This window comes from Haemaphysalis longicornis, unplaced genomic scaffold (assembly GCF_048455015.1).
Source record: "Haemaphysalis longicornis isolate Haplotype H1 unplaced genomic scaffold, Haemaphysalis longicornis Haplotype H1 scaffold_4, whole genome shotgun sequence".
Classification (NCBI taxonomy): domain Eukaryota; kingdom Metazoa; phylum Arthropoda; class Arachnida; order Ixodida; family Ixodidae; genus Haemaphysalis; species Haemaphysalis longicornis.
In genome coordinates, this window is record NW_027526361.1 from 100,637,887 (window position 1) to 100,709,975 (window position 72,089).

General features: G+C 47.6%; 1 protein-coding gene across 1 annotated transcript; it reads left to right on the top strand.

Moving 5' to 3' along the window:
• Positions 1 to 16,319: 16,319 nt before the first annotated feature.
• Positions 16,320 to 46,778, top strand: LOC144179877 (high-affinity choline transporter 1-like). Its single transcript, XM_077708302.1, has 6 exons — positions 16,320 to 16,452; positions 23,537 to 23,692; positions 30,982 to 31,130; positions 34,140 to 34,269; positions 37,600 to 37,817; positions 46,752 to 46,778. The coding sequence occupies exons 1-6, from the start codon at positions 16,320 to 16,322 to the stop codon at positions 46,776 to 46,778; spliced, it is 813 nt and encodes a 270-aa protein (XP_077564428.1).
• Positions 46,779 to 72,089: the final 25,311 nt, after the last annotated feature.

Genomic DNA, 72,089 nt, shown 5'->3' on the forward strand with positions numbered 1-72,089 from the left:
GTGGTGTAGTGGCGCCCTCTAGTGGAGCGCCCGCTCACTGTGGGCGCTTGGTTGTGTTAATTGTAACTAGATGTCGTTGCTGTGGTCGCACGTGACGGGTCACGTGCGTATGCGTCTAGGTGTCGTCCTGTCGAACAATAAACGTTCTCTTTGGGCTCTGGTCTTGGTGCGAGCAGGCCGCACTCTTTCTTCTTGGGCTTGTGGGTGGGCCCGGCGGCCGGCCTTCGCTCCCGTCGCTGCCGAGGCCGCTCGCCGTCGCCCACGACACAACAGTTTTAAACCGTAGTTGTACAGGGAAAGACAGCAGACTCTCATTAGAAAAGACTTGTGTTAAGGTATTAGATTAGCCTATGGATAGGTTACTCGGATTTCTACAAATTCAACAGATCTCTGGACAAGTTGTCTCTCTATTCAGCTGGCCGGCAACAGGTGAAGTTTTGAGCGAGTACTTTTGGAATCAAAACATTTTCAGTTTTAATAGTTTACAAAGACGCGCCATATTTGTCATCATTTTGAAAAAAAAAGATAATACTAGGCGTATTTAAGAAAAACACCAATACAAAAATCATGTTTTTACTGTTGTTTGAAATAAAAAAAGGTGTGTTCCTAATTAAAATAAAAACTCGTTGAAAAGGTGAACAGATGACCGGAATTTTTTTGTGTGTGCGTGGAGCCGCCCCCACCATGATAGGCTGTCCACAGAGCACAGTAGCCTTCCGCATTCTCCTCTGTAGCACTGGCTTCGTCTGCGAGCCGTTCTGTTTAACCAGCCGGAAATCGCGCATGTCAGTAGAACGCGAACACCGAAAAAATGGGTGGATGGTGCGCAATCTCCGGGAAGTCGGGAGTACCAATGTAGCGACATTGACGCTCTGTACATTCCCCGACGTGGGGCGTGACCAGAAATGCCGTAACTTTCGCCAAACTTTCAGCAATGCATTGGGGATCATGGGGGCATCTTGTGAGTATCTATTCCTCCATGGCTAATATCGCCACTCTGCTCTTGCCCGGAACTAACCGATATCCGAGTCCAACAGAAGACTTCGCGATTCTGACGCTACAAGGCCGCCCTGACCTTGGCACCTCGGAGGGTGACTAGCACCTGGTCCGACACCTCTGAGCACCGCAATGCCTGCACCCAGGCCTGGGATATGGGGAGGGCCGGCGAAGAAACCTTGGGGCGCTGGCAAAGGAAACAAAAGTGTATGTCGAGTGCCCTGCAGTGGGGGCAGTGGGTTGAGCTATACAGGTTGAGGCGGAAACGTTGTAAGATTGTTGAGTGGCAAAAGGACTGCGCTACAACGAATGCATCTACCGAAAGAACCAAGTTGAAGACAGACTACTCAAGATGTATGCCTTCGTCAAGGTGGCAGACCTCGTGGGAAGGACCTAAAAGTGAAAATGTAGATCATCTTCCCCTTCTTTCACCACCATTTCGCCCTTTCGTCATATCGCCTGATGAATTCAATTTATTTATTTATTTATTTTTATTTTCAATATTGCCAGTCTCGGGCGAGACCATGGCAGGTGGGCATTCATACAATTTCAGTAGGACAAACAGCGATGAGCCTAACATTGGCCAACAAGCAAAAACAACAATAAACTGTACAATAAAAAGGTACCACACACTTTCACTTCACGTACAGAACCGTTGAATTGTTCAGCATCGTCATCGTTGAGGTATCCCTCAGGGAGCCCTTGCGGGGTGTTACATACGGGGAAGGTCAAAACAACGGCATAGACACAATAATGGTATAGACACAAGAATACAGACAACAATACAGACGTACAGACATGTAAACAATGTAAAGACAGAGACATACAAAGTCTGTGCGTAGTGTAGACCACCGCAGTTTAGTTTCGGAAAAGCGTGAAATTCCCTCCACCCCGACATCCAGTTCACGCTTCAAAGCGTACGCGACGGCTCCCTTTCCCCCCTCCCTTCCTTCTTCTTTAATGTCCAAGTGACGAGTAGAAGCAGGAGCTCTCCGCTCACCGCTCACAATTTATAAATTAATTAATTTATTCCCTCACAGCGTCCGCCCTTAAACATCGCAGTTTCTTCCGCTGTCACCAAGGCGGTGGTAAGATAAAAGAGGCATGTAACCATCAGAGCCTGCAAAAGGGTCTCGCCCAAATAGTTGGTTGGTTGGTTGGAGCCATAACAAAAATGCCACGTACCCATTCTGGGGGATTGGCCAAGCAAGGGTGAATATGGTTTCGTTGTTGAAGAGCTTATGAATTAGTTTTAAAAAAGAATAGAAGTGGACTAATACGGAGGGGTACAGTGATACTAACGATTTGAGAACAACAAAAAATTCAATATTGCTGTAACAACAGGAATTTTATTAAACGATTAAAAAATTGGTTGATGTGGTTGATTAACAAGGCAAGCGACCGGATTTGGCAATAAAAGAGGGAAAAGCGCGACAAACATCCCCGTTGCACCAAGCAAGTCCGACTGCCCCAAATGACAATAAATTAGACACCGACAAGGCGAGACCCATGCGCCGGAGGTCAACCTCCAGGTAACGATTTCGGAGGGAGGGGAACCGCCGACAAGAGAACCTAAAATGCTCAATTGTTTCCTCCTCTTGACAGAAGCCGCACATGGCCGATTGCGCTATGCGTGCGCGGTGTCAAGAGTACCGTCCAAGAGTACTGGAGATGCTCAGTGTCAGGGCAGCCAGCGATACTGTCTGGTGGGAAGCTGTCCAGCGAACTGTATCTTCGAAACCTAGTTGCAGCAACGTACGCTATCGGGGTCACAGTATCAACCAGAGAGGACCATTCAGTGCTACTCCTGCCAGGTAATCAGCTGTTGTGAATATGTAGAAGCACACGCCGATCGCTCGCGCCTCTTTCATCGACAGCACCATCATCAGCAAATGTTAAAACAACCAGGAATGCGTACGATTTGCAGCTGCGTGAAGTTTTCAGTTTTGTTTATGCTCTCCCAACTTTTCTTTTTCAACCCGTCTATATTCGATGCATTGTATAAAACAGTTTTTTTTAAACCAAGAGACCAGTTTCTCTTCTTCAGCGCCCCTTCCCTGACCAATCCGTTCGAGTGGGTATGAATTATTTTTCTGACACCGCGTTAATCCTACTGCTTCTTAAAAGCATTCATCGTCACCCCGAACTGAATTAGAGCCATCAGTTGTCGTTCGAGAGGGAGATAGAAAGGGAGAAAATCAAAACCCTTTCTTAAGATAAATACGTTTAAAAACAGAACTTTTTCTCCCATGCAACCTGAGTCGAAGTGAAAGTGCAACTTGAATCTAAACTGCTTCGGCTGTGGAGGAATGCGCAGTCGGGTAGACGTCGGCTCCATAACGCAAGGAACCCAGATTAGAATCTGACCACTGTAAACGCTTTTACCCTAAGTCGCTTGATGTGTCATCACTTATCATCATGAACATTTTGTGAAACCGATTGTGAGAAGTTTGCTTTTCTGCAGTGCATTTTGGCGTGACATGGAATGCTTTCAGGGAGGTATAGAAAGCTTCGCTTTAAGAAACTTACATGGAAACCGAGTAACGGCTTCGCAGAGGCGTTTTCTTTGCTGCGTGTTTTGAGCTCGTACCGCGTCGACAGCACTTCCGATCAACCGCGGCTGATCTTCGAAGCTGGAGGTGGCTGAGGTTCTCCCAGAGCCGCAAAGAAAGCTAAAAATCGGGGAGGGTGGGCAGGTCTAGCTTATATTTGTCACAGTCTCTTTGAGGGTACCAGGTTCTCGCCTGTACTGGGAAAGCGGAGAAAATGGTGTGGGATCAAAGGGGTCCTATTCGTAGTATGAGAGAAGGCCTAGGCGGTGAGGGCACTTACTTGGCGCGGATAATTCTTTTCTTGTATCCGGGTACCGATTTTTGTGGGGAGGGATATGTGCTACGAAACGGCATGCAAGCTCTACGTCATTTCTCGGTAAGTTATTAGAGCATGTACGCACTCGGGCTTGACTTCATCAGCGCTGGCACGGGCCGTCCAATGTCGAGCCTCGCAGATGACGAACTTGTGGGCGGGGTGAGGGGTGGGGGGGGGGGGGGGCACTGTGAGCTGATGCCGACACAATCCTCAGTAATCTCTTCAGTGGGCTCTGATTGATTACTCAAATCGGTAAGACATGCATTCTGCTCTTTTCAAAGTTGCAGCACGTCCGCTGAGGGTTTGTGAAGGTAGCTTGGGCGTTTCTTTAAATGAGCACAAATTTAATCGCCGCTTCTTCGGCTTGTAGGGAGCTGTGTTGAGGGGCTCAGGTGAGCTTCCTGCCGTACTCGATAGTATCCCCAATGCACATCCTTTTTTTTTCCTGAAACCAATACACCAGATACAAGATTCAGCAGTTATCGCTACTCACCCTCATCTTTTCCGGGCAGACATAGGTGACCACACTTCGCCGAATCCAGACCAAGTCCTACACCGCCCCCCCCCCCTTTATCTGTTCTGTCCCCACCAACTCCTACCCCCAGAATATCTGCCCCATACATTACTATAGCAACTCCAACTTCTTCCTCCAGCCCGGTACCCTGTAGCTACTGCTATGGGCATGCCAGTAATCCCCATCTCCCACACCCAAACGCATGAAGTCGGAACTTTCGACATAGCCGATGAAGATAGACAGGACCCGAGCGGCCAGCAAGAACTCGGGGGCGGCCCCCACAGGGCCGGTGCCTGAACCATCATGTACCTATGAAATCGCGAATAAAGATGTTCTTCCTGTCTTGCTCTTTCTCGTCATTTACAATGACACTGGCTGTCATGGCGGTTATTCTGAGCTAAAACACCCCATTTTTGTAATGCGTAGAAGGTTTTTCTTAGCACATTATAAGTATTCTGCACGATATTCGTGATACACTGGGTGCATATGCCGACTTAACACCGGCGCACTTGAATTTCTGTGATTCGAGTGTGGTACGGTTCCTGTGAAGAGGCGCTGGTGGCTAAACAGGGCCCTCAGTGCCAGGCGCGAGAAAAGCGAAGAAGTAGCGGAACCAGCGAGCTGCACCATGTCCCTCGCTCTCCGCGGCGCGTTATCAGTCATCGGGTATTTCACCGTCAACATCGGCGTGGGTTTATGGGCAGCAGGCCGCCGAATCCAGCCCCGGTAAGTGCTGCCGTATTCGCGCTCCACATACGCTGAGCAATACCTGTAGTCGAGTTTCTTTGGGGTTGGAATGAAAAAAATTAGGGCAGTTAGCACGGGTGCCGCGAAGCCTGGCAAACTGCAAAGCACTCTTTTCCACCTAACTTATTCTTGGTTCGGCTTAGTTTATGCGCGGATATGCTTCGTTACTCGGCGAAGATTTTTGCGTTATTATGCTGCGAGACTTGGTCATGGTTTCGGCATCGCGTCCTAGTTAGCACCAAGTATGAGCAGTAAGCACCCAGTCCTTATAGTATACACAATGTGTGTGTACTCCAGGCTTTGCAGTGAAGCTCCACGAGTGGCGGAAAGCGCAGTTGCACGAGCGTTTGTTCAAAATGTTTCAACTCGTTTGTTGGCCACCGCTCGGCTCGTGTGGTTTTACGTGTGCGACACCAATAGGGAAGTTGATTAACATTATTTCTTCTCGGCCTTTTCGCTTGTTTTATTTTGGCATTAGTTTTCAGTTCGCACCGTCAACGCTGCACCACTCGTCCCAAGAGATAGAGCGAGCCACCCCAGACGCGTTTACGAAGCCGTGCTTGTACCAGCTATACCTTACCTCTTGCAGGTGGTGGAATCAGCTTCACCCGAGCGCGCCCAGGCAAAGCTGTGGTACAGCTCGGGTGCCGGCACGCGGGGTGATGTTATCACTCAGCGAGGGTTTTCCGCACACGTTCGCCGTCCGAAAATATCGTTGAAACAGCATCGCTGTTAGAACATGCCGAGGCGTGGCGCCTTTTTGGAATGCCGGTTTTGTGAAAACGAAAGTTGTTTAAACAAGATCGTCGTCACTTATTTGTGCTAGAGTCAGAACCGGCGTTTAGCGTTTTCTGTAAATACAAAAAATGTACCAATCGGTACCCGGCAACTAAGTTTAAAATAAAAGGTGTTCACTGACAGGATAAGTAAGGCATACCACGAATGCAGGTCTCAAACAAACACCAAGAACGTTGCGCGGACGCGAACAGAAAATGCTGAATGGCGTACGGGCAGTACGTGAACAAATACTCGGAGAGTGTTCGTGCTGTGTTCTCTTGAGCCCATGTACACTTTTCCCACTAGTACAAAGAAGCGTTTGGGGGGTACCAATTCGGGAGTTCCCGTACTGATGATAAATAATTCTCTTGTTTAGTCGGCAGGCAGTGTGTGTATTTTTTGGCTTGATTATGAACATTTCTTACTCTCGGAATCAACGCGAGGGTGCACTGCTGTCGAGTTGGCACCGGCGGAAGCACTGTACCAGCAGCGTCACAATATATTGATTGATTGATTGATTGTGGGGTTTAACGCGCCGACGCAACGCAGGCGATGAGGCGCGCCGTAGTGGAGGGCTCCGGATTAATTTTGACCACCTGGGGATCTTTATCGTGCACCGAAATCTCGTACACACGGGCGTTTTTGCTTTTCGCCTCCATCAGAAAAGCGGCCGCCGCGGCCGGGAATCGAACCCGCGACCTCGTGCTCAGCAGCGCAACGCCTTAGCCACTGAGCCACCGCGGCGGGTAGCGTCACAATATATCAGGGCATTTTCCGTGGAGGGCGTATCATCTCTTCGGAACATGGGCTTAGTGCTTAAACATGTGAAAAGTATTGGGAGTCGTGCAAGGTTATCTTTTAATGGTTTATACTAGACCGGACGCCTTCCTTTTTGTTGAGTACTTTGCCAAGAAGTCGCTCCGGATGCCAGATAAATTGAAGCCATGCACGGGAAGGTTCAAAATTCGCAGATGATTCTGGAATTTTTTTCGTTTCAGCCAACAGTGGCTGTAAATGCTCGTTGCATGCAAGATGGTGCCTGATTAAAACTTATGTGCTAGTTTTCGAGAGGGGTATTTTTTGATGAAAAAATCTGACTACTCTTCACTTCTGCAGCGGTAGGCAACAGGTTGTGGCAGCAACAACTATGCTATCCATGTCTTTCTACTGTCCGAGAAGGGGTATTTTTACAGAAGACCAATGGAAAGACAAATTGTTGCTGTATACGACAAAATCACCTTTACGACGCTAGCAAAAGGCGTGTTTCCGTTTCTTTTTTTCTTCCTTTACTATGCAGGACCCCCCTTGTCGAGGAACACGTCCCAGATTACCTGTTACGCCTCTTGCTCGCCAACCGAGCCCTGCCGCTATCTCTGGGATTCATCTCCATGACTGGTACGCCACATCGTCTGAGTTCCCAGTGCTGCTCTTCAGGGATTTGTGGTTACGTTTACCTGTTGCGCTAAGGGCGTTTCTAAGCTAGGAAATGACCTGATCTAATTCCATTCCTTGTACCATGTCTTGTAACTATTTAAAAGCATTACGACGTATATTGTTAGAGAATCAGAGCAAGTGTAAGAGCTTGAGCAGTATCACTTTTAAATGTACTTCAATAAACACTTCGTGCATAACGTGTTTACGCACACCTCAGAAATGCTTAAAATCCGGCTCGTTGGTACTTAACTGCGGAAGAAGTTCACAGGGCGGAAAGAGGGGCGTATTGAGGACGAGAGGAACAGGGGCGTTTAATGGCAACCAAACGATTTTATTGGGTCGGGGCCACCATTATGCAGGCGTGTTGAACCCGACGAAACAAAAAACTGTCACGGTGGCTCAGTGGGTAAAGCGTTGTCGTGCTTAGCTGTAGAACGCGGGTCGATCCTCTCCGCGGTGGCCGCTTTTGAGATAGAGGCGAAAAGCGAAAATTTCCCGCAGCTTGCCATAGTTGTGCGAGGCTGGAGAAATACCAGAGCTGCCACCCCTCTCCCTTCATCGGGGACCTGGCTGTTGCATCAGTATCAGCAGCAACGGGCAACTAGGTTCACTGCAGAACGAAGGCCTCTGCCATCGACCTCCAACCGCCCCTGTGTCGCGCCCGTTGCGGCAATTCATTACCTCCCGATTTCGTAATTTCGTCGCTATGTCGAGTAACTTGCCTTCCTCTTCTTCTACACCCGTCTCTGGATGTCGCTAGTACCAGCTGCAAGTGGCAGCGCAAACTCGGCGCCGGTTCACTTCTTTTTAAGTCGCTTCTTTTTTCCAGCAATACACTGCTCGCGGAATCTGCTGGAACCGTTTATTACTCCTGAACTGGGAACTCTTCCATAAGATCCAGGCTCCCGCAAGCATTGTTCGCATATTTCAGTCAAAATAGTACTTTCGACAATATATTTGACTTTCTACAGCAAATATCAAGCACAAGTTCATGTTCCATTAGAAGGACAGTTCGAGTACCGGTGTGCTGTGATTTCTTGCCTCAAACAAGCCCGATGTTTTCTTTTTGCTCAAGAGGGTTGACAGGTAAGAAGTATGTTAAGTGTGGTTCCGAAAGGTTTTGGCTGTAAATACCACTCGTCCGAAAATTCATCCAGCTTTCTATTTATTTATTTATTTATTTATGTATTTATTTATTTATTTATTTATTTATTTATTTATTTATTTATTTATTTATTTATTTATTTATTTATTTATTTATTTATTTATTTATTTATTTATTTATTTGGTTAGGTAGCTGTTTTCCTCGAATATTCCTAAAGGAAAGTACATCACTTTGAGGAATGGGTGTACAAAAGGTCGGCAATAGCAAGATAGGATGCGAAAATAATAAAACATTAAAGTTGTAGGGTATGGCTGAAGCGGACTAAACAAAAAGGGAGTGAGGGTGAAGAGGTACGGTTGTTTATAATGGGAGAATACATTTTCCGGTTGCAAAGGATATACTTTTGAAGTACAAACCATTGCCAACTAGAAATAACTGGAAATATACACGCAATAAGATGAAGATAGCCCTATAGGAATCATTAAACAAAAAATAGTACGGTCTGTCACAAGAAAAAAAGAGTAAGTGCTCCCAAAAGCTTTCCTGCAATTTGTTCAAATTTAATGACAGTTGTCTGTGATTTTTTGAGGGTTTCTGCATCGTAAATGCTAACACTGGTATCTTTTAGGGCGTTCCATTCCTTAGTTCTCTGAATAAGAACGATTCTGCAAAGTTCGTAGTTTTGGGGCCAAGGGGTTGTACCTTCAAGCTGTTGCAACAAAGGTCAGATAACTTGTGGCGTGGGGTGACGTAAATGGTCGGTGGCCATGAGCGGTAGAATTTGTCGAATAACGCGAATCGTACTGCGTTTCGGCGGTGACCAAGAGCAGTGAGGGGGCCACGTTCTTTAAGTCGGTTACACTGGTTAATGATGAGTAATTGGGAAAAAGCGAATCTCGCAGCGCGTTTTTGGATGGCTTCAAGGTTTTGTATGAGATAATTATTTTGTCGGTCCAACACTGCTGCGGCACACTCCAGTATGGGGCGTATTATTCTGGTGAAAGGTAATATTTTTAAGTGTCTGGGAGCAATGTTTAAAAGTCATTGAACGTAATATAAAGATCTACTAGTTCCTGCAATAATGTGATTGATGTGGAAGGACTGATAAGTCACTTTTGTCCGGATGGCTGAATCGAGGAACATACGGAAAGAGAGACAAAAGTTTTCGTGTTTAAGTAGCTCAAGAAACACTATTGTCGTTCAAAAACTTGAACGACAACTTTGTGCGAAATCATTCTTGTATTTATTTTGCTCGCAGCCACCTGGGTCGGCGGCGGCTACGTCTACGGGACGGCGGAGGCTGTTTTCAACTACGGTCTCGCTTGGTGCCATGCTCCGGTGGGATACGCCTTTAGTCTGTTGATCGGTGAGTGAAGGAGAAATGCATTCTTTATCTATTCAGATAGGTGTTTACAGCTCAAAAACAATCAGATTTGTAAATCAAAGGGTGCAATGGTATTCTACTGTCAATGAAGATTCCTACAAAAGCACATAGTTATAAGTTACCATCTTTCAAGGTTTAGCTAACAGCGTGGCTGGAATCGAGAGATCAAGCCAAATAAGTAAAAGCCACTGGACAATACATGTAATTTGCGCCATTCACGTAGTAACGAAAAAATCTGCAACATGTAAAAAGCACCTTTACATGACTTTAAAGACAGGAAGAATTGAATTCAGGAAACACCGCTACAGCGGTGTAAGCATTGAGAGACTTGGAAGTAGAGGAGACATATACTGGGCTCTTGGAAGATGTATTGAAAAAATTCAGGGAAGCTTGTACTCACGCGCAAGACTTGAATGGCGAAGCTGTTTAGGTGAGGATTGCCGGGCGCATAGTTAAGTTCCACTCTCATTGCTTATTTGCATACGTGCGGGGAAAATAATAATTCCAAAATTTAATGTAACGTGGTTTAGTGTACGGCGCGGATTTTTCAAACACTCTGTTAACGAAGAAGAGATAAAGAGAAAAAAATCGTTTATTGTCACACCAATTTATGGTGTTCGTGTAAAAGTGGTTCCCTCTTCACAGGAATTCATGAGCTGTCTTGGCACCCGCCGCCCTCTCGGTGAGCAGGAGCTGGTACAAGAGGCAGGGGCTGCACAGCAGTGTCTCCCACTTCCCTTACGCATTTGGGATGTGGGGAAGGGGTGGTGGGTGCTAGATTTTCCTACACTCCAGGGTAATATGTCTTAGTGTACCAGGTTCTTTGTAGTATTTGCATTATGCTGGATATTGGGTGGGGGATATCCGGTGAAGCCTAATTGGATGCGAGGTGGTGTTGGTTGTAGGAATCTTGTTGTCGTTTCTTGAGATTTTGTGAGGGTGTGAGGTAGCGCGAAAGTCCGCCGATTAAGCTTGAAACGATGTGTTATTTTGTGGTATGTTACAAGAGGTATAGGCATCTCCGGATCCTCCGAGACCTGGACGGCAATTTCTCGGGCCTTTTGGTTGGCAAATTCGTTGCCCTCCATGGAAGCATGTGCAGGCATCCACACAATCCTTTCTTTTCTTTCGGGGACTTTAGTTGAGAGCATGCGGCGCGTTACTGGTGCCACCCAACCCTTCCTGAAGCTCCTGCATAGCTCCTGGGAGTCTGTTGGTTCACGGTTGAGCGCCCTTTCCTAAACTGAGCCTGCTCTCTGGGTTGTTTGGAATCCGGGGTGTCAGCTATGCGGCTAACTATAACTTTGATAAACAGCTCTTACACAACAAGGAGTTGGCTGATGGGTCTGTAATCCCTATGGTCCTTGTGATCTCCCTTATTATAATTGCTAATAATGTTGTCGTTTTTTCAGGCTATGGGCACTTTTTGCGCCTTCAAGAATCCGTAAAATAGTACAGCTAGTTTTTACACTGCAATATCTCCTCCTTCTTCAAATAATTTATGGTTATGCCGTCATAACCTGGAGCTTTTCTTCTTTTCATGACCTTGATAGCCTTTATTACCTCCTCTTTTGTAACTAGTGGCCCATCACCAGAGAAGCTTGTACTCTTCGCGGTATCCCCTTGTACAACGTCGCTGGCATACAGCCTGGTGTGGAATCGTTCTGCTACCTTTATTATCTTATCCAAGTTGTGCGTTATGTTATCCTCTTCATTTCTGAGAGTGCGTACATCCTATCTTTCAAAATGGTTAAATTTCTCTTAGTTGTTTAGAGCTTCCGTCTATTTGTAGCGTTTTGTCGAGAACGGCCATGTTGTATGCGCGAATGCCGTTTGTTTTACATCTGTTAATCAGTTTCGATAGCTCAGCTAGTTCGACTTGATCTGCCGTACTTGACATATCCAATTTCGTACATTTGCAAATTAGTTTCTTCTTTTCTTTAATTAGTTTTTCAGTTTCTTCTCACCATGCTGCTTCTCCCACAGCTGCGACTGATTCACTGATTGCCGATGTTAACTTTATTTATCCTGCCTTCCCTAACCTCGTTGTGTCCGGCTAGAAGCGCGAATTTGTTTTCAAGAGTTCTTTTACACTCCTGCGATCTGGCTCTCACTGACTCTATGCGAGGTTCCTTAGTTTTCTCGAGATTCCTCCTTTTCCTTTTGAGATTCAGCCTTACCTGGAATCTAACCATCCTATGATCGCATTTCCGAATCTTACTTAGCTCCCTTAGTCTGGCGCAATATCAGGGTTGTCACTTAAAACGAAGTCAATTTCATTTTTTGTTGCACCATCGGAACTTCAACCTCCGTTATTCCTCTCTGCAAATCCGACCACTACATCTCCTTGACTGTTGCGACAGTCTATTCTAAAGCTTCCCGCTGACCTTTCTCTTATTTGCTTCTTACCGACGTTTGTGTTAGTCTTCCATCACAACCGTGAACTGTTTTGTTGCCTTCATTGCTGATTCGACATCCTCGTAGGAGCTTTCTAGCTCTTCAGCATCGTAGTTGTTGGCGCATAGGCCTGTTCTATCTTTACCATGCATCGTCTGTTTTGTTTGGTCATGACAGCCGTGACTGTATCTCTAATCCTGAAAACTCCTCCACATTTCTTGCTATATCTTTGTGTATTAAAAATCTAACCTCGTGTTCTTTTATCCCTTGGGGTCGTCTGTAGCATAGAATATGTCCGCCCGCTATTGATCTCCTTGGAGCCTTCTCCTGTCCTTCTAATTTCGCTTAACCCCGTTAATATCGCCCTTAATGCCCGAGAAATTCTCAAGTAGTACAGCCAAGCTTCCATCGCTAGACAGGGTGCGGGCGGTGGGCTTTGCCAGGGTAAGTTCCAATGGCGGGCTGTACGGACCCAGAGATTCTTAGCATATTCTGCTGTATAGGTGGTATTTGTTGAAAAGTTTGGCTGCCAATTTCTTCGCTTGGCAACATTGGAAACAGCCACAGACATGGCCGATGCGGCACGGACATGGCGCGGCTTGGGCCACTGCGCCTCCACGTCGAACAAAACAAAAACGCGTGCGTGCGTCGTCTGTTCCGTTTCAACCTGATTCTCAACGGTGGTGACAACAGAGATGTTATTAATCGCACGCACATTGAACTCGAGGCAATACTTAGCGTTCCGTGAGGTAGAGGCTGTTAACGTGCAACGCAGTCCTGTGGTTAGCATGGACAAGTAACGCCATCCCGTGGAGCCCGACCTAACGAGTGACGGCACACTCACATGGTTGACTGCATGCACGCCTCGCTAGTGAATACAAGCAATAGCTGTTCTGACCACCGCCGCAGACAGGCGTTCTACAGCTGCTGGGGACTGAGGGCCGAGAGTTGAGTTGGTGAGTAAATGAGTTTGTGCACCGGCGGCTTTCCAAAATATGGCTACGGCAACAGGGGTTTGTTTGCATTTCGGCTATTGGCTGTAACTTAACCAGAAATGCGCCTAGAGAGCTGTTTTAACTGGCCAAACAAGAGTGGAAGATATCATAGCTCAAATCAAGAAAAAGAAGTGGACTTCGGCTGGCTATGGAGTGAGACGAACCGACAACCGGTGGACAGTTAGGGTAACAGAGCCGATACTGGGAGATGGATCTCGAAGTAAAAGGCCATTAACGTGATGAAGGATCAAATAGAAAAATTTGCGGGTAAACTGTGATCCCGAGCAGCGCAGGGCAGGAGTGGTTCGTTGCCAGTTGGAGAGGCCTTTGTCCTGCGTGAGCCTGGATAGCTTGCACAAAGTCGCCCACGACTAAAGCCATAGCGAGGCTGCAGGAATTTGTCATACGTGAGGACAACGACGACAACGATGTGAGCGGACGAGCATGTCGTCGGCTCCGCAGTTAATGTCGAATAATTTAAGCCAATTAACGCTAATGTTTTCTTGGTCATTATGCAATACGTATGAGATCAGGAAGACACCGGGAAAAGATTGACATCAATTTGGGCACAGGCAAGTGATTTCTGTATGGAATTATTGGCCTTTGATATCAACAGCCGGTGAGTGGCCGCGAAGCCTAGGCGAGTCAAACCCAAGGTCAGGCCTAGCACCACTACGGTTTGGAATAGCACAATCCCAGAATTTCGAAGAAGAGGAAGAGATGTGGGTCGCACTTCCATCTACCAGCAATTGTGGTGAGATGACTGTAGAAGAAGAGGAAATGAATGCGGCGGAATCGAAGGAGATCACTACCAGTTGACTCACTCGTAAACAGCAGCAACAACGTGAAGCCGCCTCAGCAAGGAAGGCAGGTAAAGCGACAACAGTAGAAAAGGAAGCGATAACAGCAAAGCGAACGAGGGCAACGGCCATCAAAGCGGCAAGATAGCCGGCGCTGCCCAGGGACAATATCAAGATTATAATGATACTGAGAGGTGAACTTAAAGGGGTCCTGAAATACCTTCCGCCGATGCATGGATGTACATGTAACCATATAAAGCAATGTATTAGCTATCTCCTCCCAAAAGAATTTTGTTAAAGCGATGAGTATTAGCTGAGAAATCGTAAATCAAAAACCGCGCATTATCGTCGCACCGAGTGCCCTCCTCCTTTCAACTTACTCTCCGCTGTTGACGGCGCGCGAGCCTTCCCTCCCATGATGCTGCGCTCCGTGGCGGTGACGTACTTCCGCTATTGCGCTGTTCACACTCCGTCTGCTACGGGTGAGCTTTGTTGACACCTTGAATCATGCACTGCGCTCAAGCCTGGAAAAGCGAACGAAAAACCTGGCCGCATGTGTGCGGCGGCCTGGCCTTGCCCTTTCGCGGTGTACGTTACTGTCTTATTTTGCGGTGGTGGTAATTCCTGCCGGCGGCATGTGAAAGAGACATTTTAAACCGATACAGAACCCGTGCACAAAACGCTTCAATCATGTGACCAGTTCAGCTTGGGGCGACGCGTGGTGGAGAGCGGCAACCTTGGCAAAACATGCTCCGGTGCGGCTCTGAGCTTTCTAGCGCTGGAGCGAGCGCCATTTCTTTGACAATCTCAAACATCGGTTGCCTTGGCAACAAGGCACAAACCGCCGCAGAAGTCAGTTACGGTTGCGTCATCCCGGTTCAGCTCGGGGCCCCATCTCGCGACATGTGGGCACTGCAGGCGTACCGCTCACTCCCATTGGGAAGTGTGAGATGCGTTTGGCATTACAGGAGGCGATGGTGTGTGTGTTGTGGACGCCTTTGTTTCGCGATGAAATGCGACGTTGTGCTTCTGCGGGTGGATAGTGCTTCCCATGTTCTGGATTATCTTTCTCGAGCGACGTACGACTCAACCTCGCATGGGGTATGTGCAGTGTGCGTGGCTAAAAGCCATCTCGGCTTGCGCGCCAGAGTTAAGTGACTTGCTGTTCGTCCCCGCAAACTGCGCGCGAGGTGAGTGCCGAATTTACGACGGGCAGGAGCAGGCAACCCATCGTCTGTCAATCGCGGTTCAGACTTGCAACGCATGTTGTGACGTTGTGTTCGTTCGATACGCGTCTCTGGTTTGTTTTGAAGTTGAATAAAATGTATCCGTCATACCCGGGCAGCCGGCTCAGGGCGTTCTCTGCGATTGCACGAAAGAAGTGCCACGGGGCTTCAACGCTTTCTTTATGGAACGTACTCAGGTAAGAGAATATGCATGTCGTGTTATGGCCGTGTTGCATTTAATACGAACGGTTAAGCGTTTGTTTACACTTGTTTCGTTTGTCGTAAAATGTCCAAGCACAACGGCACTCCACTCCGCTTGCAGATCAGCCGGCGAGCCGACGCTGAGCAGACGACTCATCTCTTTGCCGGAAGTGCGTGAAAAAGCCGCCCAATAGCAGGATGTCTAGCTCATGACGAACATATGGGAATCGATGATGTAGACATGTGAAGATGGCGGAGTCCAAAAACACGAAGGGAAGGGTGAGAAAAAAGCGACAAACTTTGCAACAAACGTGTGAGCTTTCCGCTGCGCGTAAAAGAGTAATACTTGGCACAGATGACGTTGACGACCCAATCTAACGATTGCGCTACTTCATTTAGTGTGCTCAAAACGCCTTTCAGGGCCCTTTTAACGTGGCCAAGTTAGGCCTAGTAGAAGTTGCCGGGTCATTTCACGTGGCAGTAAGACCGAGGCAAAAACAAAGCGCATTCTGTGCGTCAACGCGCAACAGAATACCACTGTGATTTGCATGACGACGGACGAACTGCCCAAACGGTCCAACCAAGTCAAACAACTTACGTAAGAGGACAGCAATACGAAGTGTGAGGTACATCACCGCCCTGCACGACACTGCTAAATGCGTAATAAGGGTAATACCGCTCAGCACCACCCGAGAGGAAATTCACTCCAAGACAGTCATCCCCACCAACCCTTTGGCGCCGATGGAATCTCTGTAAGCAAGACTCCATGGTACAATTGACACTAACCATTGACAGGGACACCCGAAACATCAGGATTGTTTTGGTGCTCGACCTTCAAGGAGCTTTTATTAACCGACGATATCACCCGGTGGGTCATGGGAGGTAGCGACGCCCAAGTTGAAGAGGTCCTGCAGAAAGCACCGAGGACCGTCGATGGGATCCTCGAGGGCACTGCCCTGAGATGCTCACCTAGTAAGTCTGAGCTGGTACTGTACAAGCGCAAGGACTGTCAGCGTGGACAACGAGGAGAACGAGGCGATATTCAGATCTACACCCAGAACGGGTCCGCGATCATCAGGGTATCTTACACCGGAGTACTGGGCATGCTTCTCAACGAGAAGGGCAACAACGGAGGCACAATGCGAATATTATCGGCAAGGCGGCCAGAGCCTTTCGGCTCATGAAACGGGTTTCAAGCAGAAGGAGGGGGCTACGCGAGGAGAACCTTATACGCCTAGTGCAGTCATTTGTCATGAGCCACGTAACATACGTGGCGGCAATTCACAAGTGGTAGGCCTATTAGAGAAAAAGCTGGAATCGCTCATACAAAGGGCATATAAGATGGCCATCGTACTACCCGAGTCCACCAGTACCGAGTGACTTCTAGCATTGGCGTACGCAACACGTTGGACGAAGTCATCGGGGCCCAACGGGTGGCGCCGCTAGAGAGGCTGACCATTGCAAAAGCAAGCAGAGCAATCCTGGACAAGCTGGGCTACAACTACCAAGAACAACAGGCCTCGCAGACACAGCTACGTGACGACCCCAGGGGCCAAAATCCAGGTGGATGCAGTCCCGCGCAACGTGCACCTGGAGTACAACGAATGCAGAAGGCGAGCACTGGCCAAGGCGCGGGAGTAGCTACACGCCGGAGATGCTGGAAACCGCTACGTCGATGCAGCAGAATACTACAACAAACCGGACTTAGTGGTGAAAGTGGTCGGCGCCGACGGAAACTTCTGAGCGGCGGCCAGCGTTGCGAGTGGCAGACAAGAGGAAACAGGGGAGGTGGCGATAGGCCTGGCAATCAAAGATCCCGGCAGCACAACTGTCCGGAGTGATTCCAGGCAAGATGTGAAAAACTTCTCCAGAGGCAGGGTTTTCCCCGTAACTGAGAAAATACTGCGAAGACAACCAAGTCTCATGGGGAAGAGATGAAGTGGTTTCCGGTACATGCAGCGACGCTGTCGGAACGTTCTGAGCCCACGCTCGTGCGGGCGAACTCACTAACCACGCCGAGCAAAGTGTTGGAGAGCATTTGTTGCACAGCACACGAGACCAGGTGACTAGGTATATAGAAATTACTCAGGCCTATCGATTTGCCAGATGCAGGCTCCCACTTCCCTGCAAAGGATGTAGCAGGGAGCAGGCGCTAATCTATAGGAAACTCTAAACAAAGACGTTCCCGAGCCCCTACCTAGAAAGCACTTGATGTATCCGGAGGCGTACCCTGATCTGATGTCACCTGTCGGGTGTGTCGCAAAGCCCCAGCTAAGTTCGAGCACATCTACTGGGATTGCCTCGCATACCAAGGTGAATCAAACACAAGAAGAATTGCGCCTGCCTTCGGGGAGGCGGTAGGGACTTAGGACCAAAATCTTTAACTCCAGGCTGTCCAAAGATTCACCGGGACACTGGCGAATCAGGGGAATGGGGAAAAGGGGACCCCTAGCCCGGCTGGCAACATCCGCGGTGACGCCTACGGCTAAGTCATGAAGACCAAGCAAAAGGACTTTATTTATTCGCAGTCCCCATGAAGTTTTCCCAATCCAATCTTTATACGTCAGTATTAAAGGGGCCCTGAAAGGCATTTTGAGCACACTAAATGAACTAGCGCAATCGCTAGATTGGGTCGCCAACGTCACCTGTGCCAAGTATTACTCTTTTACGCGCAGCGGAAAGCTCACACTTTTGTTGCAAAGTTTGTCGCCTTTTTCTCACCCTTTCCTTCGTGTTTTTGGACGCCGCCATCTTCACATGTCTACATCATCGATTCCCAGATGTTCGTCATGAGCTAGACATCCTGCTATTGGGCGGCTTTTTCACGCACTTCCGGCAAAGAGATGAGTCGTCTGCTCAGCGTCGGCTCGCCGGCTGATCTGCCAGCGGAGTGCCGGAGTGCTTTGACATTTTACGACAAACGAAACAAGTGTAAACAAACGCTTAACCGTTTGTATTGAATGCAACACGGCCAGAACACGGCGTGGATTTTATCTTACGTGAGTACGTACCATAAAGAAAGTCCCGTGGCACTTCTTTGGTGCAATCGCAGAGAACGCCCTGAGCCGAATGCCCAGGTTTGACGCGTACATTTTATTCAACTTCAAAACAATCCAGAGATGCGTTTCGAACGAACGCAACGTCACAACATGCGTTGCAAGTCTGAACCGCGATTGACAGACGATGAGTTGCCTCCTCCTGCCCGTCGTAAATACGGCACTCACCTCACACCCGGTTTGCGGGGACGAGCAGCAAGTCACAACTCTGGCGCGCAAGCGAGAAGGCTTTTAGCCAGGCACACTACACATACCCCATGCGAGGTTGAGTGGTACGTCGTTCGAGAAAGATAATCCAGACCATGGGAAGCACTATCCACCCGCAGAAGTACAATGTCGCATTTCATCGCGAAACGAACGCGTCCACAACACACAGGAGGCGATGCACACACACACACACAGCTTCGGTCGCTGCATTGGCTTAGCTGCAAGCTTCGTTCGGACAATCAGCGATGCTACGACGATACAGAGCTGCGTGAGGACGACGTGCTAACCACTTCACGTATTTAAAAACACAGGGGCAAAGAACTAGGTTCATCGGAAGCAAAAGATCTTTCCTCCATTATAGTGCCTGAAATATACTGGCTAGTGTGCCGAGGGCGGGCTCCAGGCGGGCGCAGGGAGCGATGTACGCGGCCGTCTGCCGCTTGGGGCGGTGCCGTGCGGGAGTGCGTTCATCCGGCCCGAGCAGATCGCGCGGTTACCTCCGAGCTGCGTAGCAGACGGCAGCGGCAGAACTTTCCATTCCCGCTTGCGATGAAAGCGAGCGAAAGCGACGGGAATTCTGTCGCGCAACCAAAATTTGTCCCGACCATTCGACAAAAACGATCGTCGCGCGACAAAGCGACGGAATTCCTGCCGCTCTCACTCGCTTTCGTCGCAAGTGCGAAGGGGCCTTTATGCGCAATCTCCGCCCCACATAAAACAAGCTCTTGCTTGTCGCCTGAGCATACGGTTGATATCTGACTACGTTACACTGTGCTTGCCAGTGTGTTTAAACGATGTCACTAGGTTTGAAACGTACGCGCTCGGCGTGCAGCTTTGTAAACGCAAGCGGTTTCACATACGCACGCTATTTTGCTGCTAATAGAGTTTTAGTACAGCGTTTGTGGCCTTTGCATACGCTAAACGCTAAATTTTTGCGTCCCGCTACGTGACACCGCGATGGGAGTTTTAGTAGAGCGTCTCATCAGTTTTGCGTAGCGACACACTAATGCATACGGCGCCATCTGTCAAATGTTTTCCGAAATGTCTCGCCGGCTGATCTGCTAGCGGAGTGCCGGAGTGTTTGGACATTTTACGGCTATCCAAACAAGTGCAAACAAACGCTTTCCCGTCAGTGTTGAATGCAACACATGAGTGCAGCTTGTCAGAACACGGGTTCTCGCTGATCGAGTGCAGCGTTGGTTTGCTCTTCGCCTTCACGTTCATCGCCGCTGATAAAGCGATCCGATCCGGCGCGTTTTGTGCACGGGTTCTGTGTCGGTTGAAAATGTCTTTTTTCACATGCCGCCGGTAGTAGGAATTACAACCACCGCAAAATAACACCCGGCACCAGCGGGGCCACATCTGAGACCGCGCTTTTTGGATAAACAGTGCGCGGTGCACCAAAGGGAACGAGCGCACGATTCTCCCCACGCGGCTGCGAGTTCGCCGCCGATACCAACTGCAGCCCTGCAGCTACGTACACCGCGAAAGGGCAAGGCCAGGCCGCACACATGCGGCCAGGTCATTCGTTCGCTTTTCCAGCCTGTCTCCATGGTGTCTACAGAGATGAAAAAGCCGAAAGAGCTGGCCCGTAGCAGACGGCAGTCTGTGGGAGCGCAATAGCGGAAGTACGTCACCGCTGAGGAGCGGAGCATCATGGGAGGGGAGGCCAACAGCGAAGAAACAGTTGAAAGGAGGAGGAAATACGGCGCGACGATAATTCGCGGTTTTTGATTTACGATTTCTCAGCTAATACTCATCGCTTTAACAAAATTCTTGCAGGAGGAGATTGCTAATACATTGCTTTATTTGGTTACATGTACATCCATGCATCGGCGGAAGGCATTTCAGGACCCCTTTAAGGACACATCGCCACGCATTTATAAAAGTTTAAAATTGTTTATTTAGATGTCCCGTTGTGGCTTTGCCGTGTGCTAGTAGTAGTCATCGCCATATGCATCGATATCGTCGTTTCCTTATCCCAAGTATTACATTCACGGTAGCGCTTAACAAGAGCGCTGGAGTTTTTTTTTTGCTAAAGCCACTGCGAGAGCCTGGGACTGACGATGTCCGCGAGGCACGTGTTCACGAGCGCTCGGCATTTTCTCCCTCCTGGTGGTTTTAGATGCAAAGCAGCTCTTGCTCGAGCCTATGTCCTGCGTCCTTCCGTTGTCGGCACCTCTCCCCCTCTCCCCACCAGCTGTTTGATAGCGCCCGCGCTGCTCCTCGTCTCCCACTCTCCACGCCAGCTGCGCGATAAGCGCGCATGCGCGTCTCCTCTCTCATCTCCTCCTCTCCACTCCGTCTACTCTATTCTATATAACGTCACTCTCTCCTCTTTTCAACAACTGTGCGCGCTGCTCGTCATCTTCCCCCCTCTTCGCCACTTCAAATAAACCAGGTCCGCGCCGCTGCTCCCTTCAGTTGCTGCTTCGGTCTGCGCCGTCCGATGAGCTGACAATGGACGCCAATGATTCTAGCAGTCACCCGCCGCGGTGGCTCAGTGGCTCAGGTATTGCGCTGCTGAGCACGAGGTCGCGGATTCGATTCCCGGCCGGGGCGGCCGCTTTTCTGATGGAGGCGAAAAGCAAAATAGTACACCATCTTCCCACGTGGAACCCCTGAGGAGATGTCAAGCATCTCGAGTTTGCACGGCTTTGCATCGCCTCAGGGTTCCAACGTGGGAAGTTCGTGTAATTTGTTCCTAGTTTGTTTTTTGCTAAAGAAATTCGCGCGCGCTGGGAACGCTCGGCGGCCGCCGCGAGGCACGCCATCACGGGCGCTCTGCATTTTCTTGGTATTTTTTTCTGCAACACCTAATTTACGACTTGTACAACAGCCCCGCTGTTAGAAGAACTGCCAGGTATATGATCCCCCAGCCTACAAAGATTGGGAAGTTGTCCACCGGTAGGTGGGTCAAGCAGGTTGACACCATTACTCCAAGATCATTCGCTGCTTCTCCGGAGGGGTATTTTGGAAGCTTTAGGGTGAATGCAGGGCACCGGATACTGCAGAATGGTTAAGGGATTAGAAATTTACAAATCAGATCTTGTTGATATGTTGTATGGTTAGCGATAGATATAAACAAATCAAAGCTCATGAAGAATTGACCTGAAATACTCTCCCTTTAGCCTGTTTACCGACATACGACGTGACTAGGTAAAATATCGCTATATTAAGTCGTCAGTGCCGATCCATACCTTGAGAAAGATTGATTGTAAAGGGGTGTCTTAAGTTGTGGAACAAGGTGCAAATGACTGTCTATAACTAACACCCCTTCACCCTAGCATAAAATAAAAAAGACAACACCCATTAGAGAGTTTGGTAAATTGCAATACTCTTACACCCTACAATAAAGAAACACCAAGAGTATTCGCTCTCAAAAGGTGTTTTATTGTTAATTACACCATTTTAGGGGGTGTTTTCGTTTTTTTAGGTTGTGTAAGAGTGTTAGAGACAAAAAAGGGTGTACATCATTTTCGAAAAGCACTGGAGCTTGATTTTACTAGTGGTGCGGAGAACTAAAAGCCTATAGACCACCAGTTTACTAGAATGAGCTCTGAGAGACGGCACGAGAAGTAGGGCAAGACAGATAACTAGATTGAAGGATGAGTTATTAAAATTTGGTTGTTAAGAACAGACTAGCACAGCGCAAGATAGCAGCAGTTGCAAGTCTATGGGAGAGCTATCTGTCCTATACTAGACAGATAGATATCACGAAGAAAGTCTTATAAGCCTATAAACCCTCATTTTCTACTTTATATTTAAATATGAAAGCAGGCGTTTAACCTGACACCACCTTGCTCATCCCACATTTATATTTATTAGACTTGACCACGATCAAAAATTTTTGATCAGGTCGTGCTACCATTCCCAGGAGTCCACCTTTTCCGCAATTAATTATATGTTAAATAACATGTATGTGCGACAACGATCTTTGGGACTATTATGTTTCGCCACCATCACTTTCAACTCACCTTAAACTCATTTCTCCCTCTCCCTTTTCTTTCCAAGACTGGCTCTCGCGTCGCCTTTGATAGCGGACCGGTTTTTCTGGTGGCGAGCTTTGGTGTCTCACATTCATCGTGTCCTCCCGTTTGCGCAGCTAATCTGTTTGTTTTTAGATTCGACGCATCTCATTCACTCGCATTGTCCCTGCATCCATCCGGCGTTGTTGTCGCCGTCCACCCCTCCCCCATTCTCCTCGCCGCGCCAGCTGCGCTATACGTCGGTCACCCCCTCTCCTTTCCGATAGCGAACACTCTCTCGCGAGGGGCATTGGATTGGATTCGATCGGATTGGCTTGGATTTGCTTAGATTGAATTGGATTGGATTGGATTAAAGTGGATTGCGTTGGATTGTGTTGCGTCATAGCCGCGGCAGACGCACTGGCGCCGACGCATGTGCAGTACTCTCTCTTCCGCGGTCTCCTCTTCTTCGGTCGCGCTGCGCATATAACCGGTGTGCCGCTCTCCGGCGGCCTTTCGGTGGACGGGTCTCTCCGCTTGCGCTTGAATCCCCCTCAGCGTCGCATCACACAAGGGTTCCCGCGAGGGGAGGTGGGCGTAATTTTTCTCTCTCAAAACCAGTCTTTGGATTTTTTCTCCTTAACAAGGATTTCACGGTCTACGCACCTCGGGCGACTTCTTCACAGTTTCCTGCCATTACGTATCGTATCTTCTTTTACGGTTTCCGTTACTTTGTTTTTGCCATGGTTATCAATCTCGCAATTTTAATCTTCCCGAACTGTCTTAATCGCTTCTTCTGGCAACAGGAAATTTGCGCAAGTGAGCAACAGTGCCCTCCTCCCTTTCTGTGCTCATATCCAGGCGGGGTGATGTTCTGTAAAAAGATGCGAGCTCAGAAGCCGCTAACGATGCTGGACCCGTTCCAAGCGCATTACGGGCGTTGGATCGCAGTTCCCCTGAGCCTGCCCGCAGTCCTCGGTGAGCTCTTCTGGACGGCGGCCAACCTTGCCGCTTTAGGTAAGCACCACCCAGCACCTCCTAGAGAGGTCATGTGACCGGCGCTTGCTGGCACCAGATTCTTCCACAGATTTTCGCTCAAACTCCTTCCAACTATTCTGCCAACTTCCGTTGCGCAGTAAGCATTGACACTAGCAAACCACAATTTCTTGTGGTTCGAAATTGTGTTTGAAATTTTTTTCAAATGGTTTGCAGAAAAATGGAAGCCACGGCTACAACTTTCATAGGCTATAATTTCACGCAAGTCCTTGACGTACCAGAAACCGAGCACCCAATGGCGAAAATTGCCAAGCATGACAAACGGATTTGAAATGTACGCCGCCACAGAAGCTAGAAATTGTTGGAGGCCTCAACACCTGCCTCATAAAGCATTTTTTTTAATAGCATTGTACTCAGCCCCCACGCAAACCAGGTAGAAACTGTATACCTGATATTGCGGAACCGATCTTTTATCGAGTAGAATGCTCAACCTAATGCTAGAATCACGAATCTTTCATTGTGGCGTACCCGACTGTAAAATGATTTGCATCGTTTTTGTTTATAAATGAAAGACATACACCCTATGAGTATAAAAAAAATTCACCACTTTCAAGGGTGTAACTAACAAGAAAACGCCTTTAAAAGGGTGCTTTCTTGTGTTTTTCCTACAGAGTAAGCGTGTTAAAAACCATAAAACGCCATAAAAGATGTTTTCAATGTTTTCATAACGCCTGTTATTTATAAGTAAAAACATCGTTCACTACAGTGGAAAATGCACGCTGCTTACTAAATACAGCCCCTAGCACCATCCTTAGCGCACGCATGTGTGAAAATATTCAGCCTAAACTTTTAGCTTGTTAGCACTCGCTCCCAAATATGAAACGTACTGCACTTACTCCAATTTATTTTTCAATACTGCCCTTCAATTACAGTTAAGCTCGTTGGCTTGTTTCTGAGAAAACACCCCGCAGTTTCCCGGAAATGTGCTTCACAAAATGGTAGTCGCACACGGTAATAGAAAAAACGTTTAGTAGACAAAGCAACACGCCACCGGTTGCATGGAATTTTGGTGTGCCTACTGTAGTCACACAAAAAATTATATGGGCTGTGAACAAAATCTTTCGCATGTTTTTTTTTCTCTGACAGCCTAGAGATAGATAAGGAGCTGTGTGACCTTTGTATTCGTTGTGTTGTTGAGGGGTAGCCAAATAAAGGGACATTCCGAATGACGCTACAAACCTAACTGGTTGGGTATTAGACTGGTTACAGTGTTGCGGCCGGCGTCACTCACTTCTGCTTATCCCGACGCGCGAGAATCGAACGAAACCGACGGAAAAGTCTAGCGGTTGTGTAATTACTTGATCGCACGGCAATATCACTATGTAGCTCCCGAAAATAATGAAAACAAAGCTTCATTTATAGCTTCTGTCTAATGAGGTCAGCCTGATACATCCGTAGCTGTCATGCTGCTCATTAGTCTTGCTTTAATGCAGACTGCACGTCCCGAACCAGCAGTGGAAGCACGGCCGTTCGCCAGGAGCAAGCAAAGCCGGCAAGACAATAGCTAAAAATTGAAGCCCTTTCACTCAATGTGAAGGTTGAGGGGGGTGAAGAGCAGTGATTTGCGTTAATGGGCTGCCGCTTGGTTATCCGCTCACTGCTGCCACTCAATGCATTTCAATTTTCCCGCCTTCTTGGTGCTGAAACTGCTGCAGCGGGAGTTCTGTTATTTTTGTACTTGCTTTAATTTCTGATGCGAGAGATGTTTTGCGTCATTTTGAACGCGTAATTTCTTTATCTTGCGTGGGTGGATCCTCCCTGCATCATTTCGAACGCGCCATTTTTTCGCGTGGCTGGAGCCTTTCTGCGCCATTTCGAACGCACTGTTTTTTAATCTGTAGCATTCTTTGCCGAGTGCCCCCCCTCCCCCTCACCAGCCAAGATCGTGTGACGCCCTGCATTTCCACAAAAATGCAGACATCCCAGATGCCTGCTCTATAATTGCTATAATGGCGTAAATGGAGATAATGGGCCGCACGAAATTTTTCAAAAAAATAAGAAAAATACAAAAATATGTGGGAAAGCGTGAAACGTGTAACGCTCGGCATTTGCACAATAATGAAGATTTCGCGAAAGTTCCCCCTGTAATCGTTATATTAGCGTGAATCACGATAATTGGTCGAACAAAATTCTGAAAAGCAAAAAAAAAACGAAATTATAGAATAATTTCGAAAACTAGCGAACCGTGTAACGCCCTGCATTTACACAATAAGGCAGATTTCGGGAAAGTTCCAAAAGTAATGTTTTCAACAACACAAATGGAGATAATTGGTCGAAAAAAATTTCAAAATTTAAAAATAGAAAAATTTTAAGAAATAACGGAAAATGTCAAAACGTATAATGCATGGCATTTTTAGAATAATGCAGATATCGAGACAGTTCAAATATAATCGTCATAATAGTGTAGAAATAATGGTCGAATAAAATTTGAAAAACGAAGAAACATCAAAAATGTAACATAATTGGGAAGACTGGCGCACTGTGTAACGCCCTGCATTTTCATAATAATAAAAATTTCGGAAAGTTCTAAATGTATTCCTTATAATAACGTAAATGGAGATTCATTGGCCGAACGAAATCATGCAAAACTAAAAAACAAGAAAATTTAAAATAATTACGCAAAATGTCAACGCGTACAATGCATGGCATTTCCACAATACTGCAGATATCAGGAAAGTTCCACCTGTATTCATTATAAGAGCGTAAAAGGACATGATCTGTCGAAGGAAATTTTGAAAAACTAAAAAAATCGGAAAATATAAAATAGTCACTAAAACTGGCTAGCCGTGTGACGCCCTGCACTTCCACAACAATGCAGGTTTCGGGAAAGTTCCAAATGTAATCGTTAAAATAACGTAAATCGGGATGATTGGTAAAACGAAATCTTGAAAAACTAAGAAATAAGAAAAATGTAAAATAATTACGGAAATATCAAAGCGTATAACGCACGGCATTGCCACAATAATGCAGATATCGCAAAAGTTCAAACCGTTATTATTGTAAGCGTAAATTGAGATAATTGGTGGAACGAAATTTTGAAATACTGGAAAATTTCAAAATCATAAAATTATTGCGGAAACTGCAAGCTGTGTAGCGTCGTGCATTTCCAGAATAACTCCGATGTGGCGAAAGTTCCAGATGTAAGCGTCATATTAACCTAAATGGAGATAATTTATCAGACGAAATTTTGAAGAAAAAAAAATCAGAAAAGTATTTAAAAAATTACAGGAAATAGCAAAACGTATAACGGATGGCATTTTCCTGATAATGCACAGTTCGGAAAGCTTCACCTGCAATCTTTATAAAAGCGTAAACGGAGATAATTGGTGCAAAATTTTGTTGGAAAACTACAAAACTAGGAAAAAATGAAAATACTGACGAAAAATGGCGAACGATGTGTCGCCCTGCATTACAGTAATACAGATTTCGCGAAAGTTCCAAATGTAATTGCAATAACGTAAATGAAGATAATTCGTCAGACGGAATTGTGAAAAAATCAAAAATAAGAACAATATCAAGAAATTACGGGAAACGGCAAAATGTATAATGCATGGCATTACCAGAGTAATGCAGATTTCGAAAAGGCTACATATTTAATCGTCATAATAATGTAAATGGAGCTAATTGGTTCAATAAATTTGGAAGAAATGGAATTATAAAAAATTACGTGAAATGGCAAAACCTATAACCCATGATATTTCCACAACAAGCAGATTTCGCAAATGTTTCACCAGTAATCGTTACAATAGCGTAAATGGAGAATATTGGTTGCAAGAAATTTTGAAAAACTGTAAAATTAAGAAAAATATCAAAATAACTAAGAAAAATGGCGAAGTGTGTAATGCTCTGCATTTTCACAATAAGGCAGATCTCACCCCCTCTCAACGTACCTTCCTCGATGGCTTACTTCGAAGAGCCTATCAATCCGTGCTGCTACTGCCACCACACGCTCCCAAACCAATGACTCCTCGCGCTTGGTCTACATAATACCATAGACGAACTAATCAAAGCCCATATCCTGGTGCAGCTCACGCGCCTTTCCCAGACACCGGCTGGTCGGCACATCCTCGATCGAATTGATGCCTACCTCCCGCTTCTACTAGATCCTCCAGCTCACATCCCCCGGCTTCTCTGAGGGCATCTCCACATTAAGCCGATCCCGCGAAATATGTATCCAGCCTACCACCGGGGACGCCGTCTGGCCCGAGCCCAAGAACACCTCACCCGCTACCCACCCTCTGAGCACACTCTCTACGTAGACGCAGTGGCCTACCCCACCGGCCTGGCTTTGCAATCGCTGTAGTAGGCGCTTCTCCAACATTCCCTCAGCTTTCAGCTACACTCGCCACCACCTCCTCGGTAACTGTGGAAGAGATGGCCATTGCGCTTGCCCTAACTCAATTTCCCAACCCCTAGATCATTTTATCTGACTCCCAAACTGCCATACGAAATTACACAAGGGGCGTCGTTTCCACAGCTTCCCTCAATATTCTTCAGAATCCCCCCACCCACCCCGTGATGCCGCTGTGGACTCCGGCCCACACCGGCGTAGGTTGTAATGAGATGGCACACCAACATGCCCGAGCTTTGATATCCCGGGCTCTCGTTTCTTTTACGCCTGCACACGGTGTCCCCTAAATGTCCCACGCGTGCATACTTACGTATACAGGCACATAACTCAACATTGCCGCCTCCTCCGCAGGAACCTACATCCCCCACACTTTCACTTACTCCGCCGGCAGCGCACATGTGGCGGCTCTTATAAACCCACACTTTCCCACACCGCACTCTCCTTGTGCACACTCACCCAGACAAATTCACCTGCCCTCACTGCCCCTCATGTGGCGCCCTGGACACTCTCTTCCACTCGATCTGTGAGTGTCCGTGTGACCCCTTCCCCTTTACCCTCCCCTTCTCTTGGGAGCAGGCTCTGGGGAGCTCTGACCTCGCACCACAAGAAAACGTCACGGACAGAGACCCGGACGTCGCAAAGGTCCCCCACCACCCGCTACACTGAACCAAATGTAAGATAAAGTGGCAATACTACTACTACTACTACTACTACTACTACAAGAAAAAGTTCCAAATGCAATCGTTATAATACCTTAAAGGGAGATAATTGGTCCAACGAAATTTTCAAAGAATAATAAATAACAAACGTATTACAAAATACGGAAAGTGGCAAATCGCATAACGACATGCATTTCAACAATAATGCATATTTTTCGAAAGTTCCACCTGCAATCATTATTTACGGAGAATGGTGAAGTGTGTAACACCTTGCAGTTACATAAAAATGCAGATTTTGCGAAAATTCCACTTCTAATCGTTATAAAAGCGAAAATTGAGATAATTGTAGAACAGAATTTGCAAAACCCAATAATTTCGATCGAAGAACTCACACTCAATACAAGCCGTAAATGATGCTACGCATTACTAGACAAGTCTCTCAATTTCTGCTGAATTTTATTTTGCGCGGCCTGAGCCTTTGCGCGGCATTTCGAACGCGCCATTTTTAGTATTTCGCGGCCCAGGTATATACACAGATTTTGCCTGAAGTGAAAGTGCCGTTTTCTTTGTGCTAAACAGCGGGGAGATGTATGACAAGCGCCAGTGGTTCCGGAGGTAAGAACGAATATGACTATTTAAACCGCGTGGTTTTCGAAACCTCAGCGTTCCCCCCTGACGACGGTACATCGGGCTTTACTTGGGTCCGTTATCTCGCTGTTGCACAGTCTGATTCCGGCGGTCGCATCGACCGTTAGCGAGCTACGACGACAAGACGAGCACAAAGAGTGCTCTACACTTAAATCTGGCAAACGGCGTTATGCCACCAGGCAGATTAACACAGTCAACGACAGGAGTACAACGCGGTTTTAACCCGCAAGAAAGGGGTGGCCGTCGCAGCAACGCGTCCATCCACCACCCCCGCAGCGGCGAAAAATAAACGCGCAAGGGCCCGTAGTACGGAAGTATTCCGCCGGACACCATTGTGTCCGACGCACCAATGACCGATTTCTACAGAGCCTGTAATGCCATCTTGGACGCTATATTTACTACGCTACACTCTAGTTTGAGTACGCGTTGTTTCATGCCACGATGCTGTGGCTCTTTAGGTGACTACTTTTTGCTGCGTTGTTGCCGTTCACCAGGCTGACCATTGTGTTTGCACACGCCACACAAACGACATACGCTTGGCCAAATAGCGTTTGTCCGTCTGCTAAACCCTGCCCTCCTATGGGCTTTCTGTGTGGCGCTACTTCCGGTAGTGGTTTGCTTAGCGCCCACTCAATAGAGAGTTTTAGCTGACCGTTTTCGACGCTCCGCTCCGATATCGGCGGCCCGCTCAGCGCAACCGCAGCCAATGCCGTTCGCGGCCAAGCGCGCCACGCATGCGCAATGGCGCTGCTGCTTGCTATCGGAGCGGAGCGGACCGTAAAAGATGGTCACATAAAACTCCCTAATCTTTCATCCGAGTCACCGAAGGGTGGCCGATTGCGCGGAAGCCAGTGGGATCATGGGGTTTCCTAACTTTGGCAATAGGCCACTGCTGCTTGGGATGTGTAAGTGACGTACCAAAACGTAAAGTGCAGACAGTACACGCCACTCGAACTCTATATTTGTGCTAGGTGATTTGAATAAAACATACAGCAAAATAACTTGCGTGATATGCCCTTGGCTCATATGTGTGATAAGGGGAGAAGCCAACACCCACGTAGCCAAAAATCACCAAAGAATTGGCGAACGACACCAGGTGGTGGCCTTCTGGCTGTCAAAGTCGTAAAAACGATTGTTCGCTAGGGGTGTTTCCCCGTTCCGCAAAAAAAAAAAAACAGGAACTAACGAACGACGCTGTCGGTGTCAAAAAAACAGCTGCTCACTGGGTGTCCATTCGGTATCGACGCACGTTTTTTGGACGTGATGGAGGGAAAAGTAGCTTTACCCCGGGAAAACATGGGGTATACGATCGGCTGCTGGGAGTACAGGTTCACATCGCACAGAAAATGTAGAAAGCCGTGATTTGCTGCAGCCAGCTATAAGCTGAAGCCTCATAGTAGGTAAGCCATCGTCATAGTAGGTATGCCAACAAACGCCATCATCTTCCCACCCACCCCCTCTGCGGCACCCATAGTGGCAGACCGCCGTCCCACAGGCATTTGTTCAAACCGATGGCCGTCGTTAGCCGGGTGTCGTTCGCCACTTTTCGCCTGTCTTACCTGCGTGAAAAGCAACTCTGCTCTTAATCGCAGGAGAGTCGGTTTCGATCATCGCCGATCTCAACCCGGCCTTGGCCATAGTCGCGTCCGCAAGCACCATCCTGCTGTACACCTCAGTCGGTGGCCTCATCTCAGTAGTGTACACGGATGTCGTGCAGGCTCTAACGACGTTCGTTGGCCTGGTGAGTGCGCAACGTTGCTGCCGCAGGAATGTGCAATGTCATTGCAATATTGAGTTAATGCAAAATCATTTAATTGACTGTTTGGTGATAAACGCCGGCATCTAAGTGGACATCGAAACGGCTCGTAAGTGCCTTGTTTTTGGAGCGATCGATAGCTCGGTACATTTTATATATAGAACGCGCGGTGACGCACCTAAGCTCGAAAGGCGTCCATATTCGTAAGCGGCAGGTGGAAGTGAGACGGGGGTATTCATGGTTATTAGCGTGAAGTTGTCTAAGCGGCTCGATTTTTGTGCACACGATTTTCCATGGAATATCTGTGCATTGTGCCAAGGAAAACGTTGTATAGAGATCTCCTTGGTGTTTGCTTGCCAGTTCCACTGTATAGAACATTTTACCCTGCAGAAACTGGGCAAGATGTACTGAAACGGGTCAAAATAATGGCGGTTCCATCGGGTGTCAAATCCTTTGTCTTTAAATTGCACGCCGGTGTTCTACCTATGAAAACGTGGATGCAGGACGAGGGCCTCTTTGTTCCGTAGGTTGTGGACTGTACCCTATGTAAGAAGCCCGAAACAATCGAACATGTGTTCCTGGATTGTTGGGACGCGGTCTTTCTGTGGGATGTGCTACAGCGTACCTTGAAAAAGGATTTCCCTCTTGATTGTCACGGTATACGGTTCCTGTGTGTAGAAGACGCTAATGGTGAACTTTACGATTTGTTAATGCTTTTGGTCTTGCACGGGATATGGAGGCCTCGCATGGCTTTCCGCAACAGTGAAATAGATGCCAGGCCAGCGAAGCAGTACTTCTGCGAGAACGTCAGAAGGATCGTAGAGGTGTGGAAGGTCCAGCCGTGTGTACCAGACTGGCTTATGGAGGTGGAAAAAGTGTTGAACATGCCGCGTTTTTACTTCAGCTACGCTAGCGACCATAGCGTTAGCGGTTTTACCCTTGTTGTTCATGCATTTTTGTTTTTGTTGATGTCGAAACCCGCAATAAAGAAAAAAAAGTGAGCGGAAGAACGCAGCCAAGTGAGCGAACAGGCAAAAAGCGATGTTGATTGCCATCACCCAAAGGCGGAAGCGAATCTCAAAGCACAACTTCTCCAGCGGCGAGATTATGAAGCGGCCTTTGACAAAGACAGGCGGAAGCAAGACTTCTCAGACGTTCAGATGCACACGGACGCTTTCGCATTCTTAACGCATAAGAGCTTAAGGGTTCGCCGAGTTTTTTTTTGTAGCGAAAGCTACACTGGCCGAGGTTGAGCAGTTTCGCGTGTGCCGTGAAGGGCCGTTCTGCGCAAGCGAGAGGGACATTGCATTGGATTGGCTTGGCTTGGCTTGGATTGGATTTGGATTGGATTTGGATTGGATATGGATTGAATTGGATTGAATTGGATAGGATTGGATTGCAGTGGATTGTGTTGCGTCATAGCCAAGGCAGACGCACTGGCGCCGGCGCGTGCCAAGGTGTGCGCCTCAATTGCGCAGTACCCAAGTCTGACGCTGCACCGGAGCCGCTTAATAGCCGTTTCGCGTGGCTCGTGAAGAGCCGTGCTGAGCATGCGCGAGGTGCAGTGACTGGACAAGACTGGACTGGACTGGGCTCGACTGGATTAGACTGAATTGGATTGGACTGGACTGGACTGGAATGGACTGGAATGGACTGGATTTCTGAACCTTAGCTCACGTTACGTACATCCTGGCATAGCAGAGCTAAGGCACTACTAATTTTTTCTTGCTTGTCCAACAACAATCTGACTGACAAACCTTTTCGGGAGAGAAAAGTCGAGACTTCTTATAACACAAGTATGCAATTTATAGAATATGTTGTCCTTTCCTCCCCTGCACTGCATTTTATTTCTACCCCTAGAGTTAATTGTCCCATAACTCCGATCAGTGCCGTGTCACCTCAGCCCGCTTAAGGCTCCATGAGAAAGTGTTACTAGGATCCCATTAGTAACCATTTTTGTAAGGACGGGAAATACTTATGCGCAGATTAAAGCATGTTCCTCACCAGAAGGCCTCACTGGGACATGCGGCTAAAAGGAGTAATATATTCCATGTTTTCATTGGCTCCTGCGCCAGTCCGATTATGGACTTTATAATCATCTTAACCCTTATTCTGGCGCAGTGGGCCTGCGTGCCTGCCATCGCTAAAAGCAACGCCACTGATCGTATTCGCCTCCCGAGCTACAGTTGGTTGGGGAAAATCGAAATGAAGGATTACGGCCAACTGCTGGACCTGCAGCTAATGACCACACTTGGTGGGATCCCCTGGCAGGTAAGACGTCCCCTTCCGTTTAGTTTTATGAGGCCTCATTGCAAACCAAAAACAAATGAAGTCCCAAATTACCTGTTCATTAATCGAAAAAGGGAAGTAGCATTTTTTAGCAACGGAGAATCTAAAAGACGTAGTAAGATTGTGATTTAATATTTTTGCGCTGTCATGCACCTCTTGAAGTGGCAAATGAAGCGTAATCTCCTTCAATGAGTGCACGATAGCTTTGTCGTTTTGAATAGAGTGCGCAAATACACAAAGAAAACAATGCTTGCTTGAACCCACAAAAAGTGTAAATGTGGAAAACAAAGGCAAACTATGCAACAAAGTTCTACAAATATTTTCCCTCTACGATATTCGCCACTTCTCGCTCACGTGGACCTTCACAAGGTGTGCGGTGATGAGCGTGTTTAATCGTACAAGGAACGCGGTCGACATCAGTGTGATGAAACCAACTAGGGCATGAAAACCAGGAAAATGTCGGGTGCCTACAATGACCGTACGTTTCTTTCTCTTTATGATGTCAGTTCCATTAATCTATAATTTTGAAACAATCTATTTCACTCCAAGATCGAGACACGGGAAGGTCAAAACAGATAGTATCAGCCCATTTTAAAGCGACGCAGTGTGTTCGGAAATAGACAAACACAATCAATCAAATCAGCACTGGCACAAACTTCATTCTACACATACCACCCTAAGAAAGGGCTTCAATCTGCCGCGCAGGTTTACTTTCAGCAGGTGCTTGCTTCGGACAGCAAGTTCGCTGCTCAAGTGCTGTCCTACATGTCTGCTGCGGGCTGCATCATCTATGCCGCTCCCTCTATCTTCATCGGCGCCACTGCAAAGACCAGTAGTACGTGCTATCATGGACTTTATTTGCGGCGTTTTAACTCCCCCTGATACGAGCTTTATTTGCTGGAGCCTAAACTTTCAAAATTGACCAAAGCGTACTATGTCGGGCTAATGAAGGTAACCTTAGAAGAAAATAAGGAATGACCAGATGCTTGGTTGTTGTTATAAGCCCGAATGTATGTCGATGTGTCAGCACATAGGCTGTACGCTCGTTCCATGTGTACCCTAGCGAATTGGGCGAGTGCGTGTAAGTCATATCTTATCACAACGCCAGCCCACCCGGATGGAGGAAAGGCAAGACAAGCAAGGACTGCGTGTGTTTGCGCTATTTTACGACATGTCAATTCGTGCCCCTACCTGAACTCAGAGAGAGAGGGAGAATGAACGTCTTATGAAGCAAACGGGGGTCGCTGAGCCCTGAATCGTTGGGGTGGGTTCGCTTCAGTCCAGGTACCTTTGGGCCTGAACTCAGAGAGCCAAATTTTTGTTTTTAACAGATCAGTTGTTCTAGAGGTGGCCTTTACGAGTCTGTCGCGATGCGTGCCACGCTCTTTTTGAAGCGGGTTTCTCCACCGCGCGAAAACCGGTTAGCAGTACAGCAAAAATGCATAAAAACTCAAGAACGGTCTAGGCACGGATTTATTGACATAAGACGGCTTATATTGTTGCAGTAAAAATGTTTTACCAGCAATGCTTTGCATTTAGAGGTGAAGCCGACTTTATAGTGAGCGCTAGAAGCCTTGTCATTGTAAGCTGCCTTTTCCATATAGGGAGCTACGCTGGAGTATTGCGACATGGAGCGCCCCCTCATGTGCGACGTGTGTGGGTAACACAAAAGCAGACGATCATCGCCACAGTCCATGTGGTTTCAATGACAAACCAGAGCGAAATTTGGTTGTACTTACTTTAATCCAGTTGTGCTGCTTTTAAATGACTGCACACTGAATAAAATTGTCGTTAATGTAGTTGCACAGGCTAAACAAAATAATATCCTCTACAGCAAGCCAATTTATTGGCTTTCTTTCCACCGAGGTGACACGATTGTCGCGACGTGATGCAGTATCGCGAGGTCGGGTGCTCTAACTTCCTGACAATAATAATTGTTCTTTCTTCTTGCGGACGGCTGACAAAGGAAAGTTCACAAGTAGCATAAGAACATCACGTTGCTCTCCTGTAGCGGGATATAGCTGGAAAAGGTTGCTTCAGAGGGAACATGCCAGCAGACGCGAGAAGCGCAGTTGACTCAGCTGACAATGCTGGCCTGGCACCGCCTTGAAAACGAGTTTTGTTTCATATTTTCCAAGACTAAATGACTGCTTTTGAACATTTTACGCCACACGATTTACAATTGGCAGGGTACAAGTATACTAGCGAGTACATGAGGCAATAGCTTCAAATAAACAAATGAAGCGCAATTAAAGGACGCAAAAAAAAAAACACCCCATGGCTTGTCCGCGGCCTGCAGAGATATTTACATGACGCAACTCAGCCGCATACACGATGTGCGGCTGAAATATTTACATGCAATCGTCACTGACTGCGTTCCTTATCTTCTAGTGCAGAAGCCAGCAAACTACGCCTCGCGGGTCGAATGTGGCCCGCGGGGCTGACTAAGTGGTCGCCAGCACGTTGTCAGAACCCCCACCACTCCTCCTCCCGTCACTAAAAATCTGAATGCCAAAACGCCAGTTCCTACCGCGAACGAGGTTAGGGAGGCGAGGGAATAATAGAGAAGTCATCGCTTCCAGTTGCACTGTCCCACATCTTCACACTTAGCCAGTTTGTTGTGAATTATTGTGAAATATTATTGGCACATTTTTCTATTACATATTGTCTATTTACCTTAAAATCCCCTCCCCCCGCCCTCCCCCGATTTGCTGTCTACCCTCTGCCGTGTGAACTCTATGCGACTCGGCCCTACACCTTAAAACTTTGCGGACCCCTATTATAGTCTATTAAGAGTGAACACGAAGAAATGATGCAACAGCGTAATTACATAAACGGAGAGCAAACAAGGAAACAAACCGGCCACTTAGTTCGCCTGACCACTTCGTTTTACGCCCACTGCTTTCGAAATCCCAGAACAGATTTCACGCTTCTCAGGCTAGCTGCATTTTGTCACTGAGCCACACTATAAAAAGGCAAGCAAACGCTGCACCCCCTATTCCTAACGGCGCGGCAAATCAGCAGTATTTAGTGAAACTGCACGCATGAGGGCCGTGGTGCGAAGCATACGGGTCTGCATTCCGCCGTAATCGCTGACTTTTACGCACGATAATCGCCAATTGCATTATTCTTTTTTTACCGGGCGTTGTTGAAACGTACTTGTCAACAAGTGTGTTAGTTTAAACAAGCAGCTCTCACCTCATATTCCGTTCATACTACCATCCATCAGTGACCCTAAGAGTCAGAGTGCGGTCACCGCGAGAGCACTTTCCTTGACGCTGTAAATGTATTTGCGCTGCAGGGCTTTTTTCCTCATGCCATGTTGATCGCCGGTAGAGATCGGACGCGTCGGGGATGGGCAGGAGACCATTGCATCATGTCTGGGTGGCAGTGAGACGATATTGAAGTGGATGACACAAAGCAGACGCACGCAGCTTTATTGGGCTTGCTTGTATAGCCGCATGCGCAGGCCGGGAAGGGAGAGGAGGTGACATGGGGGTTCGGCTCGCGGGCTGTGATAGCAAGTTATGATACAACGGTGACGCAAAATCTTCGGGAGTACCGAGCTCATTTCGCTTCTGCCAACACGGGATCCTATAGGACCCTGCAGCTTCGTACTACCCGTAAAGCACTACCAAGAAGTCAGTTTTGCAGCGCCCCCTGGGCAGCGCATAGTGGGTTGACATGGACTCCTACGGAGGGAGTACTATTACAGGAGATGGCCGTAACTCTTTTGGTATAGAAAGCATATCGAAACAAATTATATGACAATTAGCCCCTAAAACTACCCTGCACACGCCCAGTTTCATTTAAGCGCCATTATAATTCAAAGTGAAATTGTAAACTCTTCAGAACTACTCTGCGGTTATTTCATGATCATCTACGGGTGAAGTATGATTACAGAAAACAGCTGTAACTGTTGTTTTATGGGAACTCTCCAGAAAAAAGATTGCCACAATTATCCGCAATTACGACTGTATCATAACGCGGAAGAAAGAAGCCGTAGCTATATGTAATACTACGGCACACAATCCAAAGATTCACTGTTGCATCAGATTTCTCCCTGGGTGTAACTGGGCTCTTTGTTGTACGCCTGAGTAATTGAGCAGTTTCAGAGGAAAGCACGCCATTAATAAAGCAAGTCCTACACCCCATAATTTTGCAGACTTCACAGTGGCCAAGTACGCCGGCAGGTTTGACCTCGAACCAGCAGACCGGAAAAACGTGCTGCCGCTTTCGATGCACCACCTGGCGAGCGGCTGGGCCTCCATTGGGGGTCAGCTCGCCATCGTAGCGGCTGTCATGTCTTCGGTCGACTCGTCCATGCTCAGCGCCTCCTCACTGGTTGCGCACAATATTTACTACTGTGTGGCCAGGCGGACGGTGAGGCTTAGAAAATTTGTTATGCTGTTAAAAAAATAAATGAGTTCCTGAAACTAGATTTCAGAATCACATACTTTTCAGGGGCGTAGCCAATGAGGGGCTGGGGCTGTCGGCGTCTCATGTCGTCGCGTAGTATCATGTAGTCATGGTAGTAAAACCCCGACACCCTCATTTTCCAACGCCTCGCGCTAGAACGTAAAGCGGAGTAAAAGAACACACCGGGACACCGGTTTTCCAATACTTCGTGCTAGAACGCTTCGTGCTTCCAATACCCCAGTATTTTACAGCAAATCTGCATACCTCTACATTGCAACGGTTTCATCTGCGTTGTCAAAAACGCCAAGGCGCCAAGAATGCACTTATACACTGCATGCTTCGGCAGTCCCCAGGTTAAATTTAATGAATATTGCCCGGGATTTCTTTTATTAGTGAAATATTTGAAACATTTAAGAAAAAACCATTGATTAGTCCTTAATCGATCGTATAGCAGGAACTGCTAAGGTTTTGAGCGAATGCCCTGCACCTAAAGTATAATACGGCTTCGAGAAAATTGAAGTAAACGCGCGCCTACAAAGTGAATGCTTTATGCTGGAGTCCTCCTCGAGAAAATCCAAAAATCAGTAGAAAATGTTCAAAAAGCGCGATGTTTTCATTGACTTGACGACAAAACTGTGAGGGAAAATCAGATTCAGCATGATTGTTGGATGCGAACATCGCCGTGACCGGAGCACCGCAGGCAAATTTGCAAGGGGAGGGGGGTGCCAAAAATCCCCGTTTGCTGTGAATGGGAATGTGACCCCAGGTTGATACCCAGCAGAGGGAGAGGGCGATGACGGCATGCGACGGCCGAGATGTCAAGCGAAACGTGAGGCTATGAGGTCTAGCGTGGTTATTCGGTATTCATAGATTGCCGTACAAACGAGTTTGAATTTCACATCCGTACAGAGTTCACGTACGCAAACGCGAAAAGTATTCATAGCCCACGCGCATGTAGATTAAATCCTTATAGTTACGCGTACGTGACGCAGCACGTGCGTAGGGCCACGGCCGCTCGAAACTAGTTGGGTGCCTGAATGCACGCGCTCCGCCAATAGCTGCGCGTTATTCCTAGCGCCACATACTAACACACACAGACTGCTGTAGCCACTCGTGATCTCACGAGCCTGTTGCTATGACGGCGACAAACGGTTCTTCGTCAGGGTTAACCATAGAGTTTACTACAATATACACTAGAGGGGAATCTGGCGCTAGCGTATATGCGGGTTACATCAAGGCTGTCTGTGTCATCATGGGCCACCATTACATAATGCGCTTGGCTTAGTTTCATTATTGGCTTCGATTGAAACGTTTTAGTTACCGAACATTTAAACAAAGTGCCACAAAAACGCGAAGAATAGTGTCCATTATGTAAGTAGAAAATAAAACAGGCTGTTTTAAACCTACGGAAACAGGAAGTAAACCCTATTTTTCCCGGAACGGTTCTACCTGGGGGTGTGCTGGCGGGAACATATTAGAGACTCTGACTTTATTATATTTACCAATACTTGAAATATTTGAAGAGTGGATAATTTTTGGAACGTGCCTATGAAAACGTCGCCTTCGTTGTGAACCTGTGCACCGACCGTCATCTGTAGCTTAACAACACTTGCTGCTGAGCGAGTTGGTTTATACTTAAAGAAACAAAAGTTGCAGGTATGGAAGTTTGGATCCTAAGATGTAAGGCTGGATAGCGATACTTCGATTCCCACGCAGGGTTTTCGTGCGCAGTTGCTGCATTTCCGATATATGCTGCACGATAACTAAATGTCATCGAAAAGATAGATTAGTAACGAGGCTTTTTAACCACCGTTGCCCAGAGGACAAAAAGGCTCTCTGCACTAAAGAACCTCAAACTTTGAGCGTGAAAGATTTTTGATGCAAGGTGGGGGTAAGTTTTAGATAGGAGGCGTCAGTTTCAGTGTATCAAAATATGTTTTCTGTGATGTCTAGACCCGGCCGAATAATTTTGTTTCTTAGGGGCGAAGCTCCTCTTGCTCGGGCCCTGTCCCGTCCCTGGTTGCTGCCGTACACGGCAGAATGATGATGATTGTGGCAGTATCCCCCCAGGGATTGACCAACCAAAGATTGGCCGAAGAGGTCAAAACGTTCAATGCGTTCCTTGCTGGCTAACAAGGAGAGGAAGAAGAAGAGGTTGTCGTTCGTCGCCTGCGAGCTCAAGACACGTACCGGGGGTACGCGACACAAGACGCTCGGCAGAAGGCGACGGCCCAGAAGGTGACTAAAATGTCACAAACCGAATTCGCCAACTTACCCATGGAGATTCTCATCGTCCCAAACAAGCCCTACATAATCACCACAAACATCGACGTCGTCGACAGGCTTGTCAACGTAGGGGTGGAAAGCTTGACGTGTCCAGTCTTTATATGATGTGTGGGCGAATGTTTCACGGTTTTACCGATAAGCATTTTAGCTTCGCCCCTCTCATCATTCACTTCGTGGAGATTGCGGGATTTTTTCGAAGAGAGAGAGCGAAAGAGAGAATATCTTTCTTCAGGAAGAAATAGTTGTGGTAGGAAAATGGGGTAAAGAGATGGCAGGGAGCTTAAAGTTGGAACCTGAGCCTACTGAACCAGATGCAGCAGCTTTATTCCTTGCCCTCCAACAGGCCGCGCTCATCTTGACGTAACGATATGGTCAAATCTGCCTCCCATGTCTCAAACTGGAATAAGTTATTTGTTTGAGTAGTTCTTTAATAACCATATATACCCTCGCACTTGGCTAGGTTGCGTCAAGAGGGTGGATGTCTCTCTTATTTTATCACAGTTTGAATTTTCATCACAGTCTTGTGTTGGTTTTTCGTCCACAGAGTTCGTGATTCTTCGACACGTAGACCTCGATGTTGCAAGGGGAAAGATCGTGTTCCTAGGCATAGAATCAGGATTTCTTCTTGACGTTTTTCGAGGAGGCTGGTGTGGTAGTCGTAGTCACAAGAAAGCGGTATGTGAGTTCATGTCCCTTTTGGTTAGTGCATTGTTCTCTTTCCAGACCATTGTGTCCGGATGTCCAGGTGACGTTTTTAACTTTTTCTATGGGATTAATACACCGAAGTGCTTAGGTATTCTTCTTGCAGTGTCCTTTGAGAGTCTGTAATAACACTTCCCCTTCCCATTCGGATACTTCCACTATCCGGATTGCCAAGAGGATGGCTCCAACTTCTACTTGCTTGTTCTTCTATGTTGGAGGGTCATGCAGTCACAAGGCGTGCCAGAGTATTCAAGTACCACAATTGGGGCCTCGTGCTTTTGTACCTCCCGGAGTCGGTGTGTACTGTGGTCTCATGATAATGAAAGCTTCTCTGAACGAACTTGATCCTTCCATATCGCCTCTTCCTCTGTATGATAGTGATTGTATCCATATTATTGGTAGAGGAGAGTTTAAATGTGGAGTCGCGGGATCGCTGCCATGTCTATCATGGCATGAGGCAGTTTCTTTTCAAATGGAGGACTGTTGGTTGGGGGGTACGATGCCCCCTCCCTATTTTGTTTTTTCCATCCGCTTCCTTAGCGGACAGAGAGAAAAATTTTCGCTTTCTTAAAATGCATTAGGAAGACAGGTTGAGGACATATTCATCTTTATCATAACTAACATCCTATTTAGGACGAGACTGCAGGGTGAAGGACTGTCCCACTGACTTTCACGTGCTCTTGTCCGGTGCCTCCCGAGTGCCTATTTCTTGCTCCGAATATTGCTATTTTATCCCTGCATCGATAGCATGAAATTTACATTCTCTTACCCTGGTGGTCCAGCGCCTTTGCTGGTTCGTCTCGCGGTCAAAATTGCGATGTTGAGAAGTGCCTTATAGGAAGTCCTGATGATGGTGTCCCTTGCACTTTCTTCGGAGCGGGTAAATTTGGGGCAAGGTAGCAAGGCAGCTCTGCAGCTGCCTTGTTAGCCTCGCGTTCTGCTACCCTCTCCGCTGTGGTGCTATCTTGCTCTGCCCTCATACATTCTCAGAGCTCAGAGTCCTTTAGCCCCAGTGTGGTACCAAGCGTGAGTAGTTTCTCAAGATCCATTTCACCTCTAACACTCTCCAATTCCTCCTGCTGGTGACGTTCGTGTTGTTACGTTAATGAAGAGTCCTGTCGTGGACGCCAGATATCATGGAATACAGGCTCCTAAAGATTACCAGCGTTACGGACGGGAGAATAATGAGACTGGACAACAGAACATTGAAAAAAAAACTGAAAATCGATGCACTTTAGGGGGCCGGTGAAGGAGCACGCACGAGGAGATGGAAGACGAAGGAAAAAAAATATACCAGCCTGCTACCTAATAGCGAAACCGAAACTGCTCAAAAACACGAGTTCGTTCGAATGGAAGTCAAGCTGGCAGAGACGTGAAGAGTCTCACAGGTTCGACGAGCTGTTTGGGAGGGTGCAGGTTGGCCGGAGATTGGCTGGAGCTTCGTCGGTATGCCCATGGAACATTCTGGAACGTGGTCGGTCGGTGGGGTGCTGGTACGTGAGGTCATTTCCCTGGCCGTTGTCTTCTAGGCTATCGCAGGGGAAGTACGGTCACGCACGTGGTATTGGAAGCACGGCTTGGGGTCAGCAGTCGGCCCTTTTGCTTTTTCATGACCACCGCAGGACAAGACCGGAACACTCCGCCTGTTTCCACGGCCGGAATTCTTTCTCCACTTTTCTTCCGCTTTTGCATGGCGCATACCCACAAAAGAGACATTGGCCGTCGCGTCTGAGGAAACTGTTTTCAAAACAGAAAGTTGCCGGTACTTGATCACATGTCTCGCCACTTTAGAAAGTTGTTGGCGAACACACACACACTTTCAAACCTTGCCGCCACACTACTCCACCAAAAAATTTCACCATTTTCCCGTGGGGAAATCTGATGAGGATGCGAAGCATCATGGGGGTTCGGTGTGGTTCCATTGTGTTGCCGTTATGTTGAGTGATCTGGTGTTTAGTAGCGACAGAGGGAATTTCACGTCCGTATCCACACCGGTGGCAAAGGAACGCAAGTACTGTTGTGTTACGGTGAGTAGGCGGTGGTTCTTGAGGCGCCGAAACTTGTCCGTCATGTTTTTGTCGATGTTGTCTCTGTGGTAGAATCGGTAGTCTCCGTCAGCGCTGGTGAGGTAAAGGTTGTTGACGTTGGTGCACCGGCTGAGAGCAACGTACACGCCCTCCTTTTCGCAGCTTTGCTTTCTTTTCCTTCCTTTTGTTCAGCGGTTTCCCAACGGGAAGATGGCGACGGTGGTTGAACGCGAAGCTATCTCGTGATGGACTCTTTGCTTGGCCAATCCCTAGGGGCATCCTGCCAATATAATCATCAGAGGCGCTGCGGATGGGGCACGGACGCGGAAAATCCCCCGGAGCAAGAGATTCTTCGCATCTAAAAAACGCACAGGTGGAGGAGGAAAACAAGCAGATTTTCACACACTGCTTAACAAATCGCACCCATATTGTCTCTGTTCTTAGTGCACTGTACTGTGAATTAATGTTCTAACAATAGTAGTGGGAACCCTTACAGTAAGGCGGCTCATATATTCTTGTCGAATGCGTCTGTCCGCAAGAAAACACAGCCGCACAATTAAGCGTCTTCCAAAAACGCACATCTTCAACTTCTTGATTTGGAGCCGTCCGCGGGCATACATTGCAAAGTCTTACGAATCTTTTAATGTCAATATATATATTCGGCCAGTACAATTCATAAATTTTCTCTGTTGTCTTTGATTGATTGATTGATTGATTGATTGATTGATTTGTTGATTGACTGACTGACTGACTAACTGGTTTATTTATTTATTTATTTATTTATTTATTTATTTATTTATTTATTTATTTATTTATTTATTGATGGATTGATGGTAGGGTTTAACGCGCCGACGCAACGCAGGCGATGAGGCGCGCCGTAGTGGAGGGCTCCGGATTAATTTTGACCACCTCATTATCTTCAACGTGCGCCGAAATCTCATGCACATGGGCGTTTTTGCTTTTCGCCTCCTTCAGAAAAGCGGCCGCCGCGGCCTGGAATCGAACTCTTGACCTCGTGCTCAGCAGCGCAACGCCTAATCCACTGAGCCACCGCGGCGGGTCTGTTGTCTTTCGAGTGCCTTTATGGCAGGACATAATGTCGTGGGCTATCTGGAGCACTGCGTCTCGAAATTGTTTCGGTATTAGCAGTTGTTTTTACTCTTGGCCCGATGAGAAGTATAATCGTCGGTACAGCAAGCCGTTCTCTTGGAAAAAAAGGTAGGTGTCGCACCTTCGAGGTGTGCTCTCCTTGACTTGCCTTATCAAACAACTACGCAAAGTTCTATCTTCACATTGCTTTATCATCTCCTCTCTTCTCACCTCAGCGAATGTGAAGTCCTTTGTTGTTAAGACAGCGGGTTTGACAACGGACACTACGTCGGGTAGCTTGTTCTCTCTGGTGTTGCTGTTTTTACGGCAGCTCACACGTCGCTTCTTAATCACATTGCCCTCATGTACTTGTTGCGTGCAGTTCGGGTCGGGATCGTATGGGTGTCTAGCGCCGAGGATGTCACCCATGACTAAGCCATAAAGTGGGTCAGTCAGGTACTTCGCCAGGACCTTGCCTAAAAAGTAGGGAGTACGGATCTTGACATACGCCTCCGGGAGGCGTTGTGTTGCCTTGTCCAGGAACACCACGGTGGTGGCTTGACCTGTCAAGCACGTATTCAGCACGAGCTCTTAATGTACATTTACAGCGTTACTTCCTGAATCCCATAACACAGTTATGGATTTCCCGTGTGACTGAACGGTGACGAGAGGTAAATGGTCAGCTGAGCATCCCTGTTCAGTGCGTCCCTTCCAAACTTTTTCCGCAAAATGGAACAGAAATATGCATGTAAGGATGGGTAGCTTGTATTCTTTTCTGGAATGTCTTACTTACTGCATAAGCAGAAACTTTATTGGGATGAGTCTCTCTCGATTTACACTTGTCGCCCTTGTGGACTGGTTTGCGACACTTCGAGCAGATTGGAGCTTGTCCCGTCCTATGGCAATCAGGAGCACGATGTCCAACTTTGCCAGAAACAAAGCAAGCTGGTACTTTCTTTGTGGCCCCATCAGTATGACTCGAGCCTGCGTTTATCTCAGTGCCTTCTTTGAACTTCCCCAAGTTCTTTAGAGACTGGGCTTCCAGAAACCCGTCGGAAACCTCTGCCATTTGGTAAATGATCTCGCAGTCTCTTTCTTTAATGAAAACTACAAGATCCTGGATGCAGGTCTTCAGGAACTGCTCAGCGATAATTTTGTCGGGTAGACTCTCAAATGTCTGTAGTACGCCCGACGTTTCGATCCACCGATCGAAATATCCTGACACGCGGGAAGCGAAGTGTAGACCAGTTTCTCTGTCTTCGGCCTTCGCATTGCGGAACTTGTCATTGTATCCCTGAGTAGTAAATCAGAATCACTGGAGAATAGTCAATTTGACCTTCTGATTATTCAGAGAGTCCTCCCGCGTCAATCTCCGTATGACTGTAAGAGCATCTCCAGCCAAACATATGCTCTGGCCAACGGTCCATTTATCTTCCGGCTAATGTTGCGCGAGTGGTATATTCTCAAACATCATGAGGTAGGTGCCTAGATCGTCCCGACGATTCTCAAACGGGCGAATGAAATTGTGTGGACTTTTGGAGTTAGGCGCCGGTGCTGCCACTGATGCGCTCGCTTCGTTACCCTATGGATTGTTCCTGGCGCGTTCCTGCAGTGTTAACTTTAGCTGAAGGTTCGCAGGCTCCAGCTCTCTAGCTGCCTTGTCAGCCTCGCGTTCTCCTACCCTCTCAGCTCTGGTGCTATCTTGCTCTGGCCTGACCCATTCCCAGAGCTCAGAGACCTTTGGCCCCAGTTGCGTACAGGCGTGAGTAGTTTCTCAAGATCCATGTCACGTCTCACACTCTCCAATCCCTCCTGTTGGTGGCGTTAACTCTTCGGGTTGTTAACGTTAATGAAGAGTCCTGTCGCGGACGCCAGATTTGATGGAATACAGGCTCCTAACGATCGCCAGCGTTTCGGACGGGAGAATGATGAGACTGTACACCGGAACATGAAAAAAAAACTGCTAATCGATGCACTTAATAGGGCCGGGGGAAAGAGCAAGCACGAGGAGATGGAAGACGAATAAAAACATATACCACACCACTACCTAATAGCGAAACCGAATCTGTTCAAAAACATGAGTCCGTTCCAACGGAAGTCAAGTTGGCAAAACGTGAACAGTCTGACAGGTTCGACGAGTTGTTCGGGAGGGGGCTGGCTGGCCGGAGCTTGGCTGGAGCTTCGTCGGTCCGCCCATGTAACATTCTGGAACGCGGTCGGTTGTTGGGGTGCTGTTACATGTGGTCGTTTCCCTTGCTGCTGTCTTTTAGGTCATTGCTGGGAAACAATGGTCGCGCACTCAATAGTGGAACGGCAGCTTCTGGTCGGCAGTCTACCCTCTTGCTTTTTCATGACCACCACAGGGGAAGGCCGGAACTCCCCGTCTGTTTACCCTGCCGGAATTCTCTTTCCGCAGTGCTCTTCTTGCTATTTTGCATGCCGCATACCGCAAAATGGAGATTCGCCATCTTGTTTGAGGAAATTGTCTTCAAAACACGCCGAGGTGGATCAGTAGGTAAAGCGTTGAGCTACTGATCCAAAGTAAGCGAGTTCAATTCCCGGCCGCAGCGTCCGGTTTCCTGATGGAAGCAGAAAACAAATATCAATTTGTCGAAATTTCGGCGCGTGTTAAAGCTCCTAAAGTGATACAAATTCTTTCGTATACGTCCGCTACGGCGCGCCTCATACCCTACGTGTAGCTTCGGTGCATGAATTACCGGAAATTTGTTTTTTTTATCTTCTGGTTTAAACACGCTTTGGTGTGATGCCGCAAGTTGTGGACCGTGTCTTCCAGGCATACTACCACCCGATTGGGCATTGAACAAACTTCACCGTGCAGGCATGGCACCTGCTGAAAACGCGTGTCCTTTACTTCGTATCCGACGTATTATCATGTCCCTCCTTTCGAAACTTCTGTCACCATTGCACCACATCAAACATACAGCGGAGTCCTCGAATCTGGCTGCCTCAGTCCTGGTTTATGGGTGACAGTGGTGACGCATTCCCGTGGACGCCTGATGAACCCGGCTGGTAACGGACGCCTAGGAGCCACGGGGAAATCGCAAAATGAGCCTAATGATGCTATCGCGTCAAATACGTGGCGTTGAACAGTTGTGGACGATGACAAGATAGGACTGATGCAGTCGCATGTGTCTGTCGTATCGTTTCTTCGTCGGAGTACGTTTTGTTTTTTGTTTTCGTAGCGTCAAATTTCGCTGCGGCATATTACCCTCTGAGTAATACGTCCTTCGACTGCGGCATGACCAACGTGAGGTACGATCACGCACTGCCCGCAGTTTCACCGAACACGGCTACCGCAGAGTCCTAAGGATTTGGGCTTCCTCGTAGCTCATAGACGTATTACTGCATAGTGAACAAAGCAAATTTCAAAAACCGCTTCAGAATCCAATCGTCATGCCAACCCCAAGCCAATGGCGGGGGTATTCCCATGAAGAACCACGACGACATGGATTACCAGGCGCAGTTTCCTCTCAGTATAAATGCTAAGAAACTCTATGGGCTTCACACCTGAAAAATCGCCCTTCTATCTGAAAACCAAACGCTGTTTTTCGATTGAAGCTTTGAGTGAGGGTATGAATGGGCAAACGAAAGGCGATATCAACAGCGTAGAACACGATATCGCGTCTAGTAATTAGCGACGAAGCTTTTACGGCTGCGAAGCGGGATGGCAGGGCGCCGGAAGCAACCTAAAAATCCGAATCTCATGGATGTCGTTGAGACTGACGGTGACCATTTGGATTCTTCGCCTGCGTACTCGCCATCCGTAAAAGCTCTACGTACGTAAAGCTACTACGTACGTGTCTCTAAAACTTTGTACGACGTTGATTTGCATGTTAAGGTTAGCTAAAGGTAACATCAACATTAAGGTTACCGAAATTTAAGCCTAACATTGGACTTAGGCTTAACATCACGTTTTGACATCAAACGTTGTCACCCGGTACCTCGTAAGATAAGAGCTGATTGCACTTCAAGCTGCAGATATTGATTTACATCGCAAGACGTCAAAAGAGCAAAGTTCAGCAATTCCGGAACACACCCGACAGCTCTTGCTGTTGGAATAGCAAAGTGCTATAGGCGCACGGCGAACATATATATTACAAACAATTGTGCCTTGAACGATGCTTTGTATGAAGTTTCCGCCGGTACACTCAATACTGGCCTCAATAAAATTTCGCGATGGGGTCCTCCTTCCGCAACAATACCAGGAACCGCAGTAAAAGACTTTTGTACAGCAGCAACTTGACAGAACACTTCAGCACTGATTTTCTTAGAAAAATTCGATTCCGCGTACCCAGGGAATGCATTCATGAGGAATTTGATTTCAAAGAAATGATAAATTTCATAAACCAATTTCTGCCCGAAAGGGAGGACATGTCGGTCTGTGGATTGTCCACAAGGTACCCAACATATCGGCCCATTTTAGCTCAGATTCCGCTAAATGCTTGGGGAATTGTAGCACCTGCAGTTAAAATACTTACTGTGTTTAAAATGAATTATTGAACTAAGCCTTTGTGCCTGGCGCTGTCTTTCTAGGCTTCAGACAGCGAGCGGGCCATCGTGTTGCGCTGTGCTGTGTTGCTGTTGGGCGCTGTGGCCACTGTCATAGCCCTGTCTACAAACTCAGTGTTCGCGCTTTGGACGCAGTCTTCGGAGCTTTGCTACGTGCTGCTGTTTCCACAATTTATCGCCCTATTTTTTCTGCAACGCTACAGCAACGCCTATGGAGCTGTTTTAGGTAAGTGGGGTATAGCGTATACCACACGGCGAGTTCCCACGTCCTCAAGGAATTCCCACGTCTCTGTGCGCTGCACTCTGACCCAGCCGCCTTCTCTCACCCTGCTGTTTACAGTAGATTTATTGGTTAATTCTACATGCATTCTGGCATCTGAAACTCTAGCCGTAAGCTGAAGCACCACAAACCAGTTAGGTGCATATGAACCGTGCTGTATACCTAACCGGAAACAAGGAAACCAGCCAGCTCATCTCAAGTGAAAGACTGACGTTTCCATAGCAATTAAAGCGTTGATTTGGTTCCGACGGGTGCTCCAATTGCTGAGAAATCGCTAATTAAACACGCATTTTGCTTCCCCGTTTCCCTGGCAGTGATTCAACAGCGCGAAAAGAGGCTGCCACAGCCACTGTTCCCGTGACCATGAGCAAGCAAGACAGTTGTTAGGTATAAAGGTATAAAAACAACTGAATACAAGGCTACCACATATAAAGCGGCTTCTCAACTCTCGGTCAGACCAGTCGTGCTTCTCTGAACTACCGCGTCCCTTCTGCTCCGGGCCACTGTGTGGGAAATGTTTATCATGAAAAGCGTGATCCGTATCGACGCTTTATTGAAGAAAAGCACATTATCCTTTTTTGATCGCGTCACCGTGTGAATGTTGGTGTCGAACGAACCGTTTTTCTGCGGGCGTGCGGTGAACGACTAGCGGCACCCTGGGAAAGCCAAGGAAGAGGCGACTACACCAGACGTTGCGCCCAGTTAAATATACTGACGGTTGCTAAAATAATTGTTTTACGCAGGGGCTCACAATGAAATGGTTTATGCACACAGAATGAGGCTCACAAAATTATCTGGTCGAGTATTGCACCAGCCATTGCACCAATACCAAAACTAGCTGTTGGCGCTTAGTACCGCCGCCTGATGTATGGGCTGGACTCTCATCATATTCTTCGAATCTTTGTTTCTTCGACATTCAAACATGTCACTACGAAAACTTCCACTGAAGTTTTTTATAAACATGTGAATGCACATTGTCAAAATATTTTTCACGCTATTTTAACCCATTCCTGTGTACGCTGCATGGTAAAGCCGGTGTCGGTGGCAGCTGCATTCAAGTTTTCACAATTTCACTCATTTTCTAAAATCTACATGCAAGGGTGGTATATTCATGTCCTCAGGGAGCCAATCTATCGATCTAAAGTAACTTGTAGTTTGCCTTCACTGTGCCTTTAATGTGGAAATCCCGGGCAAGTGTCAATGCAGAGGCTTCCGGGATTCACCAAAGGTTAGATTGATAACGTGATTCACAAGTATGATGCTAAGGTATTCTCGACACTACCCAAGGACGTTCTCAAATGCGCCTTCAGCGAAGTCACTAAGGACGCTAAATCGTGAAATACCGTGCTCAAGAACACCCCAGCGTAATATTAGTTTGGTTCATTCAGCAGGTTTGTACAGGATCCGTAAAAAGTTAATTGAACAAGGCTTTGTGAATGTCCCACAATATTTCGCTCTGGCTTTATGAGCCATTAACACTTTACAGGAAGCCTTCCCGATTAGAGGTGATACCTTAAAGGCCGACCTCCATGCAGCGAAATGTCGACGAAAAAAATTACACCATCTTCCCACGTGGGAACCCTGAGGGGATGCAAAGCCGTGGAGTAGTAGCGTGTTAATTGGTCGTTAGAGTAAAGACACGTGTAGTAGCGTATTAAATGTCTTCTTTATTTATCGAGTAGTGGGCAAAGTTTTGCGGCTTCTCGTTCTCGAAGTTAGGAATCCGCTGTTCGACGCTGGTATTCCGAAGCGTTGTCAAGTTGCCGAACGCCATCTGGATCCGCTACTCGCCGCTGGCGTTTCAAAGCGGCTTCTCGTTCTCGAAGCGAGGAATCCGCTGCTCGACGCTGACGGTTACGTTCGGCGTCGCGAGCTCTCCTCTGTGCAGCCTTGTCTTCGGAGGTTCTCGCGGTTCTGACAATGTGCTGGCTGGCGCTAGTTGAAGGCGTCACAGCCAGTTCACTGACAGAATCGTTGGCGTCCATTGTCAGCTGATCGGATGGCGCAGCGTTGTCTCGACAGAAAGCAGCAACTGAAGGGAGGAGCGGTGCGGACCTGGTTATCTGAAGTGGAGAGGAGGAGCAGCGCGCACAGTTGGTGGAGAGGGGGAGAGCAGGAGCAGCACGCGCGCTATCGCACAGGTGGTGTGGAGAGAAGGAGAGGAAAGAGAGCGCCACTATTACAGCTGTTGTGGAGAGATGGAGAGGTGTGGAAGCCGGACCCCAGACGACGGAGCCTCGACTAAGAGATGCTTTGCATCGAAAAGCGGCGAACGGCACCCTGCGGCGGACGCTCCGCCACCGGCGTAGTAAATACGGCTGTTCCACAGCGACCTACGCGAGCTAGATTGGCTAGATGTCGAACGCGCGGCGGCGAACGCGACCGGAAGAGGCAAACTGCATTTTGAAGCGGCAGCTAATCACAGCTTTGTACTTCCTGTCTGTACACAGCGCCTGCGCACTCGGCAGCCAAAGAGCAGACTCTCCGTTCGCAACTTTTCTGGGTGCAGTTTTATCTCTTGGACCATGGAGGAAAGAATACTCAGGAGAGGCCCCTGGCATCCCAAATTCATTGCGAAAAGTGTGGAGGAAATGACGTCAGTTCTCTTGAGCCCCTAGACAGTGTTGCCTAGTTTCTTACGGCGGTGGTGCCTAAACATGACAATATGCCACGGGCATTTTTTTACGGCGCTTTGACTGTGGCTTCCTCGCTACATTGGCAGCACAGCGCGGCAGCCGCTGGGGCGTCGTCGTCGTCTGCAATCTGTGCACTACAGCTGATTTCGCAGCGTTTCTTTTACTGCCATATCCTTTGTGGTCTAATGTTCCTCCGAAGGCAACATCCGATGGTTAATAATTGGCGTGGTCGGTAAGCATAGGTGCGTTATCTTGTGGCGATATCTCGTCGATTCGCACAGTGGTTTTCCATCCTTATCTGTCTGCTAGGGGAAAGGGGCGCGTTGGCAGCTTCGGCAGCGTCGACCCACTTTCGGCGGCGATTTGCTTCAATTGGGAATCTATTCTCAACGAACACAAAACAAAGTGAGACAGACACGTACTCCTTCCGTTTTGCTCGACAAATAGCGCATGGGCGAATATACTTACCTCTGAACCGCGAGTGCGACCGGCAACCCGGAACGCAACAGTGAGGCTTCTTGCAAACCACTGCAGCCACTTATTCACGTGAAGTGAGATTATACAGTTTTAGTTTCATGAGTGTACAGAGTTCGTGTACGCAAACGTGAAAAGCGTACGTAGTCCACGCGCATGTAGTTTGCAACTCGTGCGCGACGCTCTCCGCGCGTAGGGTGTCTTAAAGTTACTCTATGTAGCTCCCTGCGGGACTATATAGAGGAACTATAGGGTGCCTGGATTCCTAGCGCCATCTACGAACAGACACTGCAGTAGCCACTCGTCATCCCTCGAGCCTGTTGCTATGACGACGACAAACGCTACTTTGCCAGGCTTAAAGGAGCCATGAAGAGAAAACACAAGTTTGGTTCATTCAAAAGATTGCCTCGTTAGAATCATACTGACACCACTTTTAACGTAAACTTCGCTGAAATAACCTACATATCTAGGAAAAAAGGGAATGGTTATGCGACCCACCAGCTCATTTTCCGCAACAGAACCTATGATGTCATTCAAGCCAGCTCTGCGATTGGCGGAGGCCGGCACAAGCAGACACAAATTTGGTAGAGCTTAGAAGCTAGCCGAACGAGCGATTTGCGCTTAGATTTGGGGCACATTCTTTACAAAGCAATAAGAATGATGGGACAAACAGTGGAAGTTACGAAAGCACATGTAAACATAGAAGTACTGATGCGCACTGCTGTTCGTACTGCAGCACTACGGGCTTGGGGTTGTCTCAGACGACACTGGCCGATTGACGCAAGCAACGGTGTCTTACGTGACCATATTTGTCGAGCGAGCACTGTTTCAGGGAACGATTATTTTCTCCCAGAACAAAAACAAGCCAGGTTTAAATACGGTAAAAACAAACCAAAGGCTTGCCACGGTAGGGTGGCACCATTTAGGTTCGGGTAACGTAAAGAAACGAGGGAACATACCAGTTCCGCTGTACAGGGTGGAGACACCCTTTGGGCGGTCACGTGCCGTCGCAGTTGGGTCAACGTGCTCAACGCGTTGTTCTTTTCGTTTCCCACGAGACCTAGCAACGCGAAACAGATAATATTATTCAAACTTCGCCAGTACACCACGTTGCGGCGATAATTTTAGCACGGTTTTGACACAGTGACTTGCTTCGGCGGCGAGCGAGCGACCCAAAATGGCCGCGCCAGCGTATACGTGTCTCTACCCTGTACGGCGGATGCGTGAATGAAGGTATTCTAGGCTGCAGCGCGGTCGGTTCCTGTGATGTTATTGCAGACCCCGAAAACAAACGTTCGAGCGGGAAAATCAAAATTTTAACGTAAATTGATTAATTTCTCAGTGAATAAAGCATCGTTTGTATCCGGACAAGCGCTGGGGGCACTATAAAACACGAAATCGTTAGAATAAAACAAACTTGCATTTTCTCTTCATGGCTCCTTTAAGAGCTGAAAAATCGTCCTTCTATCTCAAAAACGAAGGCAGTTTTTCGATTGACACTTTGGGTGCGGGTTAGAATGGGCAAATTGAAGGCGAAATCCAGAGCTTAGAACACGACATCGCACCGAGGAATTAGCGACGAAGCTATCTTCGCTGCGAAGCGGGAGGGCAGGGCGACGCCATGTTAGTCAAATCAAACCGGAAACAGCAGAGGATAGTGGGAACAAGTGCGGGGCTCAATGGGCTCATGTCATGGCGGCTGTGCCTTCACAAACGTGACGTCAGGACCTCTCCTAACCTTTTCTTTCCTCCATGTCTTGAACAGTGAGCATGGAAAGGAGACTCTTAAAGAGAAGAAGACGGCGGCGGCGGTTAGTTGCATTTGGAGTGTAACACTGTGTACAAAAGCGTAGTCGAAATGGAGGAGTTCAGCGTGTGAAACTGAAAGTATCTGCAAAGCAAAACAAGAGAAAAGCAACACCCCCGAGCAGCTTAACCCATTGTTGCCATTTGGACATGTTTGTGCACTGACTATGAAGCCAGTCTTCAAAGAAGCTTGTATAAAAACAAACACGTAAATAAATATTTTTTCAGATGTTTAAATGAAGTTTTAATACTTCCTAGTAAGGTTTTGTTGAAGACAAATTGACAGCAAGATTATATTTACGCATTTGCTGTTTTGGTTTGTACAACTGGAAACCTTGATTGAAGATTCTCGCTCGTCGGCGGCGTTCGCCGCACCAAGTTGCATGGAGGTTGGTGTGGGAGCGGCGCGCCAAACCCCGCGGCGGCCACCGGGAGAAGTTCGCAAAGACATTCACTGCATGGAGGTCGGCCGTCAAAGGCACACTTATTCAGAAAGGCAGTTTCCGCATGAAGCAGATCGTGTAAATTTACGAGACTGTGTTCCAATTACTTTTGAAGACACCTTTACGTGTCCGAGGCCCCGACGTATCGGAGGGGCAGTAGCGAAAGCAGTATCACTGTCAGCAGTATCACGGAGGCGCAGTAGCGACAGAAGGCGTCAGGCTGGCGATGCTCCGGTTAAATTCACCTTTTACGGGAAAGGTTTGAAGCCAGGGCACCCGCCGAGACGCGTCGACGTAATGTAGAAGTGATGCGGAGCGTGGTGCTAGTAATGAATGATGATTATGAAAGCATTTATTGTGCAGAGCGGAAGGTGTGATTGCCGCTGGCCGGTGGGAGGACTTCTAGTCAAGGCCCGCTGCATAGCTTTTTTGTTTGAAATGTATTCGTGTAGAGAAGCGCCGTCATTTGCAGGGCAGCACAGAAGAACGCCCATTCCGCTTTTGCCATCACGTCGTTCTGGAATAGATAAGAGCAGTAATTTTTATTGTGTGCGGTTGCCCAGTTGACAGTACAACTAAGACAACAACTAGTATATTTCTAATGTTGCCCTGATTCACGACATCAAGAAAAAACTATAAAAACATCATCCCGATTTTATTCTCCTTCTTATACGTGTTAATGTCCCTGGAGCTTCCCGGCTCATTCCATTTCCGTTAGGACTGATTAACCCGCAATCGCAGTGGTATAGAAGAAGTATTTTCGCTGAGCTATTAATGAAGGGGAAATGTTGCCTTGAGTGCAGCTACAAGTATATAAGTGGCTGATGCCAGGCTTTAGACGCACGAGAGCAAACCGCCGTGACTTGAAGGGTGCAACATTTAGAAACTAATGAAAGGTAATTGAGGATTCAGCAGTGGGCTTTTATTGTTCGTAGTGAATGTGATTACACGTTCCCTGTAACCTAAAGCTTTCTGTATTATGTTTCTGGACTGTCCATTGTTTAAGCGCAATCAGTGGGGATGCCAAAAATTAACACTGACGTGCACAAAAGATGGCGTTGTATATAAAACACGTGCGGATTCAGCAGACATGTCGTAATTGTTTTCTTTCTTTCCAGGATTCTTGATAGGCATTGCGGCACGAGTTTTGTGCGGCGCGCCAGACTTCGGCATCCCGGTGTTAATCCGCTTGCCCCTGTACGACAGTGAGCGTGGACAGCAGTTCCCTTTCAGAACACTGTGTATGTTGATCAGCCTGGTCGCGATACCCGTGACATCCATTCTCGCTGGCTACGCGTTCGACACCGGGCTGTTGCCGCCTGACTGGGATGTGTGGAACTGCTTAGGTTACGCCACCTTTTATGCTGACGACATGGGGGCAAAAACAGAGCCCGCTGAAAGCCCCAGAAAAATCGTGGCGAATGTTGGCCATCGACTGTCGGCTGCGCTCACCCCAGGAAGCGGATTCACCCCAGAGACCCCAGGCACCCCTCTGGGTAAAACAAAGCACGGGGTAGCATCAGGAAACATAACTGCCAGAACATCTGCGATGAACACAAGGACTTCGACGCCGGAAAACGCGCCCACACCCACTATAATGCTTAACCTGAGTCCTAGTACAGATACAAAAGGACGCAAAAACAGAGCAGAATTGCAATCGTCGGTAGAGGCGACCACAACTCCCACGGGTCCCACAACTCCCACACCTTCCCCAAAGCAACTTGGCGCTGCCCAAAGCTCCAACACTGCGAACAGAGACGTTGGGGTAAGCGGCATCGGCACTAAACTTATTGCGGCATCGGCAGTCCCTGCCGGACACAGTTCTACGTCATCTCGGGCTGTGACTGCTTCGGAGAAAACGCCCGTGGCAGAAAAGCCAAGCGAGGAAGAGGACAAAGCATTGGTACCATTGGACAAGTCCACTAGCATCACCTGGTTTCGCGCCAAAAGAAAACCTGCAAAGACTCGCAACGTGAGCGGCGTTGCAACAGGTACAACGTCGACGGGACCCGTGACGCCCTCGGGAGGAATGAGTGCGCAGGGCACAACAGCGACCGGGGCGGGCAAAACAGCCCCCACAACACCCTGTAGCATTTCCGGAACGACTGCTGGCGCGGGTAAACGCAAGGCAAGAGAAACTGCTACGCCCAAATCGACTTAAGGCACCACCGTGTCGAACTAGGCAGGTAAAGGCAGCCCGACTGACGGTTACTCCAACGAACTGTCGAAACAATCGAAAATAGCTTATATATAATTGACTGGTTTCGGTCTTGCAAGCGTCGCCAAATATTATGCTTCGGGATGCAATTAAATATTGCAATTTTGTTATGTCTAAAACTTTTCTGGTTGAGGCAGAGGTCCTTTGGAAGCCGATGTACTCAGGGCACTCTCCATCGTGTGAGACGTATCTTTAGGGCCAGATACACGAAAGGGAATGGTAACAGCGGTCTCTTCTTGCGATGCATACAATGCTTTAACTGCTACACACAATGTTAGTGCTGCTGGTGAGTTCGTGCAAATAAAAGCCATTTTTTGTTACATGCAGCGTTGTGAGAATGAGAGCGTTACTGCGTAATAAGAATGAGAAATTTACTGCGGGGAATATCTACTATAATTTAAAATCACTACAAGTAAACCAATTCAACACTTCTTCAGTCCTCTCCCTTTCCTTCGCAAATGCAGTATAAAATCAACCATGCACACTGCATGGAACCTGTACTGGATTTTCGGTGACATGCAGTGCCCCCTCGTGCTCGCTACGACTTGGTAATACAAACGCAGATGACCCGGGCCGCCCCACAATTGTTTCATTATGCCAAAGAAAACTTGTTTGTATTTTATTTATTCATGCGTTCGAGCATTTAAATGATAGCATACGGAATGAACAGCCCTCAAAGTAGTTTCAGAGGCTAAACAAAATTATATCCGCGTTAATAAGCCGATTTTTTGGCTATCTGTCGGGCGAGCTGCGTGATTGTCGCGACGTACGCCAGTAACGCCAGATCGGGTGGCCTAACTTCGTGACCATAATTATCGTTCTTCCTTCTTGCGTACGCTCGACAAAGGACCAGTTCACACGTAAGACAGAACGTTGTTCTCCTATAGCCGGTATTGAATGGCGTTGAATGCATGCAGGCAACCATGCGAGTGCGCCGCCATATCTGTGGCCAAGCGCCTGTTGCCAAGGCGACGTTGTGCGCACTACCCCCAGATCAGGCACCCTTCTTCTTCTCCATGCCTTCATGGCGGCCAGGCAGGCTGCGGGCCGTGACGTGACCTTGTGTTTCCGTGCAAGGCGTGTACGGGTGATTCGATAGTCAGTTGTACCGCAATAGCGTTGGTTACGTGAAACGTCATGATTCCGCTCATGAGTGTTACAACCTTGCATACTTCGCTGCATACTTCCGCTGCATACTTCGCTGGGGGCGTCACTGTAGCTCCGGGGTATAAATGACGTGAGCGCGCGCTCCGCTCCCCTCATTCCCTTCGCGCAACGCCACGATCGAACTGAAAACTAATGGTAACTTGAGTTGACCCCATGCCTGCTTCGCATGCTACTCGGGGTTCCCCTGCAGGAAGATGCTGAAATTTTCTCCTCCGTCTCTCCATTAGCTACAGGACAGCGTCTTTGCCTGAAATCTGAGACGCAAAATAAAACTTGCTGCCAAGCATGTTTTCGAGCGTGGTTTCAAAAGGGCCAATGCAGAAAATGCGTTGTAAGACCCCAATTTCGGAATGGCAAAGCTAATTGTTTGGTCAATAGCGATTGGCGAAACGTTGGCTAATCATACTAGCTCGCTCTCCAAACAAAACATGTTATACAGCTATGTGTTCTTCGATGAAGGAGGTTTTCCTTTCTAGTCGGATGAAACGCTTGTAATGGCGCCCTGCTGTTCGCTTCTCCCCTCGGCTAGCTCCTGTGGTGATGTTATGACATTGGACACATTGCCACCGCCCCCTAAAATCACTTCTGATTGATTGATTGTAGGGTTTTAACGCGCCGACGCAACGCAGGCGATGAGGCACGCCGTAGTGGAGGGCTCCGGATTAATTTTGACCACCTGGGGATCTTTAACGTGCGCCGAAATCTCGTACACACGGGCGTTTTTGCTTTTCGCCTCCATCAGAAAAGCGGCCGCGGCGCTAAAATCACTTCTGACATTCGGGAGAAACGTCAGGAGTTATATTGCCTCTACGTATAGCTTTAACCGCGTGATGGTCACCTACTGCCTAGTTGCCAGAAGAAAAGGCTGTTTCACTGTTAGGTGTGTGTGAACCAACCTGTCAGAACTGGGCTCCTATTTGTGAGAACGCAATGCATGAATAATGAATCTGCAAGCAGTAACCACAGGACGTAACTCCTGAAGCGGGAGGGGGAAGGGGGGGGGAGGGGATCCACATTGCAATTTTCCAGCTATTGCAACGAATACTATTACCCATCAAGTGGCAAACATGAACTTGTTCAACAACCGCCTGACAAAATTCTGAACACTCCTAGCACTCCTAATACAGATTGAGTGGGTACACCATTGCCGAACCTGTAATATTATCGTGGCTATCATTTTTTAACCGATGCAATTTCTCATTGGCTGGAACGGCACATGTCAAAGATAGAATTGAATTGTGACGCTATGATTATCTTTTTCCCTTGGGAAGTTTTTCTCTTCACGCCGATAGTATGCCTGAAATCCTTGTCCAATAGGACTTGTTGGAACTAGAACTACGCGAATCGCGGACACACAAATGTTGCTCCCATATTTGCTACATACGTAATTAGCGTGGTCGAATAACTCATTCCGGCTTTTTGGATGCTTCTAAGACATGTTTCTGGGTTAAAAGAGGAAATGAATCCCATGGGATCTCGTTTAGTCAGCGAGTGCATTGGAACTGCCGTGGGTTTGGTTACTTCGCTGTAGCCCTTGGTTCGATTCTAATACAAACTGAAATACGGGCCACTCGATTTTCAGCTCTACCACTTTACCACATTTGCAGGAGCTTCCGTGAGAAGTTAGGCTTCAACGAAAGCATCTTTCGCATTTTCTTTCTTCTATTAGCCATCGGCCAATTGCCCGCCTTCTCTTGCCCACGGCCACGCCACATTCCTACCCTCCGATTCAACTCATTCTTTCGCAGTAAATCCTACCTATCCATTTGACAACTCTATTTACTTTTGTAGTCATTTACTTGAAAATAGCTTATTGGCTTATTTCGGAGCATTCAGAAAGGATGGATAAGCGAGACATAAACAGTACTAACTGGGCAAAGCGGTTCTCTATTACCCAACAATGCTCTGGGAGTACTAACAAGAACTGCTTAAAGGCAAATGAAGGGAAAAATTGTTTAGTAACAACATTCCAGATAAAAAGACATGGTTATGGGGTTTGTAAGATTTTTTGACGCATTATTTGTTTTTCATTATGGTCACGTCTGATTCCAGATTGGCACGAGCAGCGGGTGACAACGGGCTCCTGAGATGAAACGAATAAATATTTCAAAACGAGGCCCTGCACCGATTCTGAGTTCATTTAAACTGCAGTATAACTTGCAGAGGTCACAAAATCGTAGCAGACTTGGCAAAGTTACACCCCATTTATAGCACCTCGCCAGAATTTTGGCGGGAAAAAAATATGATAGTTATAAATTTCAAAGACAGTCACCAAAAAAACTGCTATATGCATATGCTTGCTCCAAAACATTATGGTGAAACAATTTAACGTGCTTGAGGATTGCTTTGTCGCAAGCGGCGCACTACAATTCCTTTGTTAATGCATTCATCATCTTTCTGCACACTGACGTAATCGTTTCAATGTCCTTGTAAAGTTCCTTCGTTCGCCATGGCGTTACCTACCACACCTATCCTAAATGTAAATGAATAGCCTTGCAGCAAGAGGGATACCTGCAGAAAGGTGCTTTCCAGCATTCAGTTGGGGGATTGCAAAAACTTGCCTGTGTCGGAGGACGCGCAGTCTTTCTCACAGCTGCGTCCCGCCGAAGGACTGTAGGCACAATTGGAAGACACAAGCAGTTGTATAAAAAAATTGGCTGACGGTTAAGGTAGCCCCTAATGCGAAATTGGTGTGCAGCGCGAACGGCACTTTTCTCGTTGACAGCGCGTAACTGAAGTGTGTCTTGAAGTGATCGCTTCATCAGCGAACGCACAACGACGTGCGCTACTCTGCCTTTATCTCGCAATGCACCGCCGCCGCCGAGCATGTCTCGCGCAGCCCCGGCATACCGTCTTTCTCCTCACACTTTCATCAAGCTCGCCTCCCCCGCTTTCGTACTCGCTCATCTCCTCTACCTTCTGTGTCCTCTTCGCTCACTGTGTCACAGCGGGGCCGACAGCGACAGGCGACGCGAAACCAAAGGAGAGGGCCCTTGTTTGATGCGCTTTAAAAGGTGTTCCATTTATAAAGTCTAATCTAGCTTACCCGCAATGACTCAAACTCCTTATTAATGACGAAAGAAAAGAGCACTACGAGTAAAAACACGGCTCTCCAGGCTGCTATTCTTGCAGATATAGCGCTAGAGAGGACATGGGCACGTGCACCAGAAGTGCATTTTTACAACTTTAATGTGTTCAGTTTTTGTTTTTCAACTTTTTCTCCTTGCTGTGAGTATCCGTGCCAGTTTGTTTAGTTTGTTTTCTTTTCAAAAACGACCCTCACTACCCCGTAAAATTAAATCTTGTTACGACACTGCGATAGGGGTGTCATTACTGCCGGATGCTTTAAAAGTGAACATACGACTGTTCAAAAATGTCCATTGTGTAGCGCCGCCCCTAAAACGAATCCGCAGTTCACTCACCGTACTCGCAGGCATTGTGGGATTCACGAATAGCAAATCTTGATGTTTGTTATAACATCAATTTTGGAGGCCCATCTTCCTTTTTTTGTTAAGTGCGCAGCAGTGACCTGCACACTTTCCCTGTTTTCAGGGTGTCTAGCTCTGGACCGGCTTGGCGCAGGTAGCACCACTTGTCTTTACAGTCGGCCTCGTTCAGTCCGCAGTCGCGTGTTCCCTGTCCTTCGACAAGTTGGTTGTCGCATATGGGTCCGTTGTGCGCTGCAAGAGCCAGTGACGAGTTTTTTGACGGGTAAGCAGCACTCTCGGCCAATAACGAGGTGCCTGAACCTGTGTCATGGTCTTCTGTAAGCTGCGGAAGAAGATTTTTTTGAACACCTGAAACGCTTTGACCGAAAAGCGGACGAAACACGTCCAAGAGTTACACAGTGCAATTCTGAAAGTTCTGAGCCAAAGTATACGACTCAGAAAACTGCGAAATGCTCCCGAAATGTGTATTTTCCTTAGCCTGCTTCCCTTAAACTCCATACATTCTTCGCCGCAGAGTACGTTTGCACAGAATATTTTCCGCTGCCAGTGGCCGGCTTTTTTTAAGTTGCAACGAAGAGTATACTTTATGATACGGTTGTAGAAAATACAGTCGCCGACCGTTTCTTCGAACTCGACGGCAACCACCGATATGTCCGAAAGATCGGGAGTCCGCAAAAAAGGATTCAGTGAAAAAAAAACGTCATTGGCCCAACGGCCGGAAAAACGTATGTATGCAAGTGTGTACACACGCACGCCTACGCGTGTCAAGTCCGCCGGTATTTCCGCCAGCGGTTTCGCGTCACTACAGGCAGACAACAACCCTCAAGGGCTTGCCCTGGATGCGTATTTGATGCATCTGGTGTTGGTGGCTCGTAATCATCGTAGTCGCTGTCATCCGGCACCGGTTCGAGAACCTGGCGTACGATTTCTGGATCATCCAACTCGGCAGACTGCAGGACGGCCCTATCGATGTTGGTGATATCTTCAAACGTAGCCGCTAGCACGGAGGTCATCGAAAATGTCGGATTCTGCGGCAGGCGGCATCTAAGCTGAGGGGTTCTGGACTGTGTCACTGTCCTCGTCCTCACTGCCAACTACAAATCCTGCACGCCGAAAGCAGTTGCGGATCGTGTCCTGTGTCATTGCCCTCCAAGCATCAGACAGTATACAGAGAGCCGACAGCATATGCACAACAAAGATATTGTCCCTGTCCACACACAACAGCACACGTTTAGGTAGGTGCGATCGGTAGTGCGGCTTCAAGTTCTTGATGTCACCTTGGTCCACTGGTGGCATTCGGCAGCAAAAATTCTAAGAGGACCGAAACTGGAGTCCGCAAAATCCAACGGCGCGCAGTGCGGCGTTCGAACTTCTCATGTACATGTACTTCAATGGGAGAAGTGGCCGTGCCGCGAGGGTGTCCGAATAAACAAACGTGTCCCAATTTTCGGTGCCCAAATAAACGGTCGACGCCTCCACTGAAAAAGTATGTTGCTCTCAGGAGGGCACATTGCGCTGCATCGTCTGTCCTGGTGCGATAACCCTCAAGCGGATTTAAGGCAGGAAAGTTAAAACTTCCGGCACTTCCTCAAAGTCTTTTATTTTTAAAGGAGTACTGATGCGCAATTCTCGTGTTACGTTTTTTTTTTTCGCTGCTATGGGAGCCTACAAACCCACTTATCATGAAATAGCACATTACGCAGTCGATCGCACCGTAAACAATCATTTACGACGTCGTTTACGAACGCCTTGAATTTCGTAAATCATTTACGAACGCCGAGCGACCTCCAGCCCAGGAGGGCACCCGTGACGTCACATTTCTCGTCGAACCGCTGCCGATCTGGACGGGTGCGCTGCGCGTGCGCCCATACTGGCCGAGGTCTTCACCATCCCCACGCGCCATGGAAGCATGACGTTAGTCCCAAAACCATTCCGTGATATACACGGCGTAGCAGCGCGCGCCAACCGCAGCCACCGCGTCAGCTGCGTCACGGGAGCCCTGACATCGGCAGTTATGGGCAAGAAGCAGACGTCATGATGGCCCGCTCTGGGCTTTCTCTTGCGGGCAACGATTAAAATGGATTTAAAATATGTTCTACTGAACTGGTACAGTTGAAACTTGCTGGGACATATTTCCTGAAAAAAAAATGAAGCATATTTCAAGGTAATCTCAGCTTTCAAATTTCGTGTCACAACTCCTTTAGGAGAGCACTCCTCCTTCTCCAAATATAATTTAGTTTTAGAATTTAATTGATCTCAACAACGGCGCCAGTACTAACAAGGAGGCAGTAGGCAACCACAAAAAATACGCATTCTTCACAGGTTTTCGAATAATTTTTTTGCAGTTCACTTAATTATTTCGCTCTTAATATTCCCCTGCGTAGCGAAAAACATGTCGCACACAATAAATAACTGCACGGTACACACGCCGTGTGTGTTTCCATATTTGAGGGCACTGCTGGGCGAATTCTCAGACTCAGCCATTCACCTACAGCTACAGCTCAAAGTCGTAACATCCATATACCGTCGACCTTTTTGCGGCGCCCACTGCTTTTGCTACACTTTGCATCCTCTGCGGTAGCACTGCTTAGCCCCAGTGTTGTACACGTTTCTGTAAAACAAGAACGAAAGCTCGTTCCTCGTTCCTTCCCAATTTCGGAACGATTTCCAGTTACAAGTTCCTTTAATGCGAAAGGAACCTGTTCCAGTTACACTTCGAACATTGGAACGTGTCGTTACATTAACGTTACATTTAATTTTTTAAATGAATATATGGTGTCGGATAATCCTGAGGTGAAATACAGTGAGAAATTTATGACTCACATCGAACTACGTATATTCTATGAATATGAACACCGCCGGCAGCAGATTATCTGGAAACAAACAGAATACAAAGAAATGCTCTTAGACAAATTTTTTTCAGGGAGCACCGGACAAACTCCAGGCATGTATAACTGTCACTTTGGTACTCATCTACTATAGGTGCAACACATACGGAACTTGATTTCGGTCTTCCAAATGTGCAGTAAGGTTACTGCGCTTCAGATGTGCAAATAGAAAGTTACATGCAGGAACATAATTAAGTTTCTTGCATAAGAAACCGCGTCGGAAGGAACAATACACAGGTCTTTAATGTCATTCAATGCGAACGACATTACCTATAAATAACATTCGCTTTGGTCAGGCGGCTCTACATGGCGAAAAAATGCTGTTCGATGATGATAGCAGTGACGATAAAAAAACTCTCAGAATTCCAGGATAACAATGTAACTGCGTCCAGAATATCTTCGAACTTTTACTGTTTTAAAACAAACCGAATTACCTTTCACAGAAAAAGTGTACCTCTATTGATAGAATCTGAGGCAAGTGAGTACTTTAGACGGACTTGTTGTGGGGCGAGCTGGTGCACATTATCAAAAGATGTAAGCTGCGCTAAGAAATACACCACACAGAAAGAAGAACACAAGAACCATGGCAGACTTGCAACTATTATTGCACGAAGAAACACACATAAATACAGGCCGGCATACCATTGCGCATGCGCGAAAAAGAAAAAAACGAAAATCTACAAAAACTTGTGGTGAGGATTTTCACAAACGCTCTTCAATAAGCAACTCTGAACGCTGTCTGCTCACCTTTGTGCGGCCTCTCTCAGGTATTGTCCATACGGTGCGCGACGAAATTATGCCCAACAATGACGAAATTCCTGTACTTTGTCAACACGTCGCGTTGAATACAGAACGACCTGGCACTCCCGTTGATCGATTCCCGTAGGACGGGGATATACCGCGCTGTGAAGATTTTCGCGCGTACTCTGCAACTTCGAGAAGTACAACATCCCGAGACACTGCGGCTCACCCAGCTCTATTGATAGCCGGTGACCCTTCGAATGACCTCATAGTCAGCGCAACTCTTCCGACAACAACGCACCCACGTCTCGCGCGCACTAATACGGTGGTTTCACAAGGTACCTGCTCGGACTTAGGTAACCTTTCCCCTGCAGGGAACAATTCTATCGGCCAGACAAGCATCCTGGCCTCCCCAGACAAACGGGGATAGGTGAAAAGCATTCTCGCGGCTGCCCTATTCACTCGTCGAACGCCGCGCAAGTTCAAGCGGCATGAAGCAACCACAAGCTGCCGCCCACTGCGTGGTTATTCTTCTGCCTTTGACCTTCCAGGAAGCACGTTTTGCTGAAGGGTGGGCGAATTGGCCAGCTTATAGGAAGAGAAACACAGTAGCGATTTGTGGATTTTTGTACTCGACCTTGGCACCAAAAACAGCCAAATCCCAATGATGTCACGCTTCTTCCGTTCCTTCACAAACCTAACGAGTTACCGTTACTGTTCCACCGACCCTTAATGGAACGGTGGCGTTAGTTCGTTCCTCCAAAAAGGAACTAGTTCCGGGAACGCCGTTCCTTGGAACGCCGTTCCGTACAGCACTGCTTAGTCCTATACATAGAAAGAGTTTGGCGACTCCACTGGTAGTTTTGCGATTGCCTCACCACACTATTCCTTCGCATTGAATTGAAGTCTAAACTGAAACATATCTTACCAGCACTTGCAGTAAAATAACCTGCTTACTCATGTTTCAGGTCTACCGTTTGTGAGTTTTTGCAACCCATGGTCACAACTGGAGTTCGCACCTATATTCTACATTCGCATGTATACCCTGCGTTTATGTTTGCCTCTGGCAGCTGCGAAGGCAAGCTCCATCAATCCCGTTGCACCATCCACGATTTGCGACGTCACACATCGCAGTGCGAAAAAGCCTACACGCCGGCGATGCCTCTTTTCACACTTCGGCATTTTATGCATCAGTTGGAACGTGCTCTTGCTGCGAAGGGTATATTTGAATTTTAATGCAACGTTGTAATGTACAGATGGAGGCCAACCTGTTTCTAAGCCTAATGAGTGCTGCCAACCAGCGCAACGCACGTCAATGAGCGGTCGGCGGATGCTATAGGAAGACAGGCATGCCGAAGGGTACGAAGGCCGATTCGTGGTCATGCACAGCGAGACCGGCGTAGCTGGAGGGAGAGAGAAGAATAGTTATTTGGGAATGAGTGACTGAGATTAAGTGACAAAAAGAGAGGGGAGTGGGTCAAGGAACAAACGCGTGTTAAATACAAATTAGTAGAAATTAAGACGAAATGGATGCGGGCAGGGCATGTAACACGAAGGCAAGATAACCGTTGGTCATTAAGGGTAACAGAGTGGGTTCTTAGAGAAGGCAAGCGTAACAGGGAGTGTAGAAAGTGAGATGGGCAGATGAGATCAAGAAGTTTGCGGGGATAAATTGGACGCAGTTAGCACATGACCGAGATAAATGGAAGTCCGAGGGAGAGGCCTTTGCCCTGAAGTGGGCGTAGATAGGATAATGTCGATGACGATGATGATTGAGATTTTTCTATGGGTGGGTGGCTCCGCTCAGGGCCCGGTCACTTCCTCTCCTCTCCAGTCTCCAAGAGCCAAACCCCTCTGAACCCCAGGGTAGGAGCTGCTCAGAGCTGCCTCCAATAGCTCTAGAGTGTTTTGGGGGGTTGCGTGCTAACGGCCGTATGATGGGGCAGGGAGCGCAACCGAAGTTTACCTTCGCTCCAATGGCCCTGGAAGGGGAGCGAGTCAGGGTGGCTGAACGCGAGATTAGGCAGCCAGACCGCCTCGACGACGTTTGTCTCGACAACAAGAATTCGGTTTACGACCGCTGCACGAGGGAAATACTACAACTACCGGACTCGGTACTCGGTTTTGGTGCCGTGAGGCTGTCAGGCTTACTCTGTTGGAGAATCCGTAAGCGAAGCAAAGTGGCATGACGCGGCTCCAAACAAACACGGAGCAAAATGCATTTCCGGTATGCGACTACGAAGGGGCTACAGTGCTTTTTCTTTGCGCCTCCTGTGTGACTGCGTAAGGGGCTTACCAGCGTTGTACAGAAAAGGTGTAAGAGGACTCAAGTATAGGGCTTCATTTCCTCCCCGACCGTTGGGCTGTACGAAGCAAAACAGTACGGATTCTCAACTGCGTGAGAGAAGCAGCGGGGCGACAGCATTTTTTTTACGGGTAGCTTTACCCACAACGCATGCCTGGCGCAGTTTTAAATTACCGATATTATGAAGAAATATGATTTTAATAACGCAGAGCACAGCGTATCATAGTTCCCATGATGATAGTTCTGTCTGCGCATTCGTGGTGGTATCTGCGCATGGCCATCTTGGTCGTGTGACTCCTAAAGCAGCTCCTAAGGAGGGGCCACCTAACGCTACCGTGACGACGTTGCAATCCCTCTCGAAGAGTGTGCATTGTGGCCATGATACATGATGCTAATAATTAATGGTAGACGTGAATCCATAATTCGGGCAAGACGTCATGCGGAAATGGAACATTATCCGTAGCTGGAATGTAACTTCAGCTCATGACGTCACATCTGATTCTAGTGACGCCATCACCAATGTAACCAATGTAGCCAAGCATACATGGGTGCAGGTCTGGGGAATTCTGCGTAAAGACAAAAGTGCAGGAGCAGGTATGTCCTAAACAAAAATATTCTCATGGTCTAGTGAGCTATTCCTTAAAACACCACACATGTTCACTGGTATGGCCTGTACAGCTTAAGAGAACATGGCGAATTCGTACTGCAAACAACCATAATTTTTTTAGGTATACGTTGAGTTTCAGTTCGTGTGGCTTCAACAGCAGACATGTCTTGGAATTCTGGCTCTCGAGCGCGCGGAACAGATGATATCGTCTTGTTTCTTTTTAGCACGCTTACTTGCGCACTGCATTTTTCAGTTCGAGGGCATTGCGCTTGGTCTTGCCGTCCAGCGTCATTCTGTTGACGTTGGTGATGTTGGCGGTGCTACAGCTTGAGAAGTGGTAGTTGTAGGGCTCGTCGCCCTTGGAGGCCCGCAGGAACTTGATGTATAGGGCGCCCTTCTCCTTGCCTGGCACGCATGGGCTCAAGTCAGGCTCATCGGGCTGCACGGCGCACAAGGAAGGGACATTGCACGGAACACTCTAGCAACCAAAATACACCGCCCGTTGTCTGGCAATGTTTTCGGTATCTATACTTCTGACGGAAGAGTGACCGCACGGAAACGAATTCTTTTGAAAGTACGGGATAAGTTCGTAGAGAGACATACCGTGCACTGCCACGAATCGGCTGTGCCGAACGTGCGACAAGCTATGACGAGTAGAGGGAAGTGCGGTTGTCATTGAATAAACAGGGGAGAAATTATGGAATTATTCTATGCCAATTAGGCTGCTCGTTCTCAATCATGGAATTACAAAAAAACAATCATGGAAGCTCCCATTAACGCGCAAGTCTTGAAGGTAGCAAAGCTGTACGTAATTGTCACGACCATCACGACGGTTTAAGCCCACGATTGCAGCCGATTTGCTTCTTCTTCGGTGCCGCAATTACCTTTACTCCAACATTGTGGCTATACGTGTGAGCTTCTTTCGTTTTTCTTGGAAGAGATAATCATTAGACATCACCTTAGAGGGGCGTACCCTATGACTTGTTCTCGTAGCGAGCAGGTGTTACCATGATTACGGGGAACGCCGGATTTTTTTGGCTACTCCTGGCCACATTCTCTAAGCTCATGGGTATGCTCGTTTTGGCCAATCTTCCAATCTCCGTTAGTGGATATGCTCGCCATTGTTGGCCAATCTCCATCAGTGGGTGTGCTTGGCCTTTTCTCGGTATTTTTAACTGCGGACACAAAAACTATTTGCTAAATATCTTGGCTGTTAAATACTTGGGGCTACTCAATCGCCGTTGTTGCGTACTGTGCTTTAAAAGTAGCTACTCGCACGTACAGGCGCATTCTAGCTTTAGTGGCAGCTAGTTTTACATTATTCTATGTTGTTGGCAACACTGCAACTTGTGAATGGCGGATTTGGCATTGCATCTAACGAAGACCATAGCACTGACATTCTAAGCTGTCCCCAAGGATCTATCAGTGAAGGCCCGAGTAATCCCGCATTTAGAAAAGCTTTCGCCTCCTACCAGCGCCAATGGCAGATTTCCGAGAAAGGCACTTCCTCACGGTCGAAGTAGCAGAGGAAGTATACGTCGACACTGCATTCCCCACTAAATCAAACTATCACACACTATCACGCATAACAGAATCCCGCTAATAATCTTCGCAATTTAAGATAATAAACCTCTTCACCCGAAGCAGGGAACAGCTAGCGACCCCAAGTACCGGAACGACTGGACCAGGGGTTTCGTTTCAGCACCGAGTGACACGAAACTCCGACGGTGTCCTCCCAGTGACACCCGTGATTAAAACCCTGCTCTGTCTTGGTTTCTTAGCCTTGTTTTCTCCTCCCTTTACGACAAACACAGCTTAATGAAGCCAGAACTGCGGCAGAATTTCTTCCAGCAATACCGCAAAGCGCCTTCATTGGCTTTGCCAAGGAACCTTATACCGCAGGGTAGTACAACCCATATTAGGCGACCACATTGTTCACTAAATATGATGATGTTATGCGGCTAAATTCATTTCGGCCTATTTGCACGCGCTGGACACTGCCTGCGAAACCCAGGCCTCTCCATCGAAAAATGCCTTTACATTTGAAAGAGACAAAACAGATTGTCCGGTACGCGCATGTTCATATGCAAGGGATTCCTAGCAAATCGAGTCACTTTCCTTAACAAATCTGAGATTGTTTCTGTGTGTTATTATGCCCGTTCACAAGGAAGTGCTTCTGTAAAGCGCAGCCAAACGAAGAACTCCGTTTTTTAGGCGAAGATTTTATATAGGGTACGATGTATTTTTCATGTCTTTGAGAAAAAACGTACGTGTCTTTAAGGCGCAAGACGTTCTAGCGCGATAGTTTGCCAGACAAGAGCACTCACGGGTTTGTCGAAGTTGTGCCCGGTCTCGTGCCACAAGGTGATCTCGGTGACGGCGGGGCTAACGTTCTCGCCGTAGTTTACAAACGTTGTTATCCCAGTGGTGACGTTGGTCTTCACCACACCACTCATCGGGTTTTGCAAATCCGCTGGTACCACCCGGTTTCTGTCGCATAAGCCCGCTGAGGCCGCTGCGCATGTAACGCGGTATGATTAGGTCTTTTATTGCTGAGAGAACTACGGGGAAAGTCGAATAAAAGGGCGGAGCCACATATAGCTTGTGCGAATTTTCGGCGCATGATGTAATATCTACGTTACTTCGTCGCGCCGGACCGCCGCTAGCCCGCCTGAGATTATTTTTATCAGTGAGCGCGGCAACGCAAATCTCACACGGTCACGGCTTTCTACTTCTCGATGTTGCGATGTAGTGTTCATTCTTGTAATTGTTGTTGTTGTCATTGTTGTACTTGTTGGTGCTGTCGTTGCAGTTGATATCGTTGCTGTTGTAATTTCTGTTGCTGTTGTGGCTGTTGGTGCTGTTGTCGTTGTTTTTGTTGTTCTTGCCGCTGGTTTCGCTGTTGTTTTTGTTGTAGTTGTTATTGTTGTAATGGTTGCCATTGCAGTTGTAGTTGTGTTGTAGTTGTTGTGGTCAGTGCTGTAATTGTCGTTGTCGTCATTGCTGTAATTTTTAGCGTCGCTGTTGTAATTGTTGTAGCTGTTGTTCAGTGACAACAACAGCGTTGCTGTTGTTGTCACTGTTGTTGTTGCCGCTGTTCTCGCTGTTGTAATTGCAGATGTTGTAGCTATTGTAATTGTCGCTTCTCTTGTTGTTGTTGTTGCTGAGTTGTTTACGATTGTATGTTCTTCAATGCGGGGTGACACTACCTGACAATATGTGCGTTGCGCTGAGCTAGTTGGTAAGGCTTTTGGTTGTCTTTTTTTGAGGAATGTGACGTTTACGACCGATATAAGGTTTTTTGGTGAGTGGTTGTATTATGACTATATACTGCAGTTGAGAGCATTGAGTATATTCGCGATATTTTTGTGACCCAGGCAGAGCCGCCTGAGTGGACGGAAATTCTTGACGCTCTTGTTTGTCTGAAAAAGTTTTGATATCAATGATCAGCCAAAGAAAGGCTGAAGTGTTTGAATATGTGTACTTTGTGGCAGGCAGTAAAGGAAAAAAATGCAGTGCACGAGCATGCAACTAAAGTAGCAAAGAGCGCTGGCAGCACTGAAATCCCAATAGATTTTGCTGAGATAACAAGACGGCCTATTATACGCCTGTTCGTGAAAAATTATATGTTCGCACTGCAATTTTTTTATGCCAGAACATTTGTGTCACAGTTCGATCAAAATTAGAACAGAACAAAAGGGGTACGAGAGTTGGGGCGATCTTTCTCAGGGATTACAGGAAAAATTATATATCAAGCTTTGAAAAGGACGCCGACGGTACATCAAGGTTCATTTGCACGTCCTGCTGGCATCGGTAAAGCTCTCCGTGCAGCCTTAGGATTATGCAGTCTCAAATGCGGCGCAACATGGCAGCCCATCACTGAAGGCAATGGTACAGCGCACGTGGTATAAAGCCGCACACCCGATCCCGACAGCCAGGTTCGCCCCATTGTGTCATCCGCCATTGTGCTCATCGTTGGGGAAGCCCAGTCGCTGCCCCAACTGTGCTCTCACTCGACCGTCGTGGCGCTCGGCTTCCACAAGCTGGAGGCAGTGATTACTACGCACTTCGCCAGCCCCGAAGAAAAACAGGTACTCTACTAAACTATTGACGGATGTCACCGTAAAAGGAAACTCACCGTTTCAAAGACGTTCATGAATCCGTGAGCTGCGGCTGTGTATCTTGGATTCACGCAGGTAACTGACATTCTTCACCTCTCGCATCCGTGCCTGTGGTGGATCAGCCATGCTCTCATGATGCGATTCAGGCTGCTAATACAGATTGATTGTAGCACGTTACTTTCAGCCAATTTTTACAAGAGCAATGCCCAAGAAGATTTCCCGCAAAGTTTCAAACTCACGGTATTACAGATCTTCATCTTCGGCTTCATCTGAAATCGCTTTGATTGCTCCGCAATATAAAATAATAAAAGAAGTGGCTAGACAAACCGACAGTACAATTTTCCTTTTTATTAAAGCGCAGAAGGAAGGAATGAAGAGCTTCATTGTCGCAGTAGTTACATCATTTTGGTAGCAATCGATGATTCACTTTTTATGTGCGCAATCCCACTAGACGCCAGAGCTATATT

Coding starts and splice junctions, on each gene's coding strand:
- LOC144179877 (XM_077708302.1), top strand. CDS start 16,320: ATGGGAGGTAGCGACGCCCAAGTTGAAGAGGTCCTGCAGAAAGCACCG. Junction 31,131..34,139: donor TAACGACGTTCGTTGGCCTG/GTGAGTGCGCAA, acceptor TCTGCCGCGCAG/GTTTACTTTCAGCAGGTGCT. Junction 37,818..46,751: donor ACTGTGTGGCCAGGCGGACG/GTGAGGCTTAGA, acceptor CGTGTCTTCCAG/GCATACTACCACCCGATTGG.